Genomic DNA, 72,089 nt, shown 5'->3' with positions numbered 1-72,089 from the left:
GAGCTACAACTCTCTCTCTCTCTCGTTTTCCAGTCTACTCCTGGAAGGGAGCTACAACCCCCTACTTCTTTTCATAAAGCATCAGATAATCAACAAGTACATAACAGATATAGATAACTACAGATATCAGATCAGCAACAACAGAACTAACCCAGAACACCTTATCAATAGAGAAATTCAATCAACAGAACATCTTAAAACAGAGACGCAGTTTTTCTTTCTGTGGCTTGCGACCAGATGCCGTTAACCTTCTGCTACTCTGCGTCCACACGCAGATATCCTTCTGCTCCGCTGCGTGCCCACGCACTGTTCCTTTGACTGCTCTGCGTTCTGTTGCTTCAGGGACGCACCCAAAGATACTATCGCGCCACGTCTTTCGCTATAGAGACGCACCTGAAGACACTTTCGTGCCGCGTCTTTCTGCTTCAGAGACGCACCTGAACCTTGATCGCCCTGCGTCCCCACGCAGGTCTCTCTCTACTATGCTACGTCTCGGCGCACTTGCCCTTTACAGTACCTGCGTCTCGGCGCACTTTCCCTTCACTGAACCTGCGACCCTTTAGATATAAATGATATGAAGGCTTCAGAACAAACCCAAACAGTCAGATCTACAGATCTGATCATGTGCCATAGAGATCACAGTCCATTAGAAGATTCGCCCTCTTAGATCTAGACTAGATCTCACCAAATAAGATATTCAACCCAAGACAATTGCTCAAACCAAATGAACTCCTTTGCTTTATATAGGCAAGCTCCTCCCCAAAATATGGAACAATACCACGAGCCGACACCATAGAAACACAAAACCGTCGGCTAGATACCACACAAGAAACCCCCACATGCTTTTTCTCTGTCTTGAAATGTGTGCACTGGGTGGACGCACCTCCTGAACGGCTGGCCAGCGTCTCTGGACGCGGACCCTGCATGGTGTACCTGCGGGTACGCACCTCCTGAACTGGTTTCCTGCGTCCTTCTTAATTTTCAACAAACTGAGAGCCTTGCCACTGGAGTTGCCATCAAGTACAACATCTGTAACATATAGTCATACCAGAAAACATAATGCCAACATAGGCCACTCAGGTTTCTTTTGTGTCTGATGCAAAACAACTGTCATCTTGTCTTTGCATTGATAGATTAGATCTAAAAGTTTCTTTACTGGTTGTAGCTAGCCATCATGGTTGTGTGTATCTGTTTGTGTGGTCAGTATTCTCCATATTCACCTAATTCCTAAACTGTTGAGAATTGGTGGTCTAAAGCTTTATAGGCTGAGGGTGTTCATGCATGTATGGAGTGAAAACAGAGTAGAAGTGGTTATCTGGCTTGAACCAAACCATCATTCCTTCCAATAAACTTCTGCAAAAATAATTTAATTTATATGTTACCAGGCATCTGCGAGATACAACCTAGGAGAGTTTCCCGGAGTTCTAACACCTCCAAGTGGGTACAGGAATCAATCTTCACTTGAATCTCCCCTTGATGCCAACTCGACCTCTGGAAGAAAATCCTGCCTCCTCCCATAACTCGACCTCTCCACTTAGTAAACTATCCATTGTTCAAACTCAACCTCCTAGTAGTTAATGTCTAATCTAGCCCAAATCTTTTAAGCCAATTAGATTGATCCATCCAGTTCCTTGTTTCCATTTTTTTGTTAGCCTTGTAATATCTTGCTTTCCAATAAACTGAATTCCACATAGTTCCTAGCTCCTTACCTACCATCTATCCCAAAAACATATCCTCCACAACCCTGGAATCAGTCTCCCTTTGAATCAACCCATGTTTAATCTATTTAATTTAAAATAAGTAGGAAAATGTAATTGGGGTTATTACAAAATACCTGTTAAATCCTTCTGTATCGAAAAATCCCCAACCTCCTGCCTCCATTGTATGATCTATTTTTGACATATGAACCAAGTGAAGTTTCCTCATCTGACTATGACTAGCCCACAGAAATTTGGCAGTGATGGAATCTATTTTATGTATGATATCCATAGGAAGCATAAATAAATGCATCTAGTATACTGAAATAGTTTGAAGAACAGACTTAATCAATATCAATCTCCCACCAAGTGACAACCATTTGTTCATCCACACAACCAACTTCTTGTCGAACTTACTAATCATCCAATCCTGGTCTTGAATGCCATAATTGTTCGTTTTTAATTTGAAGCCAAGGTAACTAAAGCCCTCATATATGTGAATCAAGTTTATCTCAAAGATGCGATGTTGGGCACGGGATCTCCTAAGGGAAGTTTTGGGGCTTAAAGCCTAGATTTTGACCAAATTCGACGTAAAGACTCCACATTTTGTGGGCGCGGAACACGAATTTGTAAAGGAGTCATAGGGTTTTCTGCCCTCATTTTTGTAATGTAATGTCAACCTTAGATATCTACCGATGGTATGCGGACCATGGGATTGTATAATTAGAGTGAGGCTCTAAGTTGTAAAGGAATTAATGGAAGAAGTTATCTAAGGCTAAAGAATTAAGTGTTAGCTGAAGTGTAAGGTCGATTCTTTGGGTCGTAGAGTAGGAGAAGGCTCTGCAGCTGAGTGCGCAGAGGCCTAGTAGTCCACAACTGAGTGCGTGGAACCCTAGAGTTGAGTGCATAGGGCGAGTCAAGTCTGTAACTGTGGAAACATTAATAAAGAGAACTTTTCATACCAATTCTGTGTATTTCTTTCCTGTTTTTATGCATTGAGTATATTGGGTATGAATTGCATCTTTACTGTTATATAGTGTGTGAACATATATGATTGTGTTAATTAAGCGAATGTAAGATAAAATATATGTTTACGTGAAGATAACTAACTATTTTAAGAAGATAAGTAAGATATGCAGGGTGTATTGGGGAAATAGCACAGATCACTACCTTAGTAGTGCGAAAGCACCTTAGTCCCTAGTTAGGGCTACGCGAAGATGGTTATAACAGATCGTGAAGATATCACAGGTCAGAACAATGTGCGAAGTGACATGTGCGAAGCTATTCACAGTTGGAATAAATCGACACCTTCGACATCTCCGGGGTGCGAAAATTGGTTCCAGCATCCCCCCATACTGCTTTGAGTGAGACCTCAGTTCGCGCTCCGCAGATTGTTGTTGAAAGGGCTAGTAGTGTAGGTATTTGTTTGGCTAATTAACTCTTGACTTGGGTCATCCCCCCTCAAGCCAACAAGTGGTTATGTTGCCGGGACCGAAATCTGCATAGAGATGTCTGATGTCGTATCACTGGAATCCAAATAAGAAGGAAATTGAAGGCCGGTTAGACAAGAGAATTCATGAGTTCGCAGTGCAGGAAAACAGGAATTTGTGCTATCAAAGGAAGAGTGGTTAGACTACTACTTGTACATAGAGATCCATGAAATTTTCTTCACATATTTCCCTACTACACTATATGAGTGGATCACGAAGCAAGCAGATAGCCAAGGAAGGTGGAAGCTCGACCGTCCTATTGTGTGGACCCCAGAGTTGGTGCGCAGATTGAAAATATCGGAGGATAAGCTCACACACATTGTTGATCACTAGCTCAATCGGATTATAGGAGAATTCATTACTGAATTCATGGTAGACACTTCAGTCAACTATAGCGAGGTAGAGGAACGCTTTCTCAAAGGACCGCGAGGTAAGTACGTAAAGTATCTGAATACTTGGATTAAAATGCTATTGTACGAAAACTAGATCATGCAGTTACATTGATGTTCGGGGCTACGTGAAGTGGGAAAAATTATAGAAACAAAGGAAGTAAGGGACCATAAAATATACCCTTGATTTCACCTCTACGAGGGGATGAGGAAGAGCTCGCGAAGGTCTCTCCACGAAGTGAGATCCATTTGATAAGACAGAGAATTCTGCGCATACCACCTCCACCCACACCACCACTAACTTTACCTCCATCACCTCCATCTTCGCCCGTACCACCTCTACCACCACCGTGATTCAATATGGCAAACACGATAAAGTTGCTTGTGTTCAAGGGATTGGGAAATGAAGATCTGGACCTTGCAGGATCGTGCACTGACCTGGTATATTAAGATCTCAAATGATGATCCGAATGCAAGAATCGCAAATATCCAAAATGCACTAAATAAGGAATTTAGTAGGTCGGAGTCAGAAGAACAATCGATCATTGGGTTTAAGGAGATCACAATGATACCAGGCGAGACTCCTTGGGAGCTAGATCAGAGGTTGAAGTGCATGATTTGCGAAGCTAATATGAATTTGATGGATGGACAACATGATGAATGGTTTGTAGCGTCGCTAACGCCACATTTTAGGAGCGCGCTACCGCAACAAAAGTTAACAACTTAGGCAGATTCCTTAGAGATCGCGATGAGACTGCATGAAACCTCGATGATGGATCCTAACTTGGGAGTTCAGTAGATCCACGCGTAGTTGAAAAGCATATGCCTTAAGATGTAGAGTCTGAAACAGGACAAGACAGCTCGACCAAAAGTGCACGAAGAGGACCATTACCCTGTGTTCGCAAATTACCTCGCGGGAGGAGGATCGATGTCGTTAAGGCCAGAAGCACAAGCAGGACCTAGCACGACACTTGCTTTGTGGTGCACGATTTGTCAAATAGGTGGAAAGCATGCTACGGACAACTGCCATCTATTATAGAAGTACACGCAGAATTTGCAACAGTTGTTTTGTAATTTTTGTAGGTCGGTGGGACATGACAAGTGCACTTGTACAAGCTATGATCTGATGATGGATAGAACTCCTACCTACAGAGTTCAGGCTGAAATGTGGCCCCTAGACCAAAATGTAGGGATGGCACGAACTGGATTTCAGGGGCACGGACAAGGCCGAGGTGGAGGAGGACCTAGAAGAGGTTCGGACAGTTGATATGCTACAATTGTGGAGGGCCAGGACATTATGCCCTCGATTGTACAAATCCAATGCATCCATCATGTCTATATTGCACCTTGTTTGATCATGAGATAGAATATTTTCCTATGTTGATAGCTAGTATACGCGACAAGGGAGCGCTACCACCTCCCCTGACTCAGAACCTACAAATGATGAGGTCTGAGTTGCGCAAGGAAGATCCAAATGTGAACATTGTGCTCCAAAGTGGAATTGTGACAGGAGATGAAAAAGGCAAACAACTCGATGAAAGAAGCAGAGTTTGATTTGGAGCGCACTTGTGTAACCTTTATGGAAGCTAAGAAGAGCTTTGCCGATGCCCCCACTTTAGGAAGCAAAGATAGATCGGAGTCGAAAATGGACCCAACCATGCTTACGACGTTCTTGGAAACATGTATGAAGTTGTTGCGTGATAGTAAGGCTATAAAGGGATTAGAGGAACTCATTAATAGATGCGCTGGGATTGTGCTAGGAGAATCACACATTGTCCGAAAGATTGGAAAGCATAAAACTAGGACGGGAAGAGAAATGAGGTTGACCACGTAGATTGGAGAATATGAGATGGACCAAGTAATTCTGGATTTAGGATCCAATGTGAATGTTCTACCAAAGAAGACATGGGAGTGCATGGGGAGGCCTACGCTATAGTGTTCTCCTATCTAGCTGCAGATGGCAAACCAAAAAAATATAATACCCCTTGGGCGATTGTACAGAATCACTATGGATATTGAGGGAGCAAGCACGTTGGTAGACTTTGAGGTGATAGATATTCTTGATGATAGTAATCCCTACCCGCGTTCTTAGGAATTGATTGGGCCACTGACATGAACAGGGTGATTAATCTAAAGAAGTGCAAGATTATTTTTGAGAAGAAGTATCTGCGCATAGTTATACCCTTGGACCCTGCTGAGGGATCACACTATACAGATCTAGTGCATGACTATGAAAGTGATGATGATTTAGAATTCATCTAAAAGATAACTACGCGAGAGTAGGATTGGGTAAATCCCACTGTAGATGGTCAAATTTCATGGGAAGCGAAAGCTTCTGTACTTCAGACTTGGATGAGGAGATAGAGTGATGGCAGAACCGGTTACACGAGGTAACCATGCTTAAACTTGGCTTGGTGTGAATAAAAATTGTCAGGCCAGGTGGTAACTCCAATAGGCAGTAAAACTAATTCGATTAATTTCATTAGGTATGCTATTGTTATATACAAAAGGATGTGACTACTCAGTTCATCTCCTGATGAACGTTCACATTCCTAATTTAACTATTTACATAAATTCACCCAATCGTGAGGATTAGGTGTCAACATTCCCCCCCTTAATCTGAAGGGATGTTGGTGAGTCCAAGAATCATTCTGAATCTTTCAAGTTTTTCTCTTCCAAGCGCTTTGGTGAAGATGTCTGCAATTTGCTCATTTGTGGAACAATGATGAAGATGGATTGTTTTGGCCTCAACATGGTATCGGAGCCAGCTCCTCTTTTAGCTATTGTGCCTTGTAACTCCCTATTCTACTCCTCTTCTCTCCATTCAAAAGCACTATCCATACTGCCATTTTCCCTATCTAATGTCTATCGCAATTGCTATTTGTGTAGCCTGAACATTTGCCCACCTGAATGACCTGCTCCAATTGTAATATGATGACAAGGTCGTTGCGCTACGTATCAACAGAAGTGAGAGATCTGCCTAATTATGATGGATTAGGTGAGGTAGATGCCTTCTTGGATAGATTTGAAAGGGAGGTGCCGGAAACCAACATTTCCAGGCCTTGAATTGGGTATTGTGCGTTATGCCTGCGAGGTGGTGGGGTACGCACAAAGGAAGCTTTAAATACTGGTGTGCATGTAGGAGGATGATGCGAACATGGTTTGGGAATCCTAGGGTATGATTTGCCAATAAATACAATGGACAGGAGGGTCCACGTGCACATCTATCTAGGTGGGTATAGGTACATGGCAAACAACCTATGTGGATGCAAATGAACTTCACATTGAGAGATATGGTCCGTAAGTATGTGTTGGGGGGGGCAAATGTGCAAACAACTCTTCAAGTTGGAACAACAGTGCGTGGGGAAACAATTGCGCAGATGGTTATCCACGCAGAAGCATTTAATGAGGTGTGAGAAGCGCTGAACAAGGCATGTAGTGCACAACGAAGTGATTGGGACCTACGCGTACCAACAACCTTATGGGCTTATAGGACAATGTGCAAGAAATTGACAAGACAAACGCCTTCTAGGTTGGTCTATGGGGTGAACATTGTAACGTCAATGAAGTATATCATGCCTAGTCTGCGCATAGCAGTGCCCACAGTTATGACGGATCGCGGAGCCCTAGAAAAAGGGATTGCGTAGTTGGAAAAGCTCGAAGAAGAATGCTTGGGACTTGATGAAGAGATCCAATAGGGTGATCTTAAGCTCCAAGAACTCATGAATGAAAGAATTTGGTTGAGGGAGAAAGGCACCATGGTGGAAGCGGGAGTCAAGAGTCTTGAGGAAGGAATAAAGGACTTTCTTGATAAAAAGACCATGGTGATAGAATAGGATGAGCTCGATTATGTTGATGAACTTGGAGACTACTACAGAGAGTTGATCAGTGTGATGCATTAGATTGGACCATATGCTATTAAGGAGCTCATAGATAGTGGCACGGTGCAATTGAAGTTAAAGGGAAAACTCTCCCCGTGAAAAATAAATGGTAGTAAATTGAAGCTGTATACAGGTGGCTCGGCCACCTGACTAGTCACGGGAAGCATAGTCTTAGCACTCCAGATAGTTGAAAGGAGGCGTGGGACTATAAACTACTCTGCCTGAGAGCTGCGTGATAATAGGACTGCGTGTAGGAGAGAAGTGTCACAAGGTCTGCAACAACACAAGGGTAGTTGCGTTGCCGTGAGGGTTGGCTGGAAAGTGACCGTTATAGTCACTATTCACGATGTGATGCTTGGTTTGAGACCAAATGGAGAGGGCGACAGACATTTAAGACAAACTTTATGGGTTAGATTTAGGAAAATCTGCTGCCAAGGGAGCATTAATGGACTGGATTTGGGGGGAACAGTCGAATTCAAATTCAAAAGGCACTATAAATTGCAAAGCGCTTCCCGGCAAACAACACTTGGCCATTTGAGAATTGAGTTATTTCGTGCCCATAGATTCAGGAACCCTGATCTAAGCGATCTCTTGAAGTTGAAGGCACTATTTGAACACTTACCTTAACTATTGAGAGATTTGTGGAACAATAGTATGGTCGTGCCCGAGGAAGCCATGGATATTGGAGAGATTACCACCGAAGAGGCTGTGTAGGCCATGACAATAGGAGATGCCACAGAAAGAGTCGAGATAGTCACAGAAATCCTTAAATCACCATGCACGCCAAGACCCAAGAAGGATAAGCAACCTATGGTACCAGTGCGCATGTCCCCTAGAAACCTGCTGAGAACCAAACTTACAATGGAAGAAAAGGGGAAAGCGATCAATTTGGAAACTGATGAGGAGGAAGAATACCTTGAAGACATCCTGGTCGACAAGGAGGAAGACAAAGAAATGGAGGTAGAAACCCAAGGTGCGAACCCTCTAACCAGGTTACCCACGTATGTTCCTCTATGGAAAGGGAAAGCATGGGTGCCCAAGGACCTAGATGAGATAAAGAGCTCTCCGTAGACTTCACTGCTCCCTGGAGACATCATTTTTGAGGGAGCACACTTGGGACGAGTGTCGGTTCTAAAGTTTGAAGACTGGGATCTCACAGACCACGTGAAATTCCCACACTTGGCAACCGCACAACTAATGCGGCCGAAGAAAAACAGAGTGGCGAGAGTCATAGAGTTGGAGCCACACAAGTGGTTGCACGCAGTAGAGAAAGCAGGGATGTTAAACCTGCTATGGGTGCCACATTACCATCATGCCCCAGTGACCATATTTGTCATTAGGCAGCTGCTCTGCCTAGTGCATGATGGGTGCTTGTGGCTGGAGGAGCCCATCCCCATCACATACCACCTCAGTCATAGAATTACCCGACTCCCTTGCAAAGGGGAGGACCCAACGAATAGTTCAGAGGGTAAAATTAATGATTTGGCCATCGCGGAGGCCATGAAGAAAAAATTCAAGCCGGAGAAGAAGAAGAGAGGGTATGCAATCTCCAGTATCAACAATAATGTAGTTTGAGTTGCGACCCAGATACTGGTTGGTAAGGTTATGCAGAAGTGTCACACAGATGAGGTGCCCGTGCTGGTGGTAGCTCTTGTCATGCAGTCATAGAGGGGGTCTAGTTTAATTGTTCGGAGTACTTGTGTAGGGAGTGTTTGGAGAATTTCTGTGAGGCACAGGAATAGGGGAAGATTTTCCACTATGCATGTATTCTACTATCCATAGTGCTGGTGGATTAGGAATTGCATGAGGACAGTCAGTTCCTCACAATTGCGCAGGATCTTCTGGAGGCAGTGAAGTACACTTCATTGTGGGCAACCAAATATGCGCAAATTATCCAAGATAGTAAGACATTCTGGGTGTTCATGGAGATGAACATCAAAATGGGGATTAACTGCAAGCCACGGTTATCGCCCATTGTCTACAATAGTTTGTAGAGCTTTACAGAGTTTAAGGCAGACTTCCATCATGTATATATCAAGGCACGCAAAGATCCAGCAAAGAAATGGAACGAGCTCCCTTACTTGGCCACGGACGATGTCATATTCACTGTGCTTGAGTCGTGGCCATTGGAGTGGCGCACTCCAGCCAAATCCGCGCTGGATTTAGAGAAGTCTGCTCCACAAAGGAAGAAAATGGAGGCAAAACTGCAAATGTCGTAGTTGGCAGAGAAAATAAGGAATGAAGCAGCAGTGGCAAAGGCCCAAGCGGCACGGGACATTGAGAAGGAAATAACAGAACAACAGAAGGTAGCAGAAGAACAACAGGTAGTAGAGATAGAGCGTGAGGGCCATAACTCGCCTTCGCCTGAGGAAGAGCGCAAAACAGAGGAAGGTGGCACAGACCCACAGACAACGTCTACACAGTTGAAGCACCAGTGCCTGAGAGAGCAGGTGGGGTCGTGGAAGAAGTCAAAGGCCTCCAAGACTTGTTTTGACCCAATCACCCTCACTGAGGGCGATCTCCATGATATAGGGGAGATGATGTGGGACGTCACTGCAGATGCCCTCCAATAGTTCACAGAGGAAAATCAGATGGTATTTGGGGCCCTCAGGGCACAGATACAGGAGTTGCAGGTGCGCACTCCTCAGGGTGGTACTTTGTTGACCAGCCTCGCAATAGGAATGGTCACAGCTGAGGAAATGTTGCGCGCCCGCATGACCAACACTATAGTGCTGCCAAAGTGGGCACTGGTTATAGACAATGAGGCCGATAGGCCTATGGTTAGTGTGCTGAAGGGAGTGGGAGTCAACATGGTTGTGCTCACTCAGGAGACACTCTATGTTCTGCAGGACGAAGTGATTGCAGAACTGTGGGCTAGGGAGGGTCGCACGCTTCATGTGATGAGAAAACAACGAATTAATATGGAAAAACTGAGCCTACAATGCGACGAGGTCATGACACAAAATAGACAACTCGTACAGGTAGTTGAGGAGGCCTGCCAGATGTTCCTTGAGTTGGCCATCCCAGCAGAGGCACCTGTAGAGGCGCGCATCCCGAGATGAGAAATAGGGGTGCGTGAGGCAAAAGAAGAAATGGCTAAGGTTTGTAGAAATTTCATCTGTATAACAAGCCGATATATACAATGTCCTAAAGCATTATACTTGTTCTACTTCTACAAAACATTAAGCGGAAGCATAATCGAATTCATGAGCAACATGAAGTAGAAACATGCATAACTAATCAAGAGAAATCAATCACACATAACACCATATACATCCAGGGGAAAGAACCAGCATAAAACCCCAACCATTTATTATCAATCAAGTGGAAATCCTCTTCACAAAACAAAATGAATCAGCTCAATAGCTATCCTGCTCTCTCTGTACACTGATGATCTTCAATCAGAAGATGAAGATCATGGACTACCTAGGCCTCAATATATAGGCCACATGTCCTCCAATCTCCTATAATAGATCTTTCTCCATGCAAGTAATACTTACTAGAAATATCCAAGCATCTGATAGTACACTGTCCCACATCTGATCTCAACTGGGTCTCTGATAGAACTAACATGCAACAGTTATCCATGAGTGAATCCTCAGTTATCTAAGATAATAGTTGTCACATGCATGCAAGCATTAACAAACTATATTTTATTATTTTAACAACTTGTTAAAATAATCTAACTGGAGTTGACTAGTAAGAACTAAGTCAACTGATTCTCTCATTATAGAACTCATGCTTATTCCCTCAATCATTGGAGGAAACTCATGTGCATGCTCACAAAGACTTCAAATTTGAATTTCCTTAATTCATTAACTCAATTTAATTAATTAATTAATATTTCAAACTGCTGTTAAGACCAAAATTAATTTTACTTCCTATAGATAGACTAGGGATTGCTATAAATAGGAAGGGACCCAGAAATTCTATTTTTAGTAGTTTCACCTCTCACCCAATGTGGCCAATGACCCCACTGGCCAAACTTCTATTTTTAGACATGCTATTTTTAGTAGGTCTATTTTTAGCACATTCTAAATTTAACATTTCTTGTTGCACACTTTTCAAGAGTCCCTCTCAACAAGAAAGGATTCCTCTCGAACTCGATCCTGTAACTCTGGAATGTTCTACATGCAACACATCTACCCGGTCCACTTGCTCCAACAACACTTGGAACAAAAAGACTCCCAACTGACCACTCTATTGGGCTAGGAACATACTCTGATGCTGAAGCTCTACCTGCTGCTGACAAGTGCTCCCTCTCTGTCATCTACACTACTGCAACATCTCCATGCATCTCGCACCATTGCACACCTCTCTGTGCCACCTAGCACTGTGCAAAACACTTGTGCCTCTTGCATTGTTGCAGCTTGTTAGCTATGCACTGTCTTTGGATTCCTTGCACTGGCGCTCTCCCTGCCGCTCCATTTGCATCTGTCTCTACCTAATCAATTAGATCCTGCTACTCCACATCGGGGCTCCTGTAGCAAGGTCTCATCTAAAAGGTTAGGTACCTCAAGGATCTTGTCCCTCCTCCTTGGGATGATCACTCTATATCACCCTACCTCCTACCTGGAGGTATGGCTGCATGTGATCCCTCAGCTCACCTGGCTCGAAGTTTCCCCCTACTGGAGGTCTCCGCATGAGTAGATGTCTCTACTCTATCTGCTCTCAGCTTCCCCTGTTGTGGCTGCTCCACAACCTCCTGAAGCTGCTGCACCAATTGTGGCTCCTCCACAATTGTCCCAGACTTCTTCTGGCGCTGCATGTTGAGAGGTAATTTACTCTCCCTCTCAACCACCAAGTCTCTAACCTTTTCCTTGCTCCTCAAGGCTTTGCATGCATATTGTACCTCAAGTGCATATAGGTTGTTGGCTAGCACACCAATCTATTTCCACTTTCCCGCCGTCACGAAATTTTCTAGAAAAGGAACTAATTTTAAATCAGTGATATCTCCCTCCTCCGAACTCCGATTCAGCCGATTTTTTTTCTTTTTTGATTTTGGGTATTTTTCCGCAAGGAATCCAAATTTGCTATTTATTTCTGAACATGGTGTACAAATTTTTTTAGCTCTACTCTGCAAACTCTCAGCCCAAAACTCAAAACTTTGAAATCTCTTGTCAGTATAATATTCTCTCCTTGATCACTTGTGCCCTGATACCATGTAGAAATTTCACCTGTAGAACAAACCGATATATGCAATGTCCTAAAGCATAATACTTGTTCTACTTCTACAAAACATTAAATGGAAGCATAATCGAATTAATGAGCAACATCAAGTAGAAACATGCATAATTGATCAAGAGAAATCAATCACACATAACACAAGATATATCCAGGGGAAAGCACCAGCATAAAAACCCAACCATGTATTATCAATCAAGTTGAAATCATCTTCACAATACAAAAAGAATCAGCTCAATAGCTATCCTGCTCTCTCTATACATTGATGATCTTCAATTAGAACATGAAGATCATGGACTACCTAGGCCTCAATATATAGGCCACAAGTCCTCCAATCTCCTATAATAGATCCTTCTCCATGCAAGTAATACTTATTAGAAATATCCAAGCATCTGATGGTACATTGTCCCACATCTGATCTCAACTGGGTCTCTGACAGAACTGACATGCAACAGTTATCCATGAGTGAATCCTCAGTTATCGAAGATAATAGTTGTCACATGCATGCAAGAATTAACAAACTATATTTTATTATTTTAAAAACTTGTTTGTTGGGTCCCTATAATACTAGTGATTACCCCATTACTATTGTAGTTATACCCCTTATTTATATTGTTGTGCCCCTATTACCCCCATATTGTTATTTATGTGCCCCTTAGAATCCCTCTATTGTTATTTTTGTGGCTTTATATTATTATTATTGTTAGGTCGGCTGGATTATATTGTGACTCCTTAGACTCCTATATATAGAAAGGAGGTTTTGTCATTTGTATCATCCAAGAATTGTTCAATTATGTAATGTAAAGAAGGTTGCCCCCTCGAAGAGGCTGAATTGTAAGGCGTGGATTTATATTTTCTATCTTTTCTTGAGCTGGTTTCATAACATTTGGTATAAGAGCTTTGGATTCTAGGGTTTCGCTACTCCAAACAGGTCATCGTGGAATTTTTTCTATAACTTTTTTTCTATGACGTTTCAGAAGTCGCAAAAAAAACCCATTTGAGAAGAATTGGCGCTGAGAGTGGAGGTACGCAGCGTGACAAAAGGCCCTCTGCGTGGATACGCAGGAAAGCAGAAGGCGGAGTGTGGAGTCATGCAGCTCAGACAAGGAAAAACTGCGGATCTGTCTTAAAACATTGTTGAGTATCTTTTATCTATTGCTGCAGAGTTCTGGGTTTATATTTCTGGTACTACTTTTCTGTTTACAGCATTCTGAGAAGTTGGGTGACTCTTGGTTGATTGTATAAGGAGTTTTGGTGATTTGCATGTACTTGATGATTATTTGGATCCAGTTTGAAAATTGATGAAAAGTGGTCCTTGAAAGAAAAGAAGTAGGGGGTTGTAGCTCCCTTCCAAGAGAGACTGGAAAACGAGAGAGAGTTGTAGCTCTCTGCAGGTTGCAGCCTGCATACTAGTAAAGGACTGCACCAGTACCAAATTATTGTAAAAAGAGTTTCTAATTGAAAGAAGATAGAGACATATTGCAGCAGGTGGTTTTCACCCACATTGGGTTTCCACCTTATATCTAGTGTTCTTTGGTGTGACTATCTGTTTTTCTTGCTCATGCTCATTATTTTATGGTACTGACATACAAAGTAACGATCAATGTTTGAAGAATAATTAAAAGTATAAATAAGGTAGATATATTGAAAAGAATTTGATAATACTGATTCACCCCCCACCCTCTCAGTATTATCTCCAACAATTGGTATCAGAGTAGGTCCTTTTGAAGGAGCTTGATCGCTTGAAGGAAGATCCATCATAATGAGCAACTACGAGAGGGAAGCATCAATTAGGCCACCGATTTTTGATGGGACAATTCATATATTGGAAGGTAAGAGTTATTGCCTATCTTCAATCTTTGGGTACAGAAGTATGGGACATTATAGAAACAGGGTATACTTTTCCATCAGCTACTCCTACAGATCCAGCCGAGAAGAAGAAATATGAAACAAATGCAAAGGTGGTCAATACTCTTCTAGGATGTCTATCTCAATCTGAATTTGTGAAAGTTATGCAGTATAAATCCGCAAAAGAAATATGGGACAAGATTGTTCTGAGCTATGAAGGAGATGATCAGGTAAAACGTGCAAAACTTCAAACCCTCAGGATTCAGTATGAAAATCTCAAGATGTATAATGATGAAAGTGTGGCTAACTATTTTCTTCGTGTGGATGAGATTGTTAATTGTATGAAAAATTTGGGTGAAGAAATAAAAGAGCCTGTTGTGGTTGAAAAGTTCTAAGATCTTTGTCACCTAGGTTTGAATCTAAAGTCTCTGCTATAGAAGAAAAGGAGAATATACAACATCTTAAAATGTCACAACTGCATGGAATTCTAACTGCTTATGAAATGAGGAAAGGAGGTCCATCTGACAGGAGAGAAGCATCTTTCAAGGCTTCAGGCAAAGGAGAATACTATGAATCAGGACATGGGTCAGAAGAAGAAGAATCAAATTTTGTCAGAAATCTTCAACGAGGTGCTGGACGGTTCAGAGGTAAGTTGCCCTTCAAATGATTTGCTTGTGGAAGAGTAGGTCACTATGCTGCCAAATGTCCTCATAAGGATAAGATCGACAAGGGAAAGGAACCTATTAGATGGAACAAGAAACAGAATGCACATAAGAAGAGCTACTACACCCATGAAGACAGTGATGACCTATCAAATAGTGATGAAGATGAACGAGGTAATGACTATAAACTTTTAATGGCCTTTGAAGATGATGATTACATGGATGCTATAGATGTGGATAGCTTTTATGAAGAAATTTCTAGACTCAAGACATGTATAGAAGAAAAGAATGTGATCATTGATACTCTACAATTTCAATTTGATGAAAAAGAAAAATTTCTTGAAAAGTTAGAAGTTGAAATTGTTGGCCTTAGAAAAGAAATTGAGAAAACAAAGGCTATTAATCTTAAGTTTGTCAAAGGATCTGAAACTCTGGATGAGATCATCAATGTACAGCGTTCTCCGCTAAACAAGACAGGTCTGGGGTATAATGGAGAAACATCTCAAGCATCCACCTCAAAGAGTTATCTTGATGCAGCAAGAAGGAATGAGCAAAAGCATAATGGAGATCACCAGGTAAAGCAGGGACGAATTACATCAAGAACAAACAAAGACTATCAGGTAAACCAGGGGCAATCCGTCTTAAGGGTGAACAAAAGCTACAACCAGCCACAGGTAAAATCTTCTCAATTTGCTTCAAGAATGGATGACAATAGAAATTACAATCATTTGGCCGGTAGATTTGATAATCGTAGAAGTTTCTTCAATGGACAATGTTTCTCTTGCCATAACTTTGGTCACAAAGCAGCTCAATGTGTTGCATATAAAACAATCATGACTAGAGAAGCTCAAAAACAAAGAAGTATGACTGGGATTACAAAAAGGACCTATAACAACTTTTCAGCTCTTGAAAATGAAGTTGAATGTTCTATTTGCAATAACTTTGGTCATGAAGATTCTGAATGCAGGAGCAGGTTTCAGCAGACAAAGGAACAAGCCTCAAGCACCAGAACATGGAGAATAAAGGAACCACAAATGGAAAGATGTGGGATAACCTTTTATGCAGAGGGACGGGAAAAATCTATGGTACATCGACAGTGGATGTTCGAAGCATATGACAGGTGATAAAGAAAAACTTGAATCATATTCTGCTTTAGAAAAGGGAAAGAAAGTTTCTTTTGGAAATGATACTCCTGCAGCTATAAAAGGAAAAGGCACTGCTCAGTTGAAGGAAAAGGTCAAAGCTGGAAATGTTTTGTATGTTGATGGATTGAAGCATAATCTTCTAAGTGTCAGCCAGATGTGTGATCAAGGAACCGAGGTAATATTTAGATCAAATGGATGTCGTGTTCGTGATCTTGATACAGGTGAAACAGTGATCAAAGGTAGAAGAACTCCAAATAATCTATACATATTTGAAGAAGGACAACAACAATTCTATTTGAGCAAGGATGATGAACAATGGTTATGGCACCGGACGTTGGGGCATCTAAGTTTTTCACAAATAAGGAAAGCATGCAAATACCAGGCAGTTCGTGGTCTTCCAAATATCAAAATTCCAGACAACACCATGTGCAAATCATGTCAGTTTGGAAAGCAAACCAGAACTAGATTTCCGGAGAAGGAAGGATCAGCTAGCATGCCTCTTGAGCTAGTCCATACAGATGTATGTGGTCCTTTTAGGAAAAGGACATCTCGAGGAGAAGAATACTTCATATTATTCATTGACGATTTCTCCAGGTTTTTTTGGTTAGGACTTATGAAGCACAAAGACGAAGCATTCGAAAAATTCAAATCCTTCAAAGCCTTGGTTGAAAATGAATCAGGTTACAAAATTAAGTGCCTTAGGTCCGACAGAGGTGGGGAGTTTACCTCAAATGAATTTTTTGATTTATGTGAAGAACATGGGATAAGAAGGGAATTCTCTACAGCTAGAACTCCTCAGCAAAATGGAGTGGTAGAAAGGATGAACAGAACAATCCAACAAATGGCCCGTGCTATGCTTGATGAATCTGGAACTCCCACAACTTTCTGGGGTGAAGCTGCATATGCTGCGGTTGTTATTCTCAACAAAACAAATGTCTGAGTGAACATCACTTAAACTCCTCATGAGCTCTGGTATGGTGAGACTCCTTTGGTAAAGCATTTCAAAATTTTTGGGAGCAAATGCTATATTAAGAATACTGATGAGAAACTTGGCAAACTTGAACCTAGAGCAGATGAAGGCATTCTTCTTGGTTATTCTCCTCATAGAAAAGCATATAAGTGCTACAATAAAAGACTTGGAAGAATTGTTGACAGCATTGATGTAGTGGTTGATGAAAAAGGATACATTCCTAGGAAAGTAAATCATGAAAATATTGAAGAAGATGAAGACTACCCTCAAAGACAGAATGATGAAGAAGAAGAACCTCAAGAAGCACCAGAGGAACAGATAAGGATAGAAGAGAAGACTCCATCCAGGTACGTTCAGAAGAATCATCCAGAATCTCAGATTTTGGGGCAGAAAGAAGCAGGTGTACAAACAAGAAGAACAATTGGAGAAGCTTCAAGCTATTTGGCATTACTCTCCTCCACTGAACCACAAAATGTAAAAGAGGCATGCAAAGATGAATGTTGGGTCAAAGCAATGGATGAAGAACTTGAGCAGATCGAAAAGAACAACACTTTGGAGTTGGTTCCTAGACCAAAGGATAATAATGTTATAGGGACAAAATGGGTCTTCAAAAATAAGTTGAATGAAAATGGGGAAGTAATTAGAAACAAGGCCAGACCTGTTTGTAAAGGGTATGCGCAGCAAGAAGGAATAGATTTTGAAGAAACTTTTGCTCCTGTTGCAAGACTTGAGGCCATCCGAATGTTCTTTGCTCTCTCAAGCTTTCAAAAGTTCAAAGTATTTCAAATGGATGTGAAATCATCCTTTCTGAATGGAGACTTAGAAGAAGAAGTATACATTGAGCAGCCAGATGGTTTTATTCTTGGAAATGATCCAAATCTTGTATGCAGACTGAAAAAGGCTCTCTATGGTCTTAAACAAGCTCCAAGGGCTTGGTACTATCGTTTGGACAAATATCTTCATCAACAAGGTTTTTCAAAAGGATCAGCAGGTAGCAATCTATATATAAAAATTGAAAATGACAAATTGCTAATACTTGTTGTGTATGTAGATGACATTATCTTTGGTAGCAACGAAGAAGCTATGAGTCAAAGCTTTGCCTTGGTGATGCAGAAAGAATTTGAAATGTCCTTGCTTGGAGAACTAACATATTTTCTTGGTTTGCAAATCCAACAAAATGAAGGAGGGATCTTCTTGTCTCAAACCAAGTGTCTCAAGCAGATTTTGAAGAAGTATGGCATGGAAGATGCAAAACCAGTATGTACACCCATGGTCATAGGATGTAGCCTCAGTGCAAATGATGAATCAACAATAGTGCATCAACCAACCTACAGATCTATGATTGGAAGTCTACTTTATTTGACAGGTACCCGACCAGACATCATGCATGCAGTGGGAATAGTTGGAAGATTTCAGGAAAATCCAAAGGAAACTCATCTTCAGGCAGTGAAGAGAATTTTCAAATATCTTCAAGGGACTCAAAATTATGGCTTATGGTATCCTAGAGACATAGATCTCACACTTCATGCTTATATAGATGTAGCTTGGGCCGGAAGCGTGGATGATAGGAAGAGCACAAATAGTGGTGCATTCTTTATGGGTTCCAGATTAGTATCTTGGTTCAGCAAGAAACAGAGTTCGATTGCCTTGTCTACAGCTGAAGCGGAATATGTTGTTGCTGCATCTTGCTGCACTCAACTCCTTTGGATGATGCAGACCTTGCAGGATTTTCAAATCACTAGTACACCACCTATCTCCATCTTATGTGATAATACAAGTGCAATCAGCATTTCAAAGAACCCAGTCATGCATTCAAATACCAAGCACATACCGATCAAGTATCATTTTCTCCGGGAACAAGTGCTTGAACAAAAGGTCAAGTTGGAGTATGTTCCTTCTAAGGAACAAGTTGCTGATATTCTCACCAAACCATTGCCCAGGGAAACATTTGAATACCTCAGGAAAAAGTTGGGGGTTGTTGATGCATCATCTTGTTGTTGAATCTCTTCTGATTGTTGGTTGTATGCAAGGTTCATCTGGGGTATATGCGTACATTTGCTAGGTTGCGGATTGGTCGAAGATCGAATGGCACAGGTTCAGGGGGAGCATATAATGCATTGTTGGCATTATGGAGGAAGTACAGAACGAGATCATGGATGCTGGTCTGAATATTGCTGCAATATGTCTCTATCTCTTTCATGGTCATTTATGGTGTTTGGTGGATTATGGTTCTTCTTTGCAGATCTGGTTTATAGTCAGGGGGAGCATGTTCTTAGGGGGAGCATAACCCTTTCCCCTTGATGTCAAAGGGGGAGAATGACGTTGAGGATCTTGAGGTTGCCATCAAGTCCAAAGGGGGAGATTGTTGGCATTATGATTCTGGTATGGCTCTATGATACAGGTGTTGTACTTGATGGCAACTCACTCAAGTGGCAGTGGTCTGTTTAGGCTCTCAAGATGATGGAAATTAAGAGGTTCGCAGGTGAATGGTTCAAAAGGTGCGGACCTGCAGGTTCACCGTCCAGGAAGTGCGGTCATACCCACAGGTTATCCGTTCAGAAGGTGCGATCCCCCAGTTCACTCACTTCAAGGCAGAGAAGCGCGCTCACGTGGGCTTTCTTATGTTTGGCCTGTGGTATTTAGCCCGTCATTCATGATCCTATGGTTTTGGCCCATGGTATAGGATCTAATTGAGCCCCGGTTTGGATCCCTTGTATTGGTTATTTGATGGTTTTGTCCCATGGTGTGAATAAGGGCTTGACTATAAATAGGGAAGGAGATCACTTGGCCAATGTATCTTTGCAAATTGAATATCTTAAGATCTGAAATATTGGGTTATCAATGTTAAAAGCTTGATCTAAATCAAAGTAAATTTGAAGGTGAATCTATCAAGTCGTGATCTCACGGGCACATGATCATATCTGTGCATCTGACTGTTAGTGGCACATTGGAGGGCTGCTAATTTGGTTCAAATCAAAGGTCCGCAGGCAATTCACAGTGCAGATGCGGAGGTTCGCAGTCCAGTGAAAGTGAAGTTGCGGAGGTCCGCAGTTCAGAAAAAGGTACAGGTGCCGAGGCACGCGGAGCGCAAAAAGGCGCAGTGCGGAGGCACGCGGAGCACCGAAAAACACAATGGGGAGGTAGATTAGAGGTACGCGGTGCGACAGAAGGTGCAGTTGCGGAGGCACGCAGCGCGACAGACGGCACAGCTGCGGAGATACAGTAGGCGTACGCGGCGCGATAGAAGGTACAGGTGCGGAGGTACAGTAGAGGTAAGCAGCGAGACGAAAGGCGAAGAGCGGAGGTACGTAGCGTGACAGAAGGCCCTCTGCGTGGATATGCAGGAAAGCAGAAGGCAGAGTGCGGAGTCATGCAACTCAGACAAGGAAAAACTGTGGATCTGTCTTAAAACATTGTTGAGTATCTTTTATCTATTGCTGCAGAGTTCTGGGTTTATATTTCTGGTACTACTTTTCTGTTTACAGCATTCTGAGAAGTTGGGTGACTCTTGGTTGATTGTATAAGGAGTTTTTGTGATTTGCATGTACTTGATGATTATTTGGATCCAGTTTGAAAATTGATGAAAAGTGGTCCTTGAAAGAAAAGAAGTAGGGGGTTGTAGCTCCCTTCCAGGAGAGACTGGAAAACGAGAGAGAGTTGTAGCTCTTTGCAGGTTGCAGCCTGCGTACTGGTAAAGGACTGCACCAATACAAAATTATTGTAAAAAGAGTTTCTAATTGAAAGAAGATAGAGACATATTGCAGCAGGTGGTTTTCACCCACATTGGGTTTCCACCTTATATCTGGTGTTCTTTGGTGTGACTATCTGTTTTTCTTGCTCATGCTCATTATTTTATGGTACTGACATACAAAGTAACGATCAATGTTTGAAGAATAATTCAAAGTATAAATAAGGTAGATATATTGAAAAGAATTAGATAATACTAATTCACCCCCCCCTCTTAGTATTATTTCCAACAATTACTTCCCATGAATAATTCCCAGAATCTTTGGTACAAACAGTAGCAAAAAACAGTCCCAAAGTAGGAATATTTTTATCAATATCTTCTATTAAAGGAGTAGTGAATTGTTATTGTGATGTATCTTTCTTCTTGCCCTTTCCTACTCTCGACATTTCTTCATTATTCCGAGAATCATAGCTTTCCTATATATAAAACATAGAGATCAATGGAATACTCTCTTTAGCCGAGACTTAGCGCAAACAATGGAATTTACAATAGTAATCTTTTCCTTTTAAGCAAATATTCACAATATTGAGGTGAAATGAATGAAGGAATTTAGAATTTCAAGAACCATAAATCCACATTATCAATCATTAAGTGCACAAGTGAGGAATCACATGGGCTTACCATGTCAACTCATCAAAGGAATTATATCAGACGATTATGTTGAAGAGTTATGATAAATTAAAACTCTGATGTGAAACAATTCTGATGAAAGAGGCGTGAGGTCTATTTGGAGAATTATGTTGGGAGGTTTTATAAAATATTTCCAATGGAACAATTTTGAGAAAAGGATACCAGAGATGCAATTAAAATAGAACTCTGATATGAGATATTCCAATATAATAAATAATAATTCGTGGGGCTGGTGGGAGGTTTATAATATTACTTTGAGGAAAAGCGTGCAAGCCTTTTATAAATATTAGCAAAACCTTTTATATGACTCTTTCAATAAAGCAAGCATCAGGGAGTTATGCATTGGGGATAAGCTTTCTCATAACAAACTTTAAACTAATGGTACAATATAATAGAACTCCAATATGAAACCTTCCTGTCAGCACTTTGTAAATCCCTCTAGGCTAAGGAAAGGGACACAAAGGTAACCACAAGACTACTTTAGACTAGAAACTGGTCCTTTCTAGTCAGAGGGGGCTCCCTCATTTTAAAATTGAAAAATTAGAGACTCTAAGCACATGATTTGATAGAGACCAGATTCGAAGAAAATTCGTGAATTTAATGCTAGTTTGGTGGAGGATCTGGAATATAACATAAGAGCATGTGACCGCAAATACTTTTAAATTGATGTATCAGTGCATATAACCAACTATAAGTTATGGGCTTGATTAGTATATCCCTTAAATCCAAATCAACTACTTGCAGAGGGGAAGAACAAAAATATATATATAGAGGGGAAACAACTAACTTATCTTAATCCTTATCTTATCCAGATAACTTTCTATGATGCAAAAAATGGATCCATGAATGAATCCTCATCTAAGACATAAAACTAGGAAACAACTATTGAAATAGACATACTTTGCACATGTAAATGTGAAAGCCGGTTGATGACGAAGCAATGAGTGGACCACTTCCTAAGAAATGAACCCTCCCACACATTCCCTAACACTTGGCATCCTCAAAATATCCATGAATTTCCACAATCTCAAATCGAATTCCATTTTTTTTTACAACGCTACCAACAAAACCTGCGAAAATAGGCCTCAAATAAACACATGTATCTCCAAAATGGTAGAACTTGTGTAACACCTGAAGGTGTTTATTGTATATTAAGTTGTCTTGGAGGTAAACCTCTCTCATTTTCTTCAAATTCTACCCCAGCGCCTCAGACAATCCTATGCAAAACAATGACTAAAATAGGCAAATTGCAAAGTTCGAAAAATATGCTTTGAAGATGCATTCGAATCTCCTGATCCATGACACCTGTGAGAACACCGAAAAATTTTATTGTTATTTGGTATGTCATTGAGAAAAACCTCTTTCAGTTTCCTCAAATTTGCTTCCATGTGATCGGAAATTATTATTCAAAAGGATGACTAAAACAAAGTATTTGTGCAGCACTGGGAAGCGAAAACAGGGGTTGCACAACACTTTAGAAACAATGGTCTAATCATGACTCTATTAGCCCTAAATTAGGATTGTTAACATAGATGTGAAGTGAGTATTAAGACCTCCTACCCCAAGATTAACAAAAGGCGAAAAATCAAGTTGTGTCGAGACTATGTAGCATTGATGAATAGTTGTGCAACACTGTGTGCATCTACCGAGTGGGCAGCAGAGGTGCATAAAAATGGTTTGCAATGGTTGTATCTATGTTTTATGTGTCACTGTCTTTACTATGGATCAATCTAAGGTCTCCTGTAGTGATTATGTGTCCTTTAGAACTTGCTTGAATTTTCATGGGTGTAGGGAGTATGGGAAATTATTAAGGTTTAGGGTTATCATGCATGTGTGAATGATTAGGTATGAGAGTGTACAATGATGGTGAATGTAGGAATATAGTAGTATAATTTAGAGAATAGTTTTAGAATGAAAGAGAGTGGGAGGGAATATGAAAATGTATATGGTATGGGAACATATATGAAGGGGTGTATGTATTAAGGGAAAGGAAATAGGGTATAGGATAGGAAAGTAAGGGGGTAAATGAAGTAAGAATAAAAGCATAAACCATAATTGACGGATTATTAATGACTAGACCTCATAACCAATAGTACCTTAGACTACCACAAATTCATTTCGAATTGTTCTAATCAACAAATTCTGGCACATAACCCCTTTAACCCGGATTGACTTTATTAACATGAGACCTCATAAGTCCCACTGGCTGAGACCTTTTCACAATTTTAATGATGTCAGACAATGGATTTGAGACTATGACAACATCAGTAGTCATAGGCTAAAATGTTTCTCAAAATTGAAACTCAATGGATAAGGAAAATACATTTGATGACAAAAAACTATGACCCTAACATTGGCTCCAATGGGTATGGTAGCCTCCCAATGAGGTGCCAAGAACAAAATCACAGACTAGTAGCCTATCCATTGGGTGATGGAGTCAAAAATTCAAAAATAAACTTAACTAACTGACTATACTTATCGCAACAGACCATCGGGATCATAGGGCCTTCACCTCGGGCTTCAAATCCTAATGACAACTAACCATCTACTGAAGATATATATACAATCATGCGAAATGATCCCTCCAGTGTAGCCAATCAAGAAAATGATTGTCTAACTTATGCTTGTATTCAGCTGCACCATACATAAAGGAAAATTCTGAAAATGGCAACTCAAATTGTCCACTGTGCATCTGCACATGATCCATAAATACAATAAACTTCATCTCCCTTGATGGCTGCAGAAAATTAGCAAAAGTATCTTCAATAATTAGGAACATTACCATGTCTTTAATGTCAACAGAGATACAAGCACTCCCTTCATTTTCCTATGCAAAATCTTTGTCAGAATGAAAGAAGACAATATGTTCATCAAGTTTTTCACTTGCATTAGGAAAAAGAGAACTGTGTTCTTGAAAATCTACATTTGAGGAAGCCACCTTATCCACAATAATAATGTCCATGTCCACGGGATCCAAAACAACCAGATCTTCTTCATAATTTTTCTGCCATCATGGGTAGCTATCACTGTGAACGATTTTGCTGCATAAATTTTTTGTGCATGTAGTTTCATAAATATGTTCTTCATAATTTTCTTCATGGGCTGCAAATTCAGACAAGGAATGGCATGAAGCGAAATTGGAAACACTGTCTTCATCCCTGTTTTGATTACATGGAAACTGACAATCTTTCTTTACTAGTTCTCCCTCCTGATCACAAGAGTGCTGCAAATTGTAATCAACTGCAAAATATGGAACATGACTACCATCATTGAGATCCTTCTCGGTTTCACTTTCATCCAAGGGAGAAGACAAATTTTCTTCTTAGTGATGGAAAGGGTTCTCATACAAGCCTCCAAGATCTCTTCATCCATGAACTCTTCATCACCATAAGAATTCTGTAGATTTTGAATGAAAACCTCAAATTGTTCACAACAATACGCAACCAATGACAAAGAAGGATGAGATTCTCTTTATTTTTCAAAAAATGTTGAATGAAAACCTTTAAGACAATAAATACTAGCAAATGGAAAATATTCACAAGAAGACCGTAATTTTCCTTCTAAGGTTTCCATGAACATCTTCATCATACAATATTCAAAAAATTGAACCCTCATGTGCATGCATGTGAAATTTAATGAGATGTAGAGCAACATCCTCTTTGTCATCATCTTTGAATATTGGGAGATATGTTGACTGATCGAAACGAGGCAACAAATTTGGAAATCCAGGAATATGAGATCTATCCATAGGATCATACCTGGCATTTGTTCTTGCAATTGAACCCATCTTGATTATTGGATCCTGCTTCTAGTGGAGTCTTCAGATCATGTTGAAAATTGATTTGGAGTCACTAGGTGAATTTTTCAACCTATTTTATGTGTCTGAATGTTATCCACCATCAACAATCAGATCTAAACTATGATGATATTTCTCGAGGAATATGAAACCATTCGTTCCTTGGCAACGATTGCACTATGTTAGCACTTTGTAAATCCCTTTAGGCTGAGGAAAAGGACACATAGGTAACCAAAAGACCACTTTGGACTAGAAATTGGTCCTTTCTAGTCAGAGGTGGCTCCCTCACGTGAAAATAAAAAAATTAGAGACTCTAAGCACATAATTTGATAGAGACCATATCTAGGGAAAATTCATGAATTTAATGGTGGTTTGGTGGAGGATATGGAAAATAACATAAGAGCATGTGACCACAAATACTTTTAACTTGATGTATAAGTGCATATAACCAACTATAAGTACATGGGCTTGATTATTATATCTCTTAAATTCAAATCAATTGTTTGCAGAGGGGAAGAAAAACAAATATATTCATACACGTCTCAAGCACAACAGATGAGTCAAGAATTATGTCAACTGAATTTAAGACTGAGTATTCAAAAGAACAAAACATACAAAGACATAACAAATTTCATTTGCATATGAATGAGAATATCACAATCATCCTAGAGCATGCCAGATGAATTCAAGGAAAAATGATCTATTACATCTTCAGAAACTAGACAGCAGAAAGATGATTGGAACATGAAATTACGTAAGGAAAACACTCATTTAAAGGATGATACCATAAGAATCCCTGCACAACTAGTGGCCAAATCTTGCACTTGAATACTCTTTATTCATAAGATAAATCACAATACACACTAAAATTCCCTTGGATCAATTCACCATCCAACCTCTACTACATTACATCACATTGTATTATATAGGTCTACACTTTACAAAATCTCCGTGGTCAGGCTCAATACATGAGCCATTCAGGATGGATCGAAACATGAGAAAAAGTAGAAATTTAATGTTTTTTCTATGTCCAAATAGATAAAAAAATACTAAAACATATCTCTATTTTTTATGAAAAGCACTAGAAGCAACTAACTTATGCTAATCCTTGTCTTATCTAGATAACGTTCTACTATGCAAAAACCTGATTCATAAATCAATCCTCATCTAACACATAAAACTAGGAAACAACTACTGAAATAGTCGTATTTAGCACGTGCAAAGGTGATAGTTGGTTGATGATGAAGTGATGAGTGGAACAATGACTAAGAAATGAACCCTTCCACATGTTCCCTAACACTTGGCATTCTCAAAATATCCATGAATTTCCACAAGCTCAAACCGAATTCCAATTTCTTTTACAACTTTTCTAGCAAAAGCTGTGAAAATAGGCCTCTAAGAAACACATGTAGCTCCTAAAGGGTAGAACTTGTGTAAAAAATAAATGATTTTATTGTATACTAACTTGTCCTGGAGATAAGGCTCTCTCATTTTCTTCAAATTTTTCCCCAACTCTTCAGAAAATCCTCTGCAAAACAATGACTAGAACAAGAAATTTGCACAGTCCAAACAATATTATTTGAAGATGCATTAGAATTTCATGATCCATGAAACTTGTGCAAAAAATGGAATAGGTTATTTTTATTTGGCCTACCTTTTAGAAAAACCTCTTTCCGTTTCCATAAATTCGCCTCCATGTGATCGAAAATGGTTCTGCAAAAGGGTGACTAAAATAGAGTATTTGTGCAGCACTAGGCAGCGAAAACAGGCGTTGTGTGACACTTTAGAAACAATGGTATAATCATGGCTCTATTAACCCTAAATTAGGCTCATTAACATATATTTTAAGTGAGTATTAAGATCTCCTACCTCAGGATTAAGAGAAGGTGAAAAATCAAGTTGTGTCGAGACTATGTAGCACTAATGGTTTGCAATGGTTGTATCTCTGTTCTATGTGTCACTTCCTTTGTTGTGGATCCATCTAAGGTTTCATGTAGTGATGATTTGTCCTTTAGCGTTTTCTTGACTTGGCATGGGTGTAGGGAGTATGGGAAATGATTAAGGTTTAGGGGTATCATTCATGTGTGAATGATTAGGTATGGGGGTGTGCAATGACGATGAATGTAGGAATATAGTAGTAGAATTTACATAATAGGATTACAATTAAAGAGAGGTGGGAAGGGGAGGGGGGGTATGCAAATTTATATGGGATGGGAACATATATGAAGGGGTGTATGTATGAAGGGAAAGGAAATAGGGTATAGGATAGGAAAGTAAGGGGGAAAATGAAGTAAGAATAAAAGAATAGACCATAATTTGTAGAATATTAATGAGTAGACCTCAAAACCAACATAATATTAAACTAGCATAAATTAATTTCGAATGGTTCTGATCAATGAAGACTGACACATAACCCCTTTACCCTAGATTGACTTTATAAACATGAGACCTCATATCTCCCACTGACTGAGACTTTTTTACAATTTTAATGATGTTGGAGAATGGCTTTGAGACTATGACAACAAAAATAGTCATAGGAGAAATTGCTGCTCTAAAATTAAAACTCAATGGATAAGGAAAATACATTTTACGACAAAAACCTATGACCTGAACACTTTTGATATAACTTTAACTTCGAGAATAAGGCCCATCAAAGTTTTGGGTTTTTGTAATATGTTTTAAATTGTAACTCCAATATGAGAAGCTCTGATAAGGAAAAAGCCTTAAGTTTCTCAAACTTTGTAACTAATTTGAATTTGCTCGAAATTTATTAAAACCAAAAACCTTATTAAAATAAAATAAAATAAAATATAAAAAGTAAAGGGTCCCCATTATTTATTGACAACTAAGTATAAAATGTTGGGGGGGGGGGTTGGTTGAATGCTACAACAATTGGCGATATACTAAGTGAAACAATTTTCTTTGTTATAACAAATGAAATTTTAATAACTAAAGGAATAAGACTTAGAAATATCAAAATGTTAAAATTTAGATTGTTTGACATAGTTATGAATACAACACAATTCATTACTCTGCAAACTTCATAACTTGTTATTTATAACAACCTACATTATTTTTGTCAGTTATTTTATCAGTTTAATTGATGAAATAATGAACTATTGAATTTTTTCATTAAGATCGAATTAATTGTCACCGGTAGATTCACTACTGCCAGCAGACATCCATAACCTCGACAGGGTTACCATTTAACCAAGTAATACTAGTATCCCATCTAGTATAATAGATTTTAGAGCTATTAAATTTTTTCTAAATTTTTTATTTTAATTGCTTGAAAGTCATGGTTTGGTATCCAGGTGTTGATAATGCCATTCACAAGTTATAATGATATTGAACAATTTGGCTCATGATGAGACCTCTTGTCCTACACTCCTTCTACCATAAGCCATTATCTTGGCTTGGTGACTAGTTGTGATAATGTCAATATCATTAGTTCCCCATGATCATGGTAAGATGGTTCATAATAAGACCCCTTACCATTCAAGTTTAAATATTTTTGAATTACACTCTAAAAATGTAAAATTAGTGGATGGGGAGGTAAAATTGCTCCTTAAGAGTTATGGATGAGAATTGAAGTCATAAGGTGCTAAAACTTTGAAATGGTCTTTATTTTTTTTAAAGAAACTTCAAATGAAAGGTCAAATGATAACATGATATTTTAATGTTTCAAGTTATGACATATTCACAAGCTAATGGAGATAAAGATATCAGATATTAGAATAGGTGCAATACTAAACCTCAATGTGATAATTTATTTCTAAATAATTCTCCTTTAATTCATAAATTCCATATTAATGATGAGAGAACCAAATACGAAGTCAAAAGAGTGTTATTCAACACAACTAATCTAAGGACATTGATATGTACATATGATTATTTACATATTTACAACAGAATATGAATTCTCAAGAAAAATATTTCTTTAAGATTAGCCCATTTACGAGAAGAGAATCTCTCTTACCCTGTAAATCTTGGAGGATAAAAGTTGATGGGCCAAGATTTTCAACGATCTGAAATGGGCCAAGCCAAAGTTTTTGGAACTTTGTATGTTTTCCCTTTTCTTCATGGGCTTTATCCCATTTCAGAACCAAGTCACCAATTTCAAAAAAATTATTGCCTACTGAACTTGCATCAAACCAAGACTTGATTGTATGTTGATGTTGGGTATGAGTATGTTTGGATTTATCTCTTCCTTCTTCTAGTTTTAGAATTTGAGACAATATTAATTGTAAATAAGACCAAGGTTGTTCCTCAACATATTGCACTAGGGCTAGTGAAGGTAAAGCTAAATTAGGAGGAAACACAACTTCTTTTCCATATACTAGGTAATAGGGAGAAGTTCCTAAAGAATCTTTGTGAGTAATCTTATCAGCCCATAGAGCAAAAATTAAAGCCTTATGCCAATTCCTTTTGTTTTCATCAATAGTTCACTTAATAATTCTTAAGAGGTTTTTGTTGGTGGATTCAGCCAATCCATTCCCCCAAGGATAGTAATTTGCAGAATATTTAACTTTAAAACCTTGTTTTAGTGCAAATTCAATAATGGCATTACCAGAAAAGTATGAAGCATTATCAAACATGAGAGCACTAGGAAGGCCAAACTTGGTAATTATGTGTTGATCGATAAAATCAATAACAATTTCAAAATTGACCACCTTTAAGGGTATTGCTTCCACCCACTTGGTGAAATAATCTGTAGCAATTAAAATATATTTGTGTTGTTTAGAAGAATGTGGAACAATCTCACCTATGATATCCAGCCCCCATTGTTCAAAAGGTTGTTCAATATTGACTGGTTGCAAAGGCAAGGTTGGCTTCTTCTCTTTTCCTGAAGCTATTTGGCAGATTTTGCATTTTCTTACATAAGCATGTGTATCTTTGAATAAAGTTGGCCAATAATAACCAACATGAAGGATTTTGTGAGCAATGGTATCTCCACTATATTTTCCACCATCTAGTCCATCATGTAATTCCTACAACATTTTTTTTGCTTCAAGATTTTCTAAGAATCTAAGCAAGACAAGAATCGTAATTTATTCTAGAAAAAACATTATTAACAAGTTGATATTGGTTGGATTTAAGTCTTAAGGATCTTTTTCTCTTGTAATCGAGTTCAACTAGAGCATAACCATTTTTCAAGTAGAAAATTAAATCAGCATACTGAGATTCAGTATCAACAGGACATACCTCTGAAACTTGAATATTGTTACCTAAATCTTCTTTAGCTGAATTATCAAAAGCTCCAGTTATCAACCTGCAAAAACCTTGACCTATAACTATTTTAGCTGGTTTAATTTCTAGGTCATATTATTGTAAGGTTGTAACCCAATTAGCTTTCTTTTCTCCTAATTCTCTTTGAATAATAAATTTCCTAACTGTTGGGAAAGGTACAATCACTTTTGTATGTGATTTCAAGAGAAAATGACTAAAGTTTTTTACTGACTTAAGGACTGCAAAAACTTGTTTTTCTACTTCTGAATAATTGAACTATGCTCCTTGTAGATTAGAACTAAATAAAATGTGAGCTTCAACTTATTCTTCATTTGGTTGAGCTAAAATTGCCACATAGGAATGTTTAAAAGCAAAAGTATATAAGACAATTCCTTAGAAAAATTGGGTGATGATAATGAAGGAGCATCTATTTTGGCTTGCTTTATTGATTCAAAAGATATTTTCTTAGTTTGTCCCCATTTGTAGATTGCCTTATTTTTTATCATATTTTGTAAATGCATGATGATCTGTGAAAAATCAGGGGCAAAGTGTTTAACCAAATTGATTTGGCCAAGAAAGTATTACATAGATTTTTTGTTATGAGGCAAGGAAATTTATGAAATATCCTCAACTCTTTCTGTATCTATACTAATTCTGCCTTTTGAAACAGTAAAGCCTAAAATATTTCCCTCACTAAGAGAAAAAAACGATTTTTTAGGATTCAGAGAAATTCCAAACTTTCTGCATCTTTCAATTTATTTTTTTTACATCATTAATATGATTAATCCTTTCCTTTGAGAAGATTTTAATATCATCCAAATAAACAACAATTAACTTTTTAATCAAACCTTTGAAAGCGTTGTCCATATCTCTTTGGAATGTAACTCTAGCATTTATCGATCCAAAATACATCTTATGGTAGGTGTATGTTCCCCATTTGGTCCTGAATGTGGTTTTTAATCTGTCTTCAGGATGTACAAGAATCTGGTTATATCCTGAAAAAACCATCTAAAAATGACATAAGTTTAGAACCTGCAAAAAATTGTAAGATTTGTTCCATTAGTGGTAAAGGAAGATTTTGCTTTTCACATGCTCTATTCAGATTTCTAAAATCAATACAAATTCGAATGTATCCATTCTTCTTTCTAATTGGAACGAGATTTGAAACCCACTTTGAGTGTCTGACTGGGAAAATAATTTTGGCTTTAAGTAATTTATTCAACTCGGTCTTGATTTGAGCTTCAAGATTAGGATGGATTTTCCTAAGTTTTTTTTGGACAAGTTTTACATCAAGCAACATGGGTATAGTATGTTGAATGATAGATGTATCATATGTTTTTAAATCATCATAGCTCCAAGCAAAAATATCCTTATATCTTCTTAACAAATGTATGAAATCATATCTCTCATTAGGTGAAAGTCCAAGGCCTAAATTGATATTTTGAGGTTTTTCATTAGACCCTAGATTAACCAGTTCAAATCTTAAGGTACTACTCTAGAGTTTACAATTAGTAGCTTTCTTGAATCTATCCTTCAAATCATATAAGTCTTCTAATTTTACTATAGGTTTTGGCAAGGAATTTTCCTTAGAGGACTTATTAAGTTGCTTATCATGTTCATCCTCATCGATGATCTAATCTGAATAAGAACCTTCAGAAGTTAAAAAACTTAGAATATCATTATCATCATTGAATACTCAACAATTAGTAATGTTATCAAGAATGGAGGGGTGAAAAATCAACTCTATTGAAAATCTATCAGGATTGAATTCTTCTGGAGGAATGAGCTTCGAAGCAACATTAGCTAAGAGATCAACACTAACATTCTATAATTTGGGAATTGGAGTTATATTGAATGTTGTGAAATGGGTAGTTAAATCTTGAATCAAGGATTGATAATGTTTTAGATGATTGGAAACACAATGAATATTATTCCTTGTTTGATAACAATTTTTGAATCACCATAAAGTTTAAGATACTTGACATCAAGGTTGATAAGCTTTTTACAAACCTTGAACCAATGCTTCATACTTAGTAGCGTTATTAGTATAATCAAATTCTAACTTGCATGTAATCATGGTTTTCTCTCCATTTGGATTAATTAAAATGCATCTAGCACCTGCACCATCACTAGACTTTGATCCATCAAAATAAAGAATCCAAAAAAATTCATCACACTTATTTACAATATTAGTATATCTTGATGAATTTGTTTGTGAGAAATTTTCTATTTGTGACAAAATAGAATCAACAAGAAAAGGGGAATTCATAGCAGGGAAACTACCAAAGAAGGATTCTTAAGAATAATTTCCCAAAATATTCTTTGTGAAATCTACTAGCTCATCCTCTTCATCTAAATTGGCCATAAAGCATTTCATGTGATTTCCCCTATCAACACAAATTTGATCAGGTTTTCCATTGTAAGGGAGCCAAAGATGTGACCAATCTGTTGTGAAATAAACATGTAGTTTCTCTAACCAATCCTTGTTTAAGATGAGGCCATAAAATTAAGGTATGTTAGCAACCAATATATCAACTATTTGACAAACTTTTGAGTTTGAAGATAGTCTCATTAAAACAACATTCATTTCTCCTAACACTTTAACTTTTGCTCTATCTAATTGGATAATTTACACAACAAACTTTTGAGGTGTAACATTCAATTTAATACATACAAAATAGGGCATGATATTGGAGGAGGCACCTGAATCTACTAAACTATTGTGAAAATTTTTGTTAAATATTTCAAAAGTAAAAAAAAATGGAGTGTGAGATTTAGATCTATCCCCCATCATGATAGCATCAGAAGGATCAATTTTATCTATAAGAACATTTGGGGGTTTATGTTTTCCTTTTGAGGATTTTGAGGTGACAACGGTTGAAGGTAATGGGGATGCATGAACAACATTCAACTTATTAAAAATTTCTGTTGTTGTTTCAGTTTACTAACCTCATATAAATAAATATTAGCTTTAGTATTTTTCATATCCTCTACAATATTGTACTTGATGTTATATGAAACTATCAAAGTTTTATATGATGAAGGTGATGGAAAAGGAAACTTAGAAGTGCTCGAGAAGAATTAGAAGACTAAGTAGAATTATTTTTAGTCATACCTTTCTCTTTAGTTGAAGGAGTAGAAGTTTTTATTTTATTTTTGCTTGATGAAGTGGTATCAATAGGTCCTTTGCTTCTAGTACTTACTAGAAAAGCTTCTTCTCATCCTTCATTCTCTGAAGTGGTTAGGATAAAGTCCCATAAGCAATGAGCTTCGACTATCCCTTCTTCTTGTGCTGAATCGGCAATGCAGATGCTTCTTCCTCTTCTTCATCGCCATCAAACTCTACATTTGATATTTCAGTGGATGGTTGAGATTGTGAAGTTTGATTCCTTTTAAAAGGTCGATATGATGTACTTGAGTATTCAACAACTTGTTTTTTGATTTCAACCATATCATTTGACATTGTTTTCATCACTTTTTGTAATCCCTCCAAATCAAAAGGATCTTTAGAAACTTTTTTTTGGACTCATCTTTGATGGTTACTTTCTTGGTTTGTTTTCTTCCTTCGATGGCAAACTTATTTTCAAGAGCTAGAACTCTTTTCTCAATAGATAAAGCTTCTTTCATGTTATCTACAAGTACTATTTTATGAGCTCTATCTAATAATTTGTTGAATCTTGAATTAAAGTCTTTGATTTTCTCATTTGGGTTAGATTTAAGATTTGATAAATCATTGATTAGGGTAGTTATTGTTCGATCATCCCAAAAAAATTTCAAGAACTGTTATTCAAATGTATACCATTCAATGATTGATCTAGCTGGAAAATAGAAATATCAGGACCTTGCATAACATTCAAATGTATAAGGAAATAGTCTATAAACTAACTCTTCTCCCGAAACCCCATTGAGATTGCTTTATAACATAAAATTATGAAGATGTTCTTCTGTAGGTAAACTATCATCTAGGTTATATTTAGGTAACCATATTTCTGGGTGCTTAGGAAGAGGATGTAAAGGTGGTTTCAGTGTAACTTCTACTAGGTTATTCCATGGTATGTTAGGTTGATTTGTCATTCTTGGAGTATTAGGAACAAAAGTATTTGTACTTGATATTGAAGAGGTTGTGGGAGATTTGACAGTTGAATAGGTTTCCCATGTAGTACTACTGATTACAATAGAACTAGTTGATTGTGGAAGAGGAATGTGAATGGAAGAAGGGGATAAAGGATGATAGGAAGAAGGCAAAGGAGAATGAGAAGAAGCGGGATTGACAAAAGGAGTATGAGATGGAGAAGATGATATAATCCCACTAGCTGAAGATTCAATATCTGGAGTATGTTTCTTTTTCCTATGAGTGGGCAATGGAAATTCAAAAGGCTTAATTCTGAGCTTCTCACTCTGAGATCTAGTTAAAACTCCAGAAGATTGAAGAGATGAAGTGACACTTCCTTCAGATAGATCGGTATGAGCAGCTTGTTCTCCAGAAATTGAAATTCCTTCCAATCTATGAATTAAGTTTGCACTTCAAGAGATTTTGTAGGTAGTTTCATATGAGTAAAAGTTTGACCGATTGGTTTTGAAAGTGAGTTAGGAGATTTAGTGGATGGTTCAACATCTTTAGATCTAGATTTAGGAGATTTATAATGATAAATTGAAGTTGGCGGAGACTTTGAAGGGGAATGACTCTTAGAATGACCTTTGGTTTTAGGATGATACTGTGTTTCCATTGATAGCCTGATGACCCTCCTTCGAGGCCAAATATGTCGATGGTCTTGAATGACTACAACAACATTAGGGGAAACCACCTGGTCAAGACCTTAAAACAAATACTTTTCCATTTGGAATGATGGCTCCAACTGGAATTATGGGACCAGTTTCCCTTTCTATAAGACAATATGAAATTGCGTAAATAAAGATATACTTCTCTAATATTACTAGAAAAAGAAATAGAAACTAATATACTACTATTTATCCTGGGTAATCGGATGGTATATGTGATTATAAAGATTTCACAATTATCATAACAATATAGATCATCGTGTAATTATGAAGTTAACTCAAAGAAAGAAAATTAATTTAATTAAATAGTTAATTAAATTATTTGGTTAAATGGCCATAAATACTGAGATCTCGTTGTTCACATAGAATTTGAAATTTCACTCAGACACATCAATAGTGATAATGAGAGAATAATTTAACACATATTGTGAACAAAAAATAAAATTCCATTCTACTCTAAGAAAATAAATAGCTAAAGGATAATAGTACCTAATACACCATAGATATGCTCATCATAGAAAGGAAATGGTTCACCTTGAGATTAAGGCAAACCCTAATTACAAAAGTGCATCTTAAGCTTCCTCTTACAAAATTTCAGAACCCAGTCTCTCTCTGAGAGAGGGAAATTATAGTTTCTTAACAAAAGATAAAGATAGAAAATCCAATAAAAACTTCAAGCGGTCTTAAACAAAAGTAATTGCAAGGAACACATTTGGAATTAGTTACAATAAATAGCCTATGCTTTGGAGGAAGACTTTCCTCCTTTGCGTTGTTGCAACTCAAAGATATCAATCGGATTTTTCAATTCGGGAGGAGATTTTCATTGAATCTATATCTAACTCGTGAAGATGACATCTCTCAATGTTGGCAACATATATATGGTGGTGTTCGATAGGCATCGAAGCATTAGCCATTGACTGTGTGGTTTTACCAAGAACTGCCAATGATGCTCTAAGTTAATCTTGGTCAATTGATCAATAATCTCGGCCCTTTTCTTGGAACATTCCTACCACGTCTTAGTCAAAAGTTTGATATCGGTTAAATTTCCCTTAGGAAAACTTGGAATGAGATTAGATTGGAGTAAATTATCACTGACTGCCTCAATGATATTTCTTGAAATGTCTTAAGCCTAGTAAATTGTTGCTTCTGCTTGCTTTACGTGAATCTCGCATTCTCTTAAGATTTTAGGAATATTGGTTGATCTTCCTTCCTCACTTTCCTGGTAGCTTAGGAAACTAGGAATCTTATCCTCTGTCTCTTCAAAGTAGTTTTTAATATCTAATAGTTGATATACCAGGGAGTTTTTCATCTTGCATTGATCATGAATAATTGCCAATTTCTGGCAAAAGACTATATTTTGTTGGGAAAGAAGAGTGTTTAACTCTTTAGCCTCTTTCTTGAATTCTGCCAATTTTGGATTGATATTCATATGTTCAATTTTTTTCTGCAGCTCTTGAATCTATGCATCTCTAGCTCATGTATCTATATCATATTAAATTTTGAGAGAATCAAATATTTTTTGAAGCTATGTCACCTCTGACTGTCAGTGCTTTGTTATCTTCTACTTTTTTACTTCAATACTTTGTTCCAACAATGAAATTTTCTCCTCTTTCTCCTTGAGCAGTTGTTGTACCTTTGTAGCTTTATCAATGGTGGTTGAGGCATAAGCACCTATAAATTGAGTAAGTATGCCCAATTCCTCTGTTGGATTTGTTGTGGATCCTTTCCATAATACTTCAAAAGATGCATTACTAGGGACTAATGCCTGGGACTGATCGAGTTTTCTCTTCTTTATCCCCCTCCTTATTACAACTTTGAGCTGAGGGCTATAGAAAATGTCTAATGGAGGAATCTCCTCAATATTTAAAACAACTTTAGAAGAAGGAAATGTCGGTATAATTTCTATATCCTTTTCATCCAAAAGCTTCTCAGGAACCTTCATTGTTTTAAAAGCTTGTTTAGGATTATTTAGGGTGTCTTGAACCTTCATTTGTTGAGAAGTCTTAACATCTTGAGACTCATTAGTCTTGGAATTTAGAGATTTATTATATTCTTTCTAAATATATTCTAACCTAGTATCAGGCACAAATCCTTCTACCTGAGAAGAAGAAGAGGAAACTGCTACCCTTGTTTGAGAAGAATCAACTGACTATGTGGAACCAGTGATTTTAGGAGCATCATTAACAATTTTCTCTTGAGGAACCTTCAATAAATCCATGGGAAATTTTTCTAGCCTGGAGGACCTGTATTGCATAAAATGATTCATTTCTTCAAGGGTCAATTTTTCCTCTGCTCCTTGCGCCACCAACGAATAAGAAGAAGCCTTTTCAAATAAATCATCAAATTTATAAGGCTCAGAAAAAACTATTTGATACTTTGTGCTATTGTGATATTTTTAACCATAAGATTAGGATCATACCTCCTATTAGCTATAATAGGAAAACCAAGATCTTGAATAGCCTTTATTTCAATTTTTGCATGCTTATAATTGTCTAAAGAAAATATACCAAATTGAGTTGGGAAAGAAGGCCACATCTTTTTGTTGGATTCTTTTAGGACTTTGGAAAGACCATTACCAACAACTTGATAAGCTATCTCCCTACTCAGAATTTTATCTGGGATGAATAATGGTAAAACATGAGGATTTTCCAAACTTCCATATGCCCTGATATAAGTAAATGATTCCTCACCAAACCGATTCCCCGCTCGGAGAAGATAATATTTAGCTTTTGGATACATTCAAGGTGCCTTTTTACCAAAGATAACTTGATAGGCCAATAATATGACCCTGTGGAAGATTTGATAGAAATGTTGAAGATATTTTGAGTCCCATAAAATATCATGATAAACATGAATGGGAGTTGGGTCTTGTAGAGTCCATTTCCAACCCATAGATGGAAAATCCATGGAAAAACATAAAGCATCCATAATATAGGCACTCATATGGAAAGGAGGGATTATATTTTCAGAAACTTTGTGTTTAATTCTAAAGGCTAAAAATATGGGTAGCTAAATTATCTAAAAGCGTAGTGGCCCAATCAAATATAAACCCTTTTGAATCTAAATCTATTAGAGGTACCCATTGATGAGGAAATTTCTGTACATTTGGTAGTGCATGCAACCTACACATCATAGCAACAATTTTGGAATAAGGACCAATGAGAGAGTCTACAACATACTTACCACTCTCTTCCCTTTTTTGTTTGTTGGATTCCTTTATCCGGCCTCTAATTCACTCTGATGCATGTCCACACCTTTTAAGAAATGCCTCAACATATTCCTTGTCATATTTGCATTGTGGTTCAGGCAGATGATACATTTTCTGCAAATCCTCACTGGTAAAAGACCCAATGACTGTGTGCTTTCTTGTAATAATATGCCTATCAACAATACTTAGATTATCCACAACCCACAGAACCATATAGGTAGAGGGAAGAAGTCTCGGTCTGACTACAATTATGTATAGAAAATAATTTTCCACATCGTTGAAAGTTGGATTTGAAACAGTATTGGTATCATCAGTAGTCACTGTTCTCTGAGTAACCCTGGGTTATTAATCTTCGAATGATTTATACATTGCTTCCCATGAAGAATTCCCATAATCTTTGGTACAAACTGTATTAGAAAATAGCCCCGACGTAGAAATAGTTTCATTAAATCTTCTATTAAAGGGGAAGTGGATTGGTGCTGTGTTGTAGCTTTCTTCTTGAACTTTCCTACCTTAGACATTTCTTCATTATTCCAGGAATAAGATCTTTCCTATATATAAAACACAGAGATCAGTGGAATACTCTCTAGCTGAGACTTCGCACAACAATAAAGTTTACAATAGTAATATTTCTCTTTTAAGAAAATCTTCACAATATTGAAGCAAAATAAATGAAGGAATTTAGAATTTTGAGAACCATAAATACACATTATCAATCATTAAGTGTGCAATTGAGGAATCACGTGGGCTTACTTTTTTTTTTCTTTTTCCAGCTGGTTCACGGACCCTGGTCAGTTGATTCGCTACTCCAGGTTCGAGAAATCTGGGTGGACCCCACCCGAAGGGGGTCCACCCCTCGGTCACCACAGACCTAACCCCAAGAGCTTTCGGGTTTCGACCCTGTGACCTCCCATTGGCGAGGCCCTGACTTGACTGATTGAGCTAACCCTTGGGGCTCACGTGGGCTTACTATGTCATCTCATCAGAGCAATTATATCAGAGGATTATGTTGAAGAGTTACGATAAATTAAAACTCTGGTGTGGAAACATTTTGATGAAAGAGATGTGAGGTCTATGAGGATAATTATATCAAGAGGTTTAATAAAATACTTCTAATGGAACCATTCCAGTAGAAGATTTTTGATGGAAATATTAAAGGCTTTAAAAGGATATTAGAGGAAAAGGATAAAAAAGATGCAATTAAAGTAGAACTCTGATATGAAATATTTTGATATAATAAATAATAAGTTGTGTGGTCAGCGGGAGGTTTATAATATTACTTTATGGAAAAGTTCGCAATCCTTTTATAAATATTAACAAAACCTTAGGAGCCTTAGGAAAATTGGGGATGAGCTTTATCATAACAATCTTTAAAAGAATGTTATGATATAATAGAACTCTGATATGAAATCTTCTGATATAACTTTAACTTCGAGAGTAGGGCCCATTAGAGTTTTGGGTTCTCGTAATATGTTTTAAATTGTAACTCCGATATGAGAAGTTTCGATAAGGAAAAAGCATCAAGTTTCCCAAACTTTGTAACTAGTTCGAATGTGCTTCAAGTTTATTAAAACCAAAAAATTTATTAAAAGAAAATAAAATATTAAAATTAAATGGTCCCCATTATTTATTGACAACTAAGTATAAAGATGGGGGGTTGTTTAAAGCTACAACACTTCGTCATCAAAAAGTGCACTTTTTCCTTAGAAGATGGTTTTTCTTCCTTTTGTTTGCATTTATGTGCTTTTGAGTGCTCTTTCGAGTGTGTGCATGGTGACAAGGCTAGTTTCTAAGTCAAGAAAAATCATAATTCCACCTAACCATGGACTAGATAACACAAGCACTAAGGGTTAGATGACGACATTTAGGAACATTGACTTAGGAGGATGCGACACTAGGAGAAAACATAAAAGTAACAAAAAAAACAATGGGATGAAACTAAAGGGCTTGAAACGAAGGTTCATGTAGGCTCCAAAATTGACTTAGGCAAAAATTTCATTCTTGGAAATTTCAGCCTAAAAGTGGCCTCCTAAGGAAAAATAATAAAATAATAGTTATGAATTTTGGAGGGAAAAGAAGAAAACTAATTTTTTTTATTGTATTTTTGGCTTATGTCCTTATAGGTTTTCTCAAATTTCAAGTGCATACACTCATAAGATATGAAACTTAATTCCGCATCCAACAAGTGTCTACACTTGACATTTGAGTAAACCTATAATGAGATTAGCCAAAAATACAATTAAAAAAAGTAGTTTCTTTTCCCCTCCAAAATTTTAAATATGCCTCTCTTTAAATTTAAAGGATTTTGATTGGTTTACATATCATGTACATGAAAATTTCATGTGCACTTTTGGGCTAAAATTTCCTCTAATGTGGAGTGTCTTTGTCATAGTGACAACACATTGATGCCTTACCATGACAAATACTATGATGAGTTGCTTGTTTTGACTTAACTCGTTTGAATGTGATATTGACAGTGAGAACATTGAAAAGTAATGTAATGAGAAAACAAGTGAAATAGTCCCACTTTGTAAAATATGCGAGTTGAATACCTCCACCTTGTGAATAATGGGAGTAAGGGGATGGACTCCTTATTTCATAGTTATTATGTAGGTCATGTATTAGTGGTGTGTAATCCTTACTCCTCAACATTAATCCTTCCAAATTCTACTTAATCTAGTACAAATGTAAGTGGACTTGTTGATATTAGTTCACTTAAAAATTACTCACTTTTAGAGTGAAAATTAATATCTTATTATTTAATTTGGTAATTAGGAAGAATATTTATTTGGAAATATCTAAAAGGTGACACATGGGGACATTGACTAATCCTTTGTTAAAAAATTACATTGAATAAAAGGAAAGGATGCCACATAGGTGGTTAATAATCACTAATTTTAGGAAATTAGAAAACATAATTTTTTTGTGAGGGGTTAGATTTCTAGACTTATATATTTTACATATATATGAGACCTCCATGGGATTTTTTTGGATGGAAAAATAACATTATATAGATATACTATTGAAATTGTTTTAAAGAATAGTGAAGTTTGATTCACTATGTTAGTTAGCTCTAGAAGGAGGTTGAGTAATTCAAAACTGAACTCCCTTGTCAAAGGATGAAAAGTACAATACGTGAGAAAGACCATCTACTAAAACATTTTCTATAGTTGGTTTTCTTCTAGTTCTTTGTTGATACCGCATAACTTAGTTTCTTTTCCTTGAGTGTGGTTGGATAGCCCATAAATTTGGGCCCACAAGAGGCACTTGAACCCCACCAAAAGACTATATAAAGGAGAGGTATTCAACCTTGACATTTTAGTCACACAAGTAATTTGATCTCTTCAATAAGTTTGAGGCAAATTCATAGCAAGAAAGAGGAGAAGGACAATGAGGAAAGAAAGAAGGTGAATGTGTTTGGCTTGTGCATGAATTCTTTTTTTGGAAAGCTCACATGTATGGGAAGAAATCTATCTTTGTTCATATTTCAATCTAGAGAAGAGCAACAAACTGAGTTATAGAGAAAATCATTATTCTTTGGGTGGTCGGCTTATCACTTGGTGAGTTCTCTTGATCAAAGGTCTTCGAAGTCTTTATTGAATTTCTATAAGAAGAGAAGCTTTTGTGGTTTTTCCCTATGAATGGGTTTCGCCCTGGCCTGGAGCCTATTTTTGGTGTTCTTGTTTGTATTTCGATCTCATTTATTGGTATTGTATTGATGATGAAAAAAATAATGATGATTATGAACTAACTTTATATCACAAGTATTGTCAATATAACAAGAGAAAACATTAGAAAAGAAACCCTAAATATTTCTGCCCTAGTTTTTCTCAACATCTATGGTCTTAGAATATTTGTATTGTAGAAATAAAAAAATTTCTTGAAATCAAATGTAACGCAAAACTAATCATGCACCCGGTATCCAAACACTCAGTGGGCTAAAGTTGAGCATTACCTCGATGATTTTTTTTCGCGTATATGACTCCAACCCTAGTTAATCTTTCAAATCCAGATATGTGAATGAAAGTACCTACAAAACAAAGGAAGGAGGAGAAGTTAGATGTGATAAATAATTAATAAAATAGAAGAAAAATCATACCAGTGCCTTATGCCCAATTAATAGAGTAAGAGTTTCTCCTACTTCCCTGCATGAAAAATGACAGTTTATGGTCTTTCACTCAAATACAAACACAATGGTCAAAGAAATAAAAATACTACATGAATTTTTTTCATGGAAAAGTTTGTTATTTCTTATAAACCTTTATGTAACTCCCACTTGGCCAAGACATACAACACAAATATCAAACAAATTTTGTTGTCTCACCTAAACCCTTACCATTTTGAGCTATTTTCTTTAGATAGTTCTTCCACTTCAACATCTGAATTGATACTAGTTGTCCTACACGTATTCATGTGACCAATGAGGTAAAATTAGATTAAATTTGACCAAATATTAAATTTAATTGTATGAATAAATAATAATTAAAAGGACTTGTGTGCATGAATACCTGAATGAGATCCTCTTGGTTTTGAGAATAAATTGTTGGAGTAGTTTAATCTTGGAGAAAACCTCCCTCCACACGATGAAGCAACAACAAAGTCAACATTGCCTTTGTTGTTACTCTATTGGATTGAGGGTGTTTTACTCCTAGATTATCAAATCCTAATTTATCCTCTACTAAACAGGGAAAACCACGTGAAGGTGGAATATCTCATGGCCCTTGCCCCCCTCACATCACTCTCAATTCCCCAGTACCCAATGTATCTACTATATAGGAAATAGTTGAAAAAAAGACATTAAGATACATAAAAAAACAAATAGAAAATATTCATTCATTCGTAAATTCATAAAATATTTCATCTCAATAAGTTTTATCATAAATAATATGCTTACATAATATGAAACAAGGTCATGTACGTAAAGAGACATATAGTAATTATTCATGAACATATAATATTCATTCTTTCTTTCATTAATCATAGACACAAAATACTTCATCTCAAAAAAAATTATCATCAAAAATATGTTTTCATAATATGGTATGTGATGTTTCTAATGATATAACAGGTACAATCATTTCTTTTTCTTTGTCTTTTTTTTTTTTTTTATGGGCTGGTCATATACTCATGATGTTGTCGAGATTGTTGCAAGAGGGGTGGATCATCAATTGTAACAAAAAAAAAACGTTAAATTGATATATTTTTTTGTTGTTAATTAATAAAAATAGCATTAGAGTTTTCTTTACCTCATGCACTAGTTGACAGTGTTGGAATGGCTGCAATATTTTCTACTATATTTATAGTAACTAATCTATGTATTTGTTGCATTTTCTAATCTATATTAGTCTAACAAAATTCTAACATATATTAGTTTTCAATTCACAATAGTTTGTGATTATTATGAAAATTTAAGTGCATATGAGTGTAATGTCCATGATGGGATGTATGAATTGTCTTCCGTGCATTGCCCATCAATGATTATAACCTTGAATTGGTTAGCACTGATACGTCATCACTATCTCAAATGAACTGATAGATGAAAATTTACCATATCTGTCATCATCACTTCACATTATCTCATAGATGGCCCCTTCTGTAGGTTATATGCATGAATTTATGGCAGGCCATCCCCTCTACTTGGCTTAGGATTGTTTGTGAGAAAAAGGTGAACAAAGTAAAATTTATAAGTAGGGGATATTGTCAGTGAAGATCTGTTAATTTTACTTTATTCACTTGTTTTAACAATCAATGATAGGATAGGTAGATGGGATGGCCTTCCATAAATTCATGCATATAATTTGTAGAAAGGGTCATCCATGAGATCATGTGAAGTGATGATGACATAAATTGTAAATTTTCAATTGTCGAGTCATTTTGAGATGATTAGATAGAAGTGCTAGCCCATTTAAGGTTATAATCATTGACGAGAAATTTGGGGAGGACAATTCATACAACCCATCATGGAAATTACACACATATTTACTTAACTTGTCAACATAATCACAATGCTTTTTTATGAGGCATTGAAGAAGGAGTAGCTAGCACCTAAATTATGAGTGTGGTAGTGTATGGTGGAGTGGGATAGGGATACAAAGTAGTAGATGGTTTACTTATCATGAGCATGGATTGTGTAAAGGCTTATTTTAACAAGAGAATCTGATTATAGGCTCTTGGAGTTTGTAACAGAGTTAATTGACTTATACCATGAATTTATCAAATATATGGTATTCCACATCCTCCTTGTATTTGAGATTAGTGAAAAGGGGTTATCAAGCTCAGGTGGGATAACACGTCCCTAATGTATAGCCCAACCATACCTGTCTCTCTATATATATGTACTAAAGTGATGATCCACTGGCTTACTTGTGCTAGCTAAGATGGATCAACTATGAATCTACGATGATTGTATTGGGCTATAAATATTTGAATGACCCATCACATTGATCTGTAACCAAAGCCATGGAAGGATATAAATCTCAAGAAAGTGTTAAATGTTAAAGAGAAATCAAATTATAATTTTAACTAACTTTATGCCCTAGATTTTTCAATATGGTAGCAGAGCTATGTAATTTGAAGTCAAGGAAAGAAAGAAGATTAACTTGGCAGCATATCATCTAAAGAAAAGATAATTCCTTAGTCCGAAATTGTGAAGGAAAGAAGAACAAAAATCTTAGTATAATTACTAGCCCTAATTTCAAAGATAAGGTTGATAGTATACACAAAAAGGAGCAAGGGGTTTTGGAGGGATATAAGAACTTTTCTTGATGACCTAATAACTAGAATACCTTCTCCCCCTGGACTCACTCTACTAGTCCTCTTCTTTGTGACATATCCTTAGACTTACTCAAGAAGAGTGAGAGCTTAAGGAATCTGATCTTGATAGAAAGAAAACGTATTTGATGAGCTCAAGAAATGGCAAGCATCTTGACAAAGTAAGTGAAGGTATGAGGTAATTTTACAAGATCTGAAATCTTCAAAATTCACATATCAGACCTTTGTTCTGGACATGTTTTGAGTGATCATAATCTCAATTTGGAAGGAATGTGCATGAGTCTCCTTTGGAAGCCCTAAAATATTTTCCATTATCACCTTTTCAAAGGGAGCCAAAAGGACTATTGAAAGAGGACAAACTTATGCATAAAAGAGATCCAAGTCTTGTTGAAAGAATTCCAAAAACCATACTCTACACCTATGCATCAAGACATCGAAATTTCAAGCAAGTAAAGGGACATATAATATTTATTCATTAAGATATAACATTCATTCATTCATTCATCATAGACACAAAATACTTCATCTCAAAAAGTTTTATCATCAAAAATACTTTTTCGTAATATGGTACATGATGTTTTTAATGATATAACTAGTAAAATCAATTATTTTTCCTTTTTTGTTATTTTTTATGACCTGGTCATATACTCATGATGTTGTTGAGGTTGCTACAAGAGGGTTGGATCATTAAATGTAACAAGAAAGAAATGGTAAATTGATATTTTTTGTTATTATTCACTAATAAAAATAGCATTAGAGTTTTCTTTACCTTGTGCACTAGTCGACATTGTTAAAATGGCTACCTTGTGCTCCTCTTTTGGTTGGCTTGTGGTGTCTACATGTTCTAGTGTGATCTCTGCAAAAAAATCCTATATAAGAAAGAAAATGGATTTTTGATTAGACAAAGTAAAAGTTAAAAAAAAACATTCATGATTGAACTTATGACATAAAAGATCACTTTAAAATATGGTTATTACCTAATATTTCTTAAGATGTTGGTTGAACATGTTGATCCTGTCTTTAATATTAGGAATTTTATTTCTAATTTGAATCAAATGAGGAAGTTATTTGTTCGTTCTAACCACAAGCTTATTGAATGTTATGATTGGGTTAGGAGACATGTACAACTCATCATCATCAAACCAATCAAGATCATTAAGCACTTCCTTAGCAACATTTATGGGTTTCTCTGAGGATGGTGCCTTCCCCTTATCACCCTGTTTATCAAATAAGTGTAATTTGTAATTTTATTCCACCATCCTCAGCTATAAACATTCAAAGATTTGAATTTGATGAAACATTTTAGATCAATAAAAATTTCCAATTTAATGAGTTAGCTCAATTGGATTGGGCATCATTTGGTTAAGAACCATCATGAGGTGACTAGACAATGGGATATAATATTTTTTTAATTGAATTGACTTGGATTAGTTCTAGATTAGGAGGCCTAGTTAGTAGTACTAAGTGAGTCAATGGTATATTTCAATGAGAATCTTGTATTTTGTTGATCATGATTTTTTCAAATGGATAGTTGAGTTAATTATCACATGAATTGAAACCATTATGTAATTGAAAGGGGCAGATGAAGATGAATAGTTTAATCACTGAAACTTAGAGGTATAAACCCTTAACTATTCATTTGGAAGGTTGATTGAGGCATCACAACTAAGGGAGTATTTTAGGGAGAAGAGAAGAAATGTATTATTCAAAGAAAGGGTGTCATCATTCATTCATTCATACATCCACAAAATATTGTATCTCAATAATTTTTATCACAAGAAATATGCATACATAATATGAAACAAAATCGCTCTAATTCTTTTGCAATGAAAAAATCACAACTTTTCATTAAGATAGTCTAAAGTTACTTGTGCACATGCCATGAGGCATTCAACCTCTCAGTAAAAAATGTGGTACTCAGAAAAACAGGCTCTAAATAAACAAGTTCGACCATTTTTTATCAAGTGTCTTTGTCTTTTTTAATATAGTTAGCAAGGATATCTTGATCTTGGCCCCCTTCGGTTATTGTGGGCTCTAGTGTAATATGTCTTGTCACTGACCTACTCCTACGACTATGTTGCTGCAAGTGGGTCCGAGCATCAACTACAATAAGAAAGAAATGTTAAATTAATATTTCTAGTTATTATTATTAAAAATGTTTTGTTAATAAAAAGAGTAGTAGAGTGTTGGGATAGGGTCACCTAGGGTTAAATTTTGTAATAATTTTGTTAACATTGTAAAGTCTCTGCATTTTTAGGAGTGGAGTGTGCACGCCAATAGGATTCGAAGGGGCTTTAGGAAGGTCAAAACCCCTTAGTCTGTTAAGAGTTAAGTTGTTTTGTGATCCACACATGGCTCGTGGACCATGGCATTGTAATAGAGAAAGATATAAAAGGAGTCATAGAGGTCATAAAAAGGTAAGTCAAGATAGTGAAGAACATAGATAGGCAAGTTTTGGGTTTGTATTGTCTATTCTGTACTTGGGCGAAGGGGAAGACTCTTGCAGCTGTGTGCACAGAGACCTTGGTAAGTTTGCAGCTGAGTGTGCGGGTCCCTACAGATATATGCGTAGGGTTGGAAGAGTCTGTAATTAAAGATCTAAGCATAATAAAGGTTGTTTGGGAGCAATATTTTCATATTTGTGTACTATTGTGTATCTCTGAATTAACTGTATGTTCGCTTTGTTTACTACAATTTATCATGAAAAGTAATTAATAGATTCGCGAAAGGGATAGATATGTTTATTTATATGATGTTATGAATGTTTAGAACAATCAGTGAAGGGTTTGAATCTAATAATTGTTAGTTACTATAATTTCCAGGTTTTAATGGTTAGGGTTCACGGAGGTTAGAATAAATACCTAAATGTAACAAAAACACATCACATAGTCCTTTCGATGCAGAAACCTGGTTCTAGCATCCCCCAATACTTCCTTGGGTGAGACTATAGCCTGCGCTACATGGGTTGTTTCTGAAAGGGCCGGTAGTGTAGGGTTTTGTTGGTTAGCACAACTAACTTTGAACCTGGGTCCAAGCTCCCTTAAGCCAACAAATGGTTTTGTTGTCAGGACTAGGATCTATTTGAGGAAAGTGTGATGTGGCATAAGTGGATACCGACTAAGAAAGAGATCTAAAAGTGGATAGATCAAAAGTTGCATGAGTTTTTAGCCTAAGAAAAGAGGAATCCACGCCTGTCAAAAGAAGAGTGGTTAAATAGATACCTCTATATAGAAGAACACAAAATTTTCTTCTGCTCTTTTCTATGCGAGTTATACAAATGGTTGGTTAAATTAGTGGATGGTTAAGGTACGTGGAAGTTGGATAACCCTATTGTGTATAATGCTGAGATAGTAAGGCACCTGGAAGGTTCAAAAAACAAGATCACGAGGGATGTTGATTATTGGATCAAGATTATTTGTGTGGATTCATTACTAAGTTTGTGATTGACAGATCTGTCAGTTATAGCGAAGTTGAACGTCAATTTTTCAAAGGACCAAGAGGTAAGTATCTAATGTCCCTAAAAACTTGGATTAAAATTCTATTGTGTGTGAAACAAGCTATGCGATTGAATTGATTCTTAGACAAGACTTGACGGCAACTATGCAAAGTGGAAAGCCATTTAGAAGAGATCTAGATTCAGGTGTTGAATATAGTCCTTTTTTGGGAGTGTCTGATAGTGACAAAGAAAGTAGTGGTCTGAAGACACCTCAAGGTGCACCGTAGATGGTAAATTAGTGTATTGCAAGAATACCACATCCATCCACTTCACCTCTGCCTTCACCTCTTCTTCACACACCCATGCCTAAACCTCCACTTCCACCTCCATCTCTACTATTCAGTATGTTGACTGAGATGAAGATGCCCATATTCAAGGGTCTGGGATAGAAGACCTTGAACAATTTTGGTTTGTAGCATATGTTGTGTGGAAGTCACACCAGATAACGGATGATGACCTGAAGAAAGCGCAGCTGGTCACAAAGTTGCAGGATAGGGTGCTAAGCTAGTATATTAAGTATAGTACAACTCATCCAACTGCGACATTGAAAGATACGAAGGATGCACTGAATAATGAAATAGAGAAGCCTAAGTATAATCTCAGGCTGTAACTAAAGTTAAAGAAATCAAGAAGAAGGTAAATGAGTCTGCATGGGATTTTGATTAAAGGTTGAAATGTTTGCTACAAGAGGTTAATCTGCAGATCTTGGATGAACAACATAAAGATTGGTATATTTCTTTACTATTACCTCACTTGAGATTACCTTTGTCACAACAAAAGGTTGGAATGCAGACGGAGGCATTGGAGATTGCCATGAAATTGGAGGCCTCACCTATTCTATCTGTGAATATGGGAGTGCAATAGATTCAGTCACAGTTGGCTAGCCTGAATATGGAGTTGCAGAGTTTTCAAAAGGGAAAAGAAGTCTAGAATGAGACCCACGTGAAAGTTTGGTGTTTAAAATGAAAAGGCCATGGTCATGAGAAGGATCGTTATCCAGTGTATCATAATTATCTAGTTGGGGGAGGTCATGTCCCCCTCAAGCTAGAAGCACCGCTGGGATGAGCACTGGTGTAGTGCCATGGTGCATTATCTATTAGATCACATGAAAACGTACTACGGGCAATTGTCATGTGTTGCAGAAGTTTGTGCAGACTCCCCAACAACTGTTTTGTAATTTTTGTAAGTCTGTAGGTCATGAAGAGTGAAATTGCCAAAGTTATGAATTAATGATGGACATAAAGCCAAAATATAGAGTATAGATAGAGGCACACCCCATTAGGATCAAGGCACAACTGCAACGTGCAGAGGATTCCAAGGACAAGGAAGAGGATGAGGGGAAGGAGATGGAATAGGTCGAGGACAAATCATTTTCTATAATTGTGGAGAACTAGGCCACTTTTCATGAGATTGTCAGAACTCGACGCACCCCTCTTGTCAATATTACCGAAAATTTGATCATGTCATAAAATATTGTCTTGTGCTCATTGCAAAGATGCAAGAATAGAAGACCCAGACCCAGAACCCTACTCAGAACATCCAGATGATGAGATCAGAACCACACAAATATGGACCTAGAGTTAATATTGTTACGTGAAGCGGTATAGCTACCGAGGAGAATAAAGGGAAACAACCAAAGGAAAATGTATGGGTACGCAAGTCTTTTCACAAGGAGGATGGGTTTGAGAATAAAGCGAAGGAAAATTTTATGGAGGAAAAGAGGAGCTTTGCGGACACAAGAGCTTCTACATCAAAGGCTCAGAGTACTCGAACTGAGAAGCCCGAAGAAGTTAGTATTATGCAAGAAGTGAATCCATCATTGTTAACATATTTCTTACATACCTGCACGAAGCTCCTAAGGGACCAAAAAGTAGTAGAGGGTCTACAAGAGTTGATAGCTAACTACGTTGACAAGGGTAAGCCATTTCCTGAACAACACGCAGTGCATAAGGTAGACAAGGGTAAGAAAAGGATTGATCGAGAGATGATATTGACTACACAAATAGGGGAATTTGAAATGCATCAGGTGATCCTTGATTTTGGATCTAATGCAAATGTTTTATCGAAACAAACCTGGGAAAGAATGGGAAAACCATCACTATAGTAGTCCCTGATCCAGCCACGAATGGAGAATCAGAAAATATTATTCCTATGGGGCGCTTACATGGAGTAAATATGGATATTGAGGGGGGGCGCGCCATAGCCGTTTTTGAAGTAATCAAAATAGTGGATGACAGCAATCCATTCCTGGTGCTGCTTGGAATTGATTGGGCATTTGATATGAACATGGTCATCAACCTAAAGAAGCACAACATGAGATTTGAGAAGAAGAAATAAGGGTTATCATTCCATTGGATATGGCTGAGGGTGCGCGATATACTAAACCAATCTCAAATTATGATGAGGACAATGATATAGAGAAAATCTATAAGCTTAGTGCGCGGGATGAGGATTGGATCAACCCTACGTTGGATGGGAGAATTAATTGGGAGAAGGACATTTCCAGCAAATCGGATTCAAATGAGGAGCTTGAACATTGGAAAAATAGCTTACATGAGGTATCGACGATGTGATGCAACAGGCTTATTAAGTCACTCTAATGTATATCCTCTGAGGTATGAAACTTATCGTATTATGATGGTTTAGAAGACGTAAATTTATTTTTGGATAATTTGAAAGGGATGTACTAGAGGAACATCAATTCTAGGCATTAAACATTGCGGTGAGAGCTATGCTTGTCAGATGGTGGGGTCCACATAAGAACAACTTTGTAGATTGGAAGGAATATCGAAGGATGATGAAGCTGCAGTTTGGGTATGCCAATACCCGCATTGGAGAGAAATATACAGGAAAGGATGATCTGCACGAGAATCTAACTCGATGGATGAAAGCACGGGGAGAAGAACCACAGCCAAAATGGGTTCACATATTCTGCCACACTTTGGATACCATTCTGATGAACTAGTATCTAGAAACAGAGATGCGAAACAGAACCGCAGAGTGGGATGTTCTGAAGGAAAGTTTTCCATTAAATTTCAGTTTTGAGGATGCATTTGAGTGTATTGATGAAGTGCTACAAGAGATAAAAGCTACAATATTCAAAATTCCTGAAGAACATGTCATGTGGGTACAACTAGACTGGGGTATGCAACTATGCCATGCATTGGAATGCTACAATGTGACCACAAAAGAAGGTGAGGAAGATCCCAGGAACATCAATATTCCTGAGCCAAAAGGACATCGCGAAGTCATGGGGCCTAAGGCAGAAGTTCCTGACATCTCAAACCCCTTGAAAAATAAGCAAGTGAACATTGGGTTGGAAGTGCAACCTAAGTTCACAAATAAAGGGGATTAATAAGAAGAGGACATAGTAGACAAAGTCACGGAGTTACTGTGGGAATATCAAGACTTGTTTCCCACAAAGCTCTGTAATTTGAAGGGGATAGTAGGTGATTTGGGTGTCATGAAGATCACTTTGAAGCCAGATGCGAAGCTAGTGAAGCAACATCCATACTAGTTGAATCCTAAGTATAAGGAAAAAGTGAACGAAGAATTAGATAAGATACCTGCAACAGGAATTATTGAGCCTATAGAAGAATGGGACTAGGTTAGTCTTATGTTGGTTCAGGAAAAGAAGACGAAGGGTGAAATTTGAATCTGCGTAGATTTAAGAAAGTTGAATGATGCATGTGTCCATGATCCATTCCCTACACCATTCGCAGATGAAGTATTGGAGAATGTGGGAGGTTAGGAAGCCTATTCATTTACAGATGGGTTCTCAAGATATCATTAGATAAAAATCATGCTAGAGGATTGGAGTAAGACTACCTTCTCTACAAAATGGGGCTATTTTCAGTATACAGTTATGCCCTTTGGCCTTAAGAATGCCCATGCAATCTTTTCTAGGGTGGTAACCGCATATTTCAAAGAGTTTATTCATAAGTTTTTGGAGGTTTAATTTGATGATTGGACAGTGTTTGGGTTAGTAAAGAAGCATGTTCTGGTCTTCACCTCACGCTAGATACTTGTCGCAAGTATTAGATGTCACTTAATCTAAAGAAATACATATTCTACGTACCATATGGGACGCTCTTGGGCCATGTTGTCTATAAGAAAGGGTTGATAGTAGGCCCTGTCAAAAGTGCAGTGATTATCAATTTGGAGTCTCCAAGGAATGTTAAATAGTTGCCCATGAAATTGGGCCATGCAGGATATTATAGGAAGTTCATCAAATCATATGCGCAAATCACTGCACCCATGGAGAGATTACTGAAGAAGGATGTGACGTTTTTCTAGGATGATGGATGCCAGAAAATCTTGGATATATTGAAGTAAAAAATGGTTGCAACACCTATTCTAGTGTTCCCTGATTAGGAGAAGGAATTCCATGTACATGTAGATGCATCATGTATAACATTAGGAGCTTGGCTAACCCAACCAGGTGCCAGTGATATTGACCATCCAATTGTGTTTGCCAGCAGGAAGTTGTCTAAGATAGAAAATAATTGTTCAAGCATGGAGCGCGAAGGATTAGTGATGGTGTATGTGCTCCAAATGTTCAAGTATTATTTGTTGGTTGCACACTTTAAAATGTACACAGACCATTCTTCTTTGAAGTACCTAGTCAACAAGTCTGTGCTGGGGGAGGGGGGATATCTAGATGGTTGCTGATATTTTAGGAATATGACTTCGAAGTAGTTGTGAAGCTAGGGCGATTAAATGTTGGACCGGATCACCTCTCGGAGATTGAGAATGGCGACGAGCCTACAAATCTGGATGAAGGATTTCTTGATGTGCAACTCTTTGTTGTGCGTGTCACATATGAACATTTTCAGACATAATCCAATTCTTTTCTACAGGTACAACTGCTGAAGGGTATACAACGCAAAAAAAGAAAGAATTGGTGGTCAAGGCTGTGGATTTTTCTGTCATTGCGGGACACTTATATAAAATGGGATCAGATGAAGTGTTGCGTAGGTATGTCCCAGATTATGAAAGACAAAGTACGCTCGTTGAAGCACATGGAGGAGTTACGGGAGGACATTATGTGGCAAGAGAAACTGCACAGAAGATTCTATGAGTAGGACTATGGTGGCCAATTGTGCATAAGGATTCCAAGGAATATTTCAGGGCCTACGATGTCTGTCAGAGAATGGGGAGGTCGTCACGAAGGGGCGAATTTCCTCTGAATCGCAAGTGTCGTTACAGTGATTCAATAAGTGGGAAGTAGAATTTATAGGACCAATTTAGCCACTAGGGAAGAAGACATGAGCAAGATACATCATTAAAAAAACTGAATACTTGACCAGGTGGGTTGAGGCACAACCCGTGAAGGATTGCAGATTAACCACAACTGCGAAGTTCATTTTTGAATACATTTTGTCTCGGTTTGTTTGCCCTAACATTTTGATGAGAAATAGGGGTTCACACTTTTTGAACGAAACCATTGCTGCTTTGCTTGAAGAATTCCAGATGTATCATCCAAAAATAATGTTGTATCATCCTCAAGAAAAAGGAACAGTAGAAGCCTTTAATAAAATCCTAGAGAATTCTTTAACGAAGATTTGTAATGCAAATTAGAATGATTGGGATGTGCACATAACAACTGTTATGTGGGCGTATAGAACTACCTGTAAAAAGCTGACTTGATAGACATCGTTCAGATTGGTTTATGGAAAATAAGCCGTGATGCCGATGGAGTACATCATGCCAAGTTTGTGGATTGTTGCAGTCACAGAGATGGCCAATCGGGATACCATGGAAGAACACCTCATGCAGATAGTTGAGTTGGAAGAAGATCACTTCTTGGCTGGTTTTCATCAGCAGGTGTAGAAGGCTCACGAAAAGGTGTGGCATGATCACCACATTAAACAATGCACCTTTAAAATTGAATATTTAGTGCTACTATATGATAGAAAATTTACAAAATTTCCATGAAAGTTCTAGATGCATTGGTTGGGGCCATATATCGTCAAGGAGATTATAGATGGAGGTGAAGTTCATCTCATAAAGTTGAACAGGGAACTGTTTCTAGGAAAGGTCGATGAGAGTCAGTTAAAGTTACACATGGGTGATCCCGCCCCTATCCAATGACTATATGAATACAGGGCAGCCGTAGTACTCCAGTAGTTGCAAGGAAGTACAAGACTATAAACTACGCTACCAAAAGGAAAATTTGGTGAAGCAAAGGGGTTGCGTGACAATGGGAAGGAAGGCACAGAGAAGGGTTGCGATGAAGGAGCTATGCTAGTATGGTGGGTCCCACATAGCCTAGTAAAAAAGTGACCATTGGAATCAGTGTAGATGATTGGATGGTGATTTTTCTATTAAAGGGAGCGGGGGGGCCTTTAAGGAGCATATCTCTGGAAATCTGAAGCCAAAAGTGCATTAATGATAGGGATATGGATGGAGCAGATGAATTTGAATTCAAAATGGGCTATAAATATAACATCCTACTCCACATTCATACAATTTTCTTCATGATAAATTGCTTTTAGCTTTTGCGCCTTAGTTTGCACAAAAACACTTGCTGCATGTTTGGAGGGGATTAGAAAGAACTTCAAGAGAAACTTTCAAAGCAAGGATTTGGGAATTTACTTGAGTGGCAGTGTGAAATATTCTAGGAGAAAATGATTGCAACCCATCCCGATCCAACCCAACCCGTGCCTACCACAGTGCCTAGGTCGTCGAGGCCTAAACCATCTGCCTCTACGGTAGGAGAAAATAAGCAAAAGAAGCGCCAGCAAGTGCCAGTATGGAAATCGCTGCGCAAGAACCCAACAAAGATTAGACAAAAGCGTAAGATGGATAAAACCAAGAATCTGATGGAACCCTTGGACTTAGATGAGGAAGAGATAACTATGGGGATTGAAGAGATTGATGCAGATGAAGTCATGCTGATTACTCGGCTACCACCTTATATACCACCTAGGAAATCCATAGCCGAGGTTACAAAAGACCCAGATTCAAAGAAATTATAGGTCTCCACACCATTGTTTCCGAAGAACATACCTTCGCGGGCAATTTTTTGGTCCACATACCGTTTTTTAAGATGGAGGATTGGGACCTGGGTATCATGCGAAGCTCCTGCAATTGGAACTGACAAAATACTTGAAGAAAGTATACTATGAGGAGTTAGATGTTACACGGCTCGAGCCAATGAAGTGGGCGGCCGAATTGAGCATGCGGGGTTTCTCAACATGTTGTGGGTGCCGCATTTTAGCTGTAGTACCATCAACACTGTCTCTGTGTGTCAATTATTGACGATGGTTCACAATGGGTGCCTTTGGTTGGGAGTGTAGAATTTTCTCTACAAATTAGCTAGCTCACTGATATCATGTAAAAATTTCACCTACAGATCCAACTGATATATGCAATGTACTAAAGCATAATACTAAATCTACATCTACCATAAACTTAGAGGAAGCTTAATTGAACATGAGCAACATCAAGCATGAACATATATAACTGAGAATGAGAAGTAATCAACCATAACACAGAAGATATAACCTGGGGAAAGCACCAGCCTAAAACCCCATTTCTGTATTATCAATCAAGTGGAAATCCTCAACAGCACACAAAAAGAATCAGCTCAAAATCTATCCTGCTCTCTCTGTACTCTGATGATGTAGCTCATGGACTATCTAGGCCTGTATATATAGGCTCCAAAAGTCCTCCAGGCCCCTATTTCCTTGCGCAGTTTTGATTGGGGTCCAATTACATAACATGTGTGAATTGGCAAAATCATACTTACTATCACCTCAAGTCCAACTACGCAGTACTAGAAGGAATAATATTCCTTCCTCATGCAAGGAATATTCACTAGGAATATCCTACAACTGATAGTACATTGTCCCTCATCTGATCTCAACTAGGTCTTTGTCTGAACTGCCATGCATTAGTTATCCATGAGTGAATACTCAGTTATCTGAAAATAACAGTTGTCACATGCATGCAAGCATCAACAAACTGAATCTCATTAATTTAACAACTTGTTAAAATAATCTAACTGGACTTGACTAAGCTAAACTAAGCCAACTGATCCTCTCAATATAGAACTCATCCTTAATTCCTCAATCAGTGGATCAAATCAAGGACACATTCCCCAATAAGTGGAGAAAATATTGCATGTTCTCAAAAAGGCTTCAAGTTTGATTTTCCTTAACTAATTAACTCAAACTGAATTAATTAATTAATATTCAAAATGCTGGTAAGACCAAATTCGAATTTTACTTCCTATTTTAGACCAGGGATTGCCTAAAAATAAGAATCCACACTGAACTGCTAAAAATAGAACTTCTATTTTTAGCACTTACATTTTTCATTCCCTATTGCCCAATCCAGCACTAATGCCCAAACTGTTATTTTTAGCACTTCTATTTTTAGCAATTTCTCGTTGCCAATTTTCAACACTCCCTCTCAACAAGAAAGGCTTCCTCTCAAACCATTTCCTGTACCTCTGGAATGCTCTGCATGCAACACATCTACCAAGTGTGGTTGCTCTAGCAACTCTTAGAACAAAAAAACTCCCAATTGACCTCTCTGTTGGGATAGAAACATACTTTGATGCTGAAGCTCTACCTGTTGCTCGCAAGTTCTCCTTCTCTGACCTCTGCACTACTGCAACATCTCCATGCATCTCGCATCGTTGCACCCTTCTTTGTGCTACCATGCACTATGAAACACACTTGTACCTCTCGCATTGCTATAGCATGCATTCTCTGCGTTGTAGCTCTCTCTACCGCTCCATCTGTATCTGTCTCTACCCAATCAGTCAGTTCTTGCTACTCCACAACGGGGCTCCTGTAGTAAGGTCTCATCTAAGAGGTTGGGCACCTCAAGGATCCTACCCCTCATCCTTGGGACGATCACTCTACATTGCCCCACCTCCTACCTGGAGGTATGGCTGCATGTGATCCCTTAGCCCACCTAGCTTGAAGTTTCCCTCTACTGGAGGTCTCTGCATGAGTAGATGTCTTTACTCAATCTCCACTCATTTTCCCTTGTTATGGCTACTCCACAACCTCTGGAAGTTGCTGCACCAATCGTGGCTCCTCCACAATCATCTGAGACTTCTTCTGGCGCTGCATGTTGAGAGGTAATATACCCTCCCTCTCAACCACCAAGTCTCCATCAGTTGCCTTGCTGCTCAAGGCTTTGCATGCATCTTGAACCTCAAGAGCATACAGGTTCTTGACCCATGAACCGATCTGCTTCACTTGTCTAGTGATGATGTGTCTAAGGAAAACCTTTCCCTTACTGAAGACTACATCATAGCCTTTGTCTTCCAGCATCGCGATAGACACCAAGTTTCTCTTCAGTCTTGGTACATCCTTGACATCGGTCAAGGTAAGGCGAGCTCCATGCTCCCTCTGAAAAATAACCTTTCCTACACCTAAGACACTATACTTTTCATCATTACCCATCGCTATGAGTATCTAGAGATCTTTCTCCTCCAAAGTACTGAACAAACTCTTGTCACCGGTCATGTGGAAAGAAGCTCCATTGTCAAGAAACCAACCACTTCCCACCATGGATGAAACCATGCATGCGAAGAGTGTGAAATCCAACTCGAACTGTGAAGCAAGTGCCTCACCTTGAGATCCTTCCTTGGATCCATTCTTGGATTTCCTCAGTGGAAAATTTGTAACAAAATGACCCACCTCATGACAACTGAAAGCATCGTATTTTCGATTTGTCAACCTTCTTCCCACCATGGGAAGAACTGGATTCGGGAAGAGAAACCTTCTCCTTCCCCTTCTTCACCTTACTTGCTAAGGCACAGTTCTCTTCATCCTCCATGGATGAAGAACCGTCTCTGGTGCTCCGTCTGATCTCCTCCTGCATCAAATCTGACCATAGTCGTTCCCAATCTAGCAGTTTCTCTCTTCCATTAACCGAGTCTTGGTAGCTATGCCAGCTCTTAGGAAGTTCGAGGAGTGCAAGACTCACCATGTCATCATCGGCTGTCACAACCCCTACACTTGCAAGCTCATTCCTGCATGTGGTGAGCTTGGTCAGATACATAGAGATCGTGTCGCCCTTTTAACACTTTATCTTTTGAAGTTTTTCCTTTAGTGTCGGCTTCCTCTGATCACTATTGTTCTAATAAATATCTTTCAATGTTTTCCACATCGAATTTGAAGTCTCGAGACAATGTGATCTCGAACTCCCTCCAGGAGGATTCTCCTAGCTCTAGCCACACACTTCTTCCATTCCCCCAGTTGAGTAGCATCAGTTGGCTTTGGGACTTCTTGATCAATGAAGTCCTTAAAGCCATTATCTTCTAACATTGCCTCCACGCGATCCTTCCAAGCTATATAATTCGAACTGCTATCAAGGGCATATTCGAGTCTCAAACCATAGAATGTCACCGGTGAAATAGATGTGATAAGAACTCAATTCAATATTCAGAATCACAAACTTCAACTTCTCCCTTATTGTATACTATTCTTCCTTGATCACCTGTGCTCCGATACCATGTATAATTTTATCTACAAATCAGCTAGCTCATTGATATCATGTAGAAATTTTACCTACAGATCCAACTGATATATGCAATGTACTAAAGCATAATACTAGATCTAAATCTACCATAAAATTAGCGGAAGCTTAATTGAACATGAGCAACATCAAGCATGAATAGATATAACTGAGAATGAGAAGTAATCAACCATAACACAGAAGATATAACCTGGGGAAAGCACCAGCCTAAAACCCCATCTCTATATTATCAATCAAGTAGAAATCCTCAACAACATACAAAAAGAATCAGCTCAAAATTTATCCTCCTCTCTATGTACTTTGATGAAGTAGCTCATGGACTATCTAGGCCTGTATATATAGGCTCCACAAATCCTCCAAGGCCCTATTTCTTTGTGCAGTTTTGATTGGGGTCCAATTACATAACATGTGTGAATTGGCCAAATCATACCTGCTGTCACCTTAGGTCCAACTACACAGTACTAGAGGGAATAATATTCCTTCATCATGCAAGGAATATTCACTAGGAATATCCTAGCAACTAATAGTACATTGTCCCTCCTTTGATCCCAACTGGATCTCTGTCTAAATTTCCATGCATCAGTTATCCATGAGTGAATACTCAGTTATCTGAAAATACCAGTTGTCACATGCATGCAAGCATCAACAAACTGAATCTCATTAATTTAACAACTTGTTAAATTAATCTAACTGGACTTGACTAAGTTAAACTAAGTCAACTAATCCTCTCAATATAGAACTCATCCTTAATTCCTCAATCATTGGAGAAAATCAAGGACACATTCCCCAATCAGTGGAGAAAATATTGCATATTGTCACAAAGACTTCAAGTTTTATTTTCCTTAACTAATTAACTCAAACTGAATTAATTAATTAATATTCAAACTGCTGGTAAGACCAAATTCGAATTTTACTTCCTATTATAGACTAGGGACTATCTAAAATAGGAATCGACACTGAACTGCTAAAAATGGAACTTCTATTTTTAGCACTTACATTTTTCATTCCTTGTTGCCCAATCCAGCACTGATGCCCAAACTACTATTTTTAGCAGTGCTATTTTTAACACGTCTATTTTTAGCAATTTCTTGTTGCCAATTTTCAATAGGGAGGGCCCATTCTAATTACGGATATGTTGATTCACCGAATAACATTGCTACCTTATCAAGTAGTAGACCCAGTGGATTCTTTTGTGAGGAAATCACAGGAGAAAAAGTTGGTAGACCAGATGAAGAACGACTTTCGGCTAGTGAAGAAGTTGCGCGGCTATGCGATTAGCTCCATATCAGATGGCACTGTCCAATTTGTTGCAGAAATATTGGTTGGAAAGATCACGAGGAAGTGTCGCGTTGATGAAGTGACGACACCAGTAGTATACCTGGCTGCACAGTGCTCCAAAGGAGTCCAATATAGTTGGGATCCATGTCTGTGTCATGAGTTCCTGGAGGATTGCTGAGAGGCCTAGGATGCTGAAAAGGCATTCCACTATGCATGGTTACTTTTTTTGATCGTGTTGGTTCCTTGGATATGCGCAAAGAAATCTTTTTCCCACAGCATGATCCAGACCTATGCATGGTCGCGAAATTCTCCTCACTATGGGAGACAAAGGAATCTGAGTGTGTCACGAAGACAAAGGCTTTTTGGGTCCTGTTTGAATCTGAGTTGAGGATTGTAATTAACCAATGACCATCGTTATCACCAAGCTTGCATACACAATATGCTAGCGTTGCTGATTTCAAGGAATATTTTCATTATCTATCTATCCACGAGAAGAAAGATGCCATAGGAACATGGCATAAGTTTCCATACTTGGTCGCCCAAGATGATATTATGGGGGTCATCAATAAATGGCTGATTAACTGGCTCACCCAATCAGATGCAGGAGTAGGAACTAGTAATGCTGCCAAAGGCGAAACAAAGCAAACCATAGCTATGACAGTAGCAACGAAAGATAAGAAGAAGGAAGCACAGAAGGCTTATGTGAAAGAAAAGGCTGAGGAAAAAGAAAAGGTTGCACAACAGAAAAGAGGCTTCTACAAAGGAGATAGAATCACCAAAGGAGAAAGCTTCCACCACGTCACATGCCACTATTGACCTTGGTGAAAATAAAACGGAGCACACCAATGTAGAGGTAGAGACAGAGGGTGATGAGGAAGGGGGCGCAGACTTAGAGTCCCCCTTCATTGTCAGAAAGAGGCAGAAGCGGAGTTCTACGGGACCTTGCAAGAAGCAGAAGTCTGAAAAATCTGTGAGCGTGACACCAATGGTCCTCATGGAGGGGGACCTGGACGAGATTGGTGATGTGGTCCACAACACCATGAAAACAATTTGGGGCCACATTGAGGACCAATACCATCAGACACTGGAAAAGGTACAACAGGGCCTGAGGGAATTGCAGGACTAGAGAGGGGGCCTTCAAGTGAGCTTAAGTCAAGCAACCATAGGTTAAGTGAGTTTGAAGCAAGAAAGCGTGAAGCAATTGAGTGTGACAACAAAGATCACCACAGATCTCCGTGTAGTGCAGTTACCAGAGGGATCATTGCACGTTGAGACTTCATAAGATAGGGCGTGCCTATTGAATCTAAAGAATTTGAGTCTGAACCTTGTGGCACTCCCTATTCAAACATTGCATGAGCTGCATCAAGGGGTATCAAACGATCTCAGACTTCGGGAACAATGAGTATTACTGGTTATCAGTGAGGTAAAGACCAACAACCAGTAGATGTTCAAGGAAAAGGAATAGGCAATCAAACAACGAGAAGAGGTTGTTGCATCTAGTCAGTAGCTGGAAGCAGTAATAGCACAGGCCTGCAGTGAGCTTCCTGAGCTCCAGATCCCAGCATACACTAGGGGAATTTTGAGGTCTAAAATGGGCCTCCTAAGAAAAATGTACAAAAAAAATAAACTTTATAAGAACCAATAGGATTTGAGATGATGATTTCAACCATGGGGGATGATTCGCCATTTTTGGAGTAAAAAATTAAAAATATTAAACAATAATAAAATAATAAAACTACTTTTTCAACTCGTATTTTCAACTTATCTCCCTAAGGTTTTACTCAAGTTTCAAGCGGGAGAACTTGTTGGATCCAAAATTTAGTTCCTCATCCTAGGAGTACCCATATTGCATACTTTCAATGGACCCTGCTACACGAAAAATGAGAAATACATGAAAAAATGTGATTGTGGATACTCATTGGATGAAGAATCAAATTCTACATCCAACCAGAGTTGCCGCTCGAATTTTGAGTAAATCCATAGGGAGAAAAGTTGAAAATGCGAGTTGAAAAAATAGTTTTATTTTTTTCCTCTAAAATTTGATGATGTAATCTAATCTTATTTTATTATTTCCACTATTATTTTATAATTTCTTTAGGAGGCCTATTTTAGACCTCAAACTCCCTTAATGAGTGGCCTCTGTAGAGAAGATCTAGACGTTAGCTACTGCGGTGAAAGAATCAAAGGAGGAACTTGGCAAGGTCTGATTTGAGCTACAGCTACAAATATCTGAGCTTCAACTTAAGCTGCAACCAAATAATCTCTCGAAGTCAGAGAGTAGTGTGAGGCTTCTATTAAATAACACATGACTACACTAGAAGCTATAGTCAAGGATTCCAACCAGTTGTTTGAACAAACCATGGAAATGTGGACCTCGCTGCACGAGGATCCACATTTGTAGAAAATCAAAGCAAATATCCAAGAAAATTAGGCATAGTTCAACGAGATCGGAGCTACAACACACACCTTAGCACTAGTGCAAAGGTTCACCATATTACAAAAGGGAAAGTTCATCCAAATCGAGATCGATGAGGTAGGTCAGAAGGAATTCATCATATCCTCAAGGAATCGGCCCTGGGATGATGAGGCAAGCTAGTTGACATATATGGTGATCTGAAAATGAGATCTAAGATAAATAATAAGGTATTACAGACTTTTGTGCATGGATTAGTCTATGTCATTATATGAAATGGATCGATAAGATTGTGAAATGCACAGACAATGAAGCAGTAACAAAAGATAATAGATAACACATGACACAACAAATTTAATAAGGAGTTCACCCAATAATCCTGGGCTACATCTCCTAGTCTAGTCTTCAGTGGTGGCCTCTCTATTATGTCTTCAAACAAAGCTTTGCTTACAACAGTGAGCTTAATTCGAGCCTCACACACAAACATATTACAATAACAAGAGTTCACTTGAACCCCTCAAGCTTCCTCTATGAGTACACAGACTCCCTTAATGCTCTCTGTCTGAGCTCTGTCTTGGAATTTGCTTGCAACACTGCCCCCTTGCCCTTATGCTCCCTGTCTGTGGCTTTTAAATCCAACTACGTTGTCTATTCATTTCCTATCCTTGGCTCTTAGTCTCCTTAGCCTATTGAACGCTTAGAATCCATCTACCAACATTTTTCAATCATTGTTTAACATATGGAGGGGAGGTGGCCACCTATCCATAATGCCAGAGTACCCTCGGTCTCTAAAATTCTTAAAACAATCGCACTCTGTTAAAACACAGGGAAATGCATTTGAAACGAAGAAATCCGCCAAAAACCCATATATCGGACTTGAAAATTCCTTAAATATGCTTCATTCCCCTATCGGGTTCGTTCACAAGTCGCTATCACATCTCGAAAGGGCTCCATCCATGTGTATTTTGTTTAATACGAAAATACACTAAAATCACTGTAAATCCCCACATTCTAGACTTCAAATTTCATGCAATGTCGCCTATTTTATGATCGGGTCCGCAATATCGTTGCCTTTATGGTTATTGGCCCCGCTTCACTGCATAGTTCCGATACGATATATCGTAATCGCTCATCGCAACAACCATTGGGCCATTATAAAGCACTCCCATGCATGCTCTGACAACGATCCTACGATGTGATATGGGCCATCAATCTGCATGCTTGACCGATGGTCCAAATTCATTCTGCCATTCACTCATCGTACTTTATATATATAGAGTGCCGATCCCCTCCAATAGTCTCTGCCGATCATGAGTTTTAGGTTGCTCGATAGTGTTTTTCCTCCCAGCTAAGGGTGTCCCTCTTATGACATTTTTGATCCTTTTAAATGATTTTTGGATTTGGCATGATTTTTATTAGTTTTAGGAAGACTTAGAGGCATTCTTGGATCCATTTGGATCACACCTTCCCACTGAAAAAGGCTTTTGGACCACCAAAAGTTGGTTTTCAAGCATTAATCAAGCGAGGATATTGTTGGATTTCAGAGATCTGTGGCTTGAATCTTTTGAATTATTGACCGAAGAATCCACAGTTTTTTACATTCTTGTACCAACGTTTCAAATCCCAAATGGGATCCATCTTCAGGATATGAGAATGATGATGACAGAAGAGCAATGGAGAAATAATAATAAATAGTGATGAGGATGAAACATTTGGAATAACCAACTGTCGGCTGAAATAATAATTTTTATTTTTATATAATTTAATATTAATTTGTTTTTTAAAAAATTTTATACATATATTAATTTGTTTTATTAATATTATATATATATAATCTTAATTTTTAAAAATTAATTTGTTTTAATATATAATATTAATATGTTTTTAAAATTTTTTAATTTGCTTTAATATATAATATTATTAATTCTAACATGAAATTAATTTTAACCTAAAATGAAAATGATTTTTACCTAAGGAAAATTAAAACTAATATGGAATTAATTTTGAAACTAGGGAAAATTAATTCTAAATAATTTAATTAAATTATTATTATTATTTTATTTTGAAACTAGGGAAATATTAACTCTAAATAATTTAATTAAATTATTAATATTAATTATATTATTAATATATTATTAATTTTAATTAAATTAATTATATTATTAATCTTTTAATAATAATTATATTAATTATATTATTATTATATTAATTAATAATAATTATATTAATTATTATTATTATTAATTAATTATATTAATTATATTATTATATTATTATTATCCATTATATTATAATTCCTAAATATATTAATTATATTATTATTATTAATATATTAATTATATTAATTAATATTAATTATATTAAATATATTATTATTAATAATAATATTATTAATACTAATTATATTAATAATATTATTAATATTAATATTATTAATATTAAAATTTTTTCTAATAGAAATTCTAATAAGAAATTTGATATTAACCTAGGGAATATTTAAATTATTAATATTAATTACATTAATTATATTATTAATATATTATTAATATTAATAATATTAATTATATTATTAATATATAATTAATATTAATTAATTATTATTAATTATATTATTACTAATATATTAATTAATATTAATAAAATTAATTATTATTAATAAAATTAATTATTTATTATTATATATATATATATATATATATTTTAATATATTAATTAATATTACTAAAATTAATTATATTAATTATATTAATTATTATTATTAAATAATTATTTAATTATATTAACTATATTATTATTATTTCTCATTGTATTAATTATATTATTATTAATATTAATTATATTATTAATATTAATTTGATTTAATATATAATATTAATTCTAATATGAGATTAATATTATACCTAGGGAAATATTAATTCTAAAGAGAAATTGATATTAACCTAGGGAATATTAATACTAGAAGGAAATTAATTTAATAACTAGGGTTAATATATTCTAGAAATTAATTTAATAACTAGGGTTAATATATTCTAGAAATTAACCGAAATTCTATACCTAGATCTAAATGAAAACAAAGACTGAAGACACAAGAAAGGAGAGGGATAACTTACCTGCTGAGGCCCTTACCAGGGGGTGCGCTTGCGATTTTTATTTCCTTGATCAAGGGAAGCCAGCTACCGCTAATCTCCACGCCATTATCTCTGTTTAGATTATGAGGATGTTTGATAATTTCAAGCGCTTCTCTGATCTTTCGTCTCTGATGTTGCTCTTCCCTAGCGATAATTGATGCGCTTTCCAGACAGATATGGTGTTTAGTTTTTAAGGAGTGCTCAGCCAGGGCTGAAGTACGAGATCTTTCGTTCTTAATATCCGCGCCATGTTCCTTGAGTCTCGTCTGGAGGGAGCGACCTGTTTCACCAATGTAGCATTTTCCACAGGAACACTCTATTTTATAAACTCCTTTAAGCTGCTGCTTGTCGATATCATCTTTAACGGACTTCAAACTTTGTCTGATAGTACCTAGGGCTGAGAAATGAGTGATAATGTTTTTCTTTTTTAGAATTTTGGCGATTTTGTCCGTAATCCCATGGATATATGGTAGAAAAACAATACCACAATTAGGCTGGTCTTGAGCCTTAGGCTCATGAGACAACAACTTTCTTTCAGCTTTCTCTATGGCCTTTTTAATTTCCTGCTCCTTGTAGCCTATACTTTTAAAAGTTAAGATTAGATGCTTCTTCTCTTCTTCCAGGTGTTCTGAGTCGGAAATTCGAAGGGCTCTGATGGCCAGCGTGTTTAGAACACCAACCTTCTGCGCAGGGTGATGGTGGGAATCAGCATGGAGGTAACTCTCTGTGTGGGTTGATTTCCTGAAAACCTTATGGCCCAAAGAGCCATCATCCTTTCTGATGATTAGGACGTCTAAAAACGGAATGCTCTTGTTTTCTTCAAGTTCCATTGTAAACTTTATATCTGGAGAGATCGAGTTTAAGTGAGAGATTGAGTTTAAGTGAGAGGATATTGTTGCCTCACTTCTCTAGTCTCTATCCATTTTGCACTACTGGGTTTTGAACCTTTGAGTCCAATCCTTGGGTACTCAACATCTCCTCTGCGCATTGTCCTCACCTTCCTATCTAGAACTGTATCTTCCTGCAACTCATTGAGGTATTCAGGCAACAAATCATCAAGGGAAGGCAATTGACTTTGCTCTTCAGGATCTTCAATTAATCAAGGTTCAAACAGTCTTATATTTTCTGAATTTACTACTGAATAGATGTGCATGTATGATGGCAGATCAAGGCAGAAAATATTCTCACCAATTTTCTCAAGTACCTTAAAAGGCCCATACCTTATTGGCTTCAACTTCTTTACTTCACCTTGCATTCTGTCCTTGCTGATATATAGCCATACTTGATCGCCAACTTGGAAGTTGTGCTCCACCCGATGTTTATCATGCCTTGCCTTGTATTTGGATTGACTCTTTGCCAATTGTTCCTGCACTACCTGGTGAATCTCTTGGATATTTTCAATGAATCTGGTTCCTTTATCCACATCATTGTGTCCAACAACTGCTATATCTTTTTTCAAAGACAAAATCCAAGGGAGTCCTTGGTATAAAATGAAAATAGGTCTCAAAAGGATATCGATGTGTAGAAGAATGTTTAGCAAAGGTGTAAGCATGTTGCACATAACATAAATGTTCATCCCAAAGCTTGGGATGCTTGCCGCAATAACCCTTGAGCACCTGGATCATTGTCCGGTTGACTACCTCTATTTGGCCATCTGTCTGTGGATGAAAGCCTGTGCTTTTCTTCAGTCTGGTGTCGATTAATTCCCACAGATTTGACCAAAACTTCCCAAAAAATCGAGAGTCTCGATCATATACTATGGAAGTGGGTAACCCAAAATGCACCCAGACATGCTTAAAGAACAATTTTGTTGTTTGTTCAGTTGTAATCTGCTTATTACAAGGTATTAAAATACACATTTTGCTAAACCAATCCACAATAACATATAGATAGTCATGTCCCTTTCTAGATTTTGGAAATCCCCCAACAAAGTCCATGGAAACACTTTCGCAAGGATGGGAAGGGACTGGCAGTGGAGTGTACAAGCATAGTTTTCTATTGTTGGGCTTGTTAGTGTCATTCTTTCTAGCCTTCCTCCAGTGATCAAATATGCTCTTACAAAGTGGTCTCAGAGTGTCCAGGTCAAATTTTGTCATTTCAAAGAGTTTTCAAGCAAAATTTGGTCACTAGGCATTAGGTCTAGTGTTTGCTTTCACTCCTTCTAAATTTGTCCAAATGTCAGTCCATGTCATCATTCTGCTAAGTTTATCATCATTCATAGGGTTGTCGTTATCATGTCAGTGTCTAATGAGTCATTTTACACCTTGTCATGCTTCAGTTGTGCCTAGGCAAGGTCATTTCCCTCTCCTAGGGTTTTGGAGGTAATTTCTCTTGGATGGTCAAATCATTAGCAAAAATTGTATCCAGATGTTCATACACCTTCCCCTATCTTTCAAGTACCTTATCAAACACTTCCCATCCCTTAGATCCGCCAAATTCCTCATTTTTGCACAAACCCTAGTTTCTTGCTACAACCTGGCAATTTTCTAGGTTGGGCCTGTGTTTTGACCTTTTGGACCCCTTCCCCTCACTCGATCTCTGAGATTCCACTTTCCCCTACTTATTAACATCCCTCCCTACTTCCAAAACTTTTCTCAAGAATTTAGAAGCCCCTCATCCCCTTCATTTTGCTTCATTTCCACAAAATTCCTAGTTTCACACATCGGGATAAGTTTTATTCAAAAGATGTTTCAGAGCAATCAAAGATGCATTTTGGAAAAATGAGAGAGGTTTTTGTCCACCACATGCCAAAGAAGAAAAAACTCCTTCCCTTTTTACACAGGTATCACGATCTTGGAGAAATGTCAAAAATACCGTTGCCTCAGGAAAATCGAATGCACCTCTGAAGTGACCTTGGGAAAATCAAGTTTTATCCTAGCTTGGTTGGCCAAATGACTTTCTTGATGAGTCAAATGATAACTATACACAAATCTATTTCCAATGAGCTATCATGAGCTCAATTTGGAGTTGAGTAAGGCATTCAAAAGTTGACTGCAACAGCACTCTGCCTTGAGGCAGCCACATTTGGCACATTTTGACCAGTCTTGGGAGATTTGATTCTTGACAAGGAAAATGAACTCCAAATTGAAAAATTCTAGTTGGGTTGGAAAGTAGACTCAAAGACCTTTCCAATGAGCTATCCTACACCCGATTGCGACACTAGTAAGGCCTCCAAAAGCCTCCTGCAAAATGCACTATGTAGTTGGGTGCGCGCTACGCGTCAGGGAGGGCGCGCTACGCGTCAGGGGCGCACTACGCATCAGGCTGGTTTTCTCAGAACAAAATTGCTCATGCGCTATGCATCAGAGGGGCGCTACGCATTGGGTTTTTTGCCCAACAAACTGTCAGCAAGCTACCAAATCCACTTTTCTCTCAAGCAAATTGCAGGTAGGCCTCTCCTCCATGGCTAGATTTGGTTTTGCAAGATGAATGAGAAATTAATATGTTAAAATTCCATGGAAATGAAAAGTCAAAACCCTACTTTGCTGTGGAAGATTTAAAAACTTAATGGTGCTAGGGTTTCAAAATATTTTGATGTCCAAGGTAGCCCATTTTTTATCCCTCTTTTCCCTCATCTCCATCCACATTCTCCTTCAAATTTTCCCATAAAATTTCGTAATTTTCCTCTCTTAATCCCAAAACCTACTTCACCCCAAAACCCTACAATATCAAGATTTCAATATCCCTTCCCTTCCTTAAATTCCTTGTTTTATTTCCATTATTCCCTAATTCCTTGATATTCTCTCCTTCCTAATATTCCCTTGTTACATTTGTTTTCCCCTTGGTCATAGCATTGTTTAGATCAGAAGAGCAGTTCACATTCAGTTGTATACAGCAGTTTCACATATCAGCATTCATCCAAGGTAGTCGTGCAACAATAGTTATGTCATCCGGTCATTCATCCGATTATGAAGTGGAAACCCAAAGTTACTCACCCTTGGAAGGACATGCACTCATGAGGCTTCATAGAGGTGGCAGAAATATCATTACTTGTCCCGGAACTTGGTGTACAAAGCGAGAATCGGAAGTTTGAAAGCAAAGGTAAAGAGAGCTTCAAGGAGGTAAAAAGTAGATGAAGGACTCTAGATATTGGCTGAGGCATCCTTGGCTCATCATTTCCCTTGATGAAGAACCTACAGTCCAAATTTCAAGAAATTTGGAGAAATTTTTGACATTTTGGAATTTTTGCACTAAAAAACAGGTTTTTGCCCTCAACGCGTAGCGCGCCGCGCGCTACCCTGAAGATGGGGAGGTCCATTTCACAAAAAAATTTCATTTTTGGATTTTTCATGACAAATTACACTTTCTCAGCAATTTCCAAGACATTTCATCAGGTTTTGAGCCCTCAGAAGGTCAATAAACATGCAAAAAATGACTTTCTGCCACTTTTTGGACACACAGGAAACAGTCTTGGGAGATTGCAATTTTGGAGGGGCAAATGGACACCAAATTGAGAAAGTCCACTTGGGTTGGAAAGTAAACATCCAGAACTTTCCAAAAAACCTACTTTTGCCTCATTTGGATGACGGGAAGTGCCTCAAAATTTGGCTCAAAGGTGCGCTATGCGTAGAGAATTGGGGCGCTACGCATCAGGGAAATTAACCAGATTTTCACCTACAGCTCAACAAAACGCAGATTTGACTAGTTTTGACTTTTTGGAGTGATTTTTCATCCTCCTTGATGTAATTGATGTAATTTTATGATGTCATGGCACTTATTTATCCCTTCTAGAAGATTCATTCATAAAAAGTCAAAAATTTAATGAATGAATTGGTTTCCTAGCTTATAGAGGCAAGTTGTTTTGACTGCCTAGATTGTAGTGCTTTGTTTAGAATTGGTTGAAACAGCTCCTAGGATGATGAGCTCGACCCCTAGAGGCTAGGGAATGGGTTGGCATGGTCTATATTATGTATTTTCTAAATCATTTTCAGGATGGAGAGGTTGGACTCTTGAGGGATAAGGTTAGACTATATTACTCTTTGTATCTCTGCAATTTTGGCAAAGGAAGGACCAGGGTTTTGCAGCACTATTTGGGATTCCTGTGGTGATTTGTGTTGATGGTGTGTTTCTCTCATGTACTTGTAAGTTTGTTATGTGTATCATTTTCCCACTCATCTCTTCTGCAAATTAAGTAAATGAAGTGTTAAGGTAGAATTCATGGTTTCTATGCTCTGCCTTTAAGTTTGCTTAATATCTATGTTTTCGTCTGTTTAAGGAGAACTCCTGATGGTTTCTTGCTCTACTTAGCTCCTCACCAGTCATACCTATCCATTCACTTCCTTCAAAGGCATCAAGACAATCTCTTACCTTTCCCCAAAAAGGCCTCTGCAAAAACTGTGTCTCATCCCCGCACCCAAAATTGCCGTGCTCAGTTTTCCAGCAAAACCCCAAAAATTTGAAATCAAACTTTCCCAATCAGTTTACTAGCCTAAAATCAGTGTTCTTTATTGGTCTTCTCAGCCCTTTGAAGACCTTTTGCCGAGATAGACCCGGAGAGAGCCCTCTCCTGTCCTCGTAGGGCTAGCTACGAGGCTAAGTGGTTTGATGTTGCCTTGAGTTTCGCCTTCCTCAGCCTGAGGCAAACTCGAGCGCTAACATATTGCCGACCATACTGGGAAAGAACAAATGGTTTTCCTGTTGATGTCATTTGTTTTATAAGCTACAGATGGAGCCTGAAGTTATGCCAGGTAGCCTTCGAAACGCTTTTGCTTTGCATTAGCGGAAGTAGATAAACGCTGCTTCAGTCAATCTCCGGTCTAGCTTGTAAACGCGACATTTAACTTGTTAATTACCCCAGTACATGTATCAAGTTCAGATCTGATTGTTGATGGTGGACAACGATCA

The sequence above is a fragment of the Pinus tabuliformis genome, chromosome 7 (genome assembly GCF_031772625.1).
Source record: "Pinus tabuliformis cultivar Carrire ecotype Pingquan chromosome 7, CPIR1, whole genome shotgun sequence".
NCBI classification, from domain to species: Eukaryota; Viridiplantae; Streptophyta; class Pinopsida; order Pinales; family Pinaceae; genus Pinus; species Pinus tabuliformis.
The sequence above is the reverse complement of the archived record's forward strand: the minus strand, read 5'-3'. Positions refer to the sequence as shown.